The 54,580-nt window shown below is 32.1% G+C and overlaps 3 pseudogenes; all 3 read right to left on the bottom strand.

Annotated features, from left to right (window-relative positions):
- Nucleotides 1-9,405: 9,405 nt before the first annotated feature.
- On the bottom strand, nt 9,406-16,684 carry LOC114755641 (nucleobase-ascorbate transporter 1-like; annotated as a pseudogene).
- Nucleotides 16,685-24,473: 7,789 nt separating this feature from the next.
- Nucleotides 24,474-28,478, bottom strand: LOC114755643 (programmed cell death protein 2-like; annotated as a pseudogene).
- A 13,848-nt stretch (nt 28,479-42,326) lies between these two features.
- Nucleotides 42,327-52,687, bottom strand: LOC114755640 (uncharacterized; annotated as a pseudogene).
- Between the last annotated feature and the right edge of the window lie 1,893 nt (nt 52,688-54,580).

Below are 54,580 nucleotides of genomic sequence, written 5' to 3'. Positions count from 1 at the left end.
GAGGAAGCTTGGGAATTATTCAAGAAGCATGCGAACCTGCGCAATGATTCCTCAAATGAGTTTGATGATGTGGGAAGGAAAATCATTGATGAGTGCAAGGAGCTACCTATTGCAATTGTAGCAGCTGGAAGATCCTTAAAGGGAAAACGTATTGAAGCGTGGGAGTTGGCACTAAGGAGACTAGAACAATTCCAACCAATGAATATTGAACGAGGTTTGAGAAGCCCTTATGCTTGTCTCAAATTGAGTTATGATAGTTTGCCAAATCAAACAGCCAAGTCGCTTTACTTGTTATGCTCTATGTTCCCTGAAGATCATGAAATCCATAAAGAGGACTTAATTCGATTTGGCAAGAGGACACTTGAGCTAGAGGAGACTACTGACACAATGGAGGATGTGAGGCAACAGATTTTAGTAGCTCTTGACATCTTGTTAGATTCTTGTTTGTTAATAAGTATAGATAAGGAAGCCCATGTAAAAATGCATGACTTAGTTCGAGATGTAGCTTTGTGGATTGCAAAGGAGCAATGTCAATCAATTTTGGTTGATAGCCATGCGGTTTCAAACATGTTGGTTAGAAACCACCAAAGCTTGAAAGATGTAAAGACGCTCTCATTGTGGAATTTGGATGTGGATTATTTCAAGTGCTTTAAACAACTGTGTTGTCCAACACTTAAGATTCTGCTCCTTCAATCCCACGGGTTCATTGATGATGTTGGAGCAATGGAAGCACTCAAAGTCTTGGCATTCATACAATATGGCTTTAATTGGGGACCTTGCTTGGTTGATCGTTGTTCAGTTCCCCAATCAATTGTATCATTAACAAATCTTCACACCTTATGTCTTAGAGGGAAAATATTGGGTGACATATCTCTTTTGGGTGAACTTAAAGGATTGGAAATTCTTGACTTACGCGGTTCCCTATTTGTTGAATTACCTGCTAGAATTGTAGAAATGAAAATGTTGAAACTTTTGGATATATATGGTTGCCAAATTGAGAAAAGCCCTTTAGAAGTAATTGGAAGATGTGAGCAGCTTGATGAATTATACTTTTGGGACAAAAAATCTGTCATCCCAAAAAAATTTTCTCCGTCAAGGTTGGAGAGGTATGTTATCTATGATTCCACATGCAGTATAATGTCTTCGTTTGACCATGATCCTTTTGAAAAATATTTGGATAGTTGCGGTGAAGCATTAAGAGCTTTATGTATAGAAGGCTTCAGGGTCTCTGATTTGAATTCATCAATGAAAGATCTCGTTTTTAGGGCAAACCACCTTTGGCTAGATAATGTGAGGTGGGATCATAGAGATATAAATTTTCAGATAAAGCACTTAGGGGTATCGTGTTGTCAAGATCAAAGATTCGTCATCGAGAACCTTGATATGAACATGCTTCAAACACAACAAGTGTTCTCACACTTAATTACTTTAAGATTGTTTGAAATGAATAGTCTTGAACAAGTGTTCCGAGATTCATCTATCAGCTACTCTCTCCCCATGTTACAAGAGCTATGGATACGGAGTTGTCCTGAATTGAGAACTTGCATCTTCTCACATGCCACAATTATGAGCCTGCCAAAGTTGAGAAAACTTGAGGTTGATAGGTGCGTCAAAGTGAAATGGCTATTGTCTTATTCTCTGGCTTTTCATTGTCCTTTACTAGAGGAAATTATTATAAGCGATTGCTCTGAACTTGAGAGGTTTATTGATGAAGAAGTTGCCGAGGGGGGTCCACGACTTCATGCTAAGCAATATTATCCACATGTAAGTATTATCCACACGTACATGCATTTGCTGAAAAGTATTTATCTTTTCATTTAATTCTTAAACTGAATTTGTTGTTTTTCTTTCCATACTTGAATTTGATATCCTTTTCTCAATTTATGTGCAATCAATGCCTCTATTTTGCCTCTCTAGTTATTTTAACTCCTTTGCTGGAAAAACTAGAATCATGCAACTGCTAATAATTTCACACATTTTTAGGTGATTTTTTTTTTCTTTTTGTTCGCTCAACCATGCTAACTATTTTTTTAAAAAAAATTTGAAGATAGCCATATTTATTTATTTTTCATTTAATTTGAAAATTTTGTACATATGATCGAGCAATATATATAAGTATAAAAGATAGGAACAATCCCATAAAGAGAACCTTGAATTATTAAATCTTAAATTAGGTTTTGTAACAAACACTTTATTAGGTTTTTATAAAGCTAGATTTGCAAATAATAACACATTTTTGTAAAAACTTCTTATTTAAGATTTAGTAATTTCAAACTTTTTTTATGAGATTCTCCGTAAAAGATATATATTCTCAATAACAAACAATAGTCATATCATTTTTTTTTGTTTATTCTACCTCTACTTTTTTTTAATTTAAAAATAGCCATGTTTACAATCGTATTATATATATGTATATAATTACTACAAAAATATATTCTTAGTAAGAGATAATAGTCATTTAATTTTTGAATTGACTTCATTGTGACTCTATGAGCCTCTTTTATTGCGAAATTTTCTGAGATTTGTTTTTAGGCTACATGATAAAACTATTTCAAGATAATATTGCTTTTCAGGCTTTGTATTTTTCTTATTAATTCTTATTTTCGACTTATTAATTTGACTTTGCCAAATGAAGTACTTTATATTCTTTTTATTCTGTATTTTGGTCAAGGAAATATTTTATACATTGTTTTTGGCATCAGGTATTTATTTTAGGAAGTATTAATTCAAAGTTGTTCTATTTATAACAAATTAGTATGTCGATGCATTATCCATAAATTACCCATACTTTAACATAGATGTTATCTTTATTTTTCAATTTTTCTGCCATGCTTTTTTATGGTTGTGAGAAAAAAAAAAACGCTTTTTAACTGTGTCTCTGTCTTAAAAAATTGTATGTTTATGTTTCGAGTTTTGGTCAAATAATTCTTCGTGTTGGTCATAAAATACATAATATGTCTGATCTACTGTATATATGTCATGAATTAAATGTCATAATGGAGGTTGAATATAATCATGTAGCATAAAATATATAAAATCTTCGTTCGTTACATACTTTTCTTGTTAAATGCATGTTGAGATTATGTTATCATGATTTAAAAAATACGTGAAATCAATTTAGTTTAATTTCAGAAAGAAGGTCAAGTTGTTGTTTATTGTCAAAAAATAATTTTATAAGTTACAATTTCTAAATTAATTAGAGAGGCTACTATATTATAATTAGTGTCCCTTTTTTATTTAGGAACTTTTAACTATATAACAATGTTCTTATGATGAAATTCTAGATCTTTGTATTTAGCATTTATGTGATACTAGAGACCAAAGGCAAGATCAGGGACTGAGTAGCAATAATAAATAAAAATCCAGCGATTGAGCTTATGGTTTTATATTGAGTATTACTACTTGTGGTTTTCTTTTTCTTTTTTCAGTACTACAAAGTATTATTTACAAATTGTAATTGTTATTTCTTTCCACACACGAATTTAATAAAAACTTTAATATCTTTTGTTCATTTTAATTTATTATCAAAAAATTGATCTCATTCTTCCGAAGGGCACTTTAAATTTTTCGTTTTATATTTTTCAATAGAATAATTATTTAGGATACCACATTTTAAGATAAATGTTTTTCTTAAATTTTCTTTTGATGTTTAAAAAGATCTTTCTTACCGTGCCTCTTTTATTGCTATTAAAATTTTTATATTTTCATTTCAAATTTTGGTTAAAAAAAAAAGTTGTGATTGTTACCATTTATATTTGCCTACTTGTTAAAAAGGATTATTTACTAGCAATAGCTGGCAATAATTAATACATAATATAAGAAACTTACTGGGTTTAAACTCCAATCTACTTAGAGTAAAAAGCAAGTTGTTATAATCAGTCCATTTCATAATTTTAATTTTAATAACATTTACAGGGAAAGGAAAGTGACAGTGCTTATGTGAGCGTTATAGCAAAAAGATTCAATCAGTTGCAAAATCAGCAATCCTTGATCCTTTTTCTCAGGTTTAAAAGTCTAAAAATTGAAAGGAGTGGAAGAAAGAAAGGTATATTGGAAATCCAAGTAAGAAGAAAAGTAGATGATGAAGAATCTATTAAAACCCAAGAACCTCTAAAGCTAGATTCAGAGTTGAGTGAATTAAAATTAGTTGGTCTACCAGAATTGGAATATATTTGGAAGGGCCCCACCCAAATTGTGAGCCTCCATAGACTTGAAAATGTTTCATTGGAGAGATGCCCAAAATTAAAAAATATCTTCACTCTTGCTATTGTTGCAAGCCTTCCAGAGTTGAGAACACTTGGAGTACATTATTGCGAGGAATGGGAGGGAATATTTTGTGAAGAATCACTCAAAAACCTCTCTTCTTCTAATATTTGCTTCCCCAAACTTCAGCAGATTCTCATATATAACTGCAACAGAGTGAGATGGTTGTTATCTTATTCTCTGACATCTCATTGTCCTTCACTAGAGGATATAAGTATATTCTATTGCTCTGAATTTGAGGGGCTGATTGATGAAGAAGCTGCACTTGGGGATCCACTGCTTCATGATATGCAAGATCGTCCACAGGTAAGTCTCATCCGCAATGTCTCTCTCTCTCTCTCTCTCTCTCTCTTTTTAACCAGCAAATCTGCAATGTCTCTCTTGAATCATTGCATATTAGAAATAATAATAATCCATATATATATGTTGATGCATTTGCTAAAGTAGCCATGTTCAATTTACATCTCCCTTTTATTTGAAAATTTTTTGTTTGCTATCGTATAATATATATATTTGTATAATCATTAAACATAACTTCTACAGTAATTATTTTATTTTTGACTTCACTTTATTATACCTGTATAAACCTCTTTTTATTATTAAATTTTCTTTGCTATACATTCAGGCTGCACGATGGAACTATTTTCTGAGTTTTCCTTATTTTCATAATAATTAAATATTATTGCCTTTTTGAGCTTTTCCTTTTTCTTATTAATTTTTTTAAAATAATGACTTTTATTTGTTAGATGCAGTAGCATTTTATATTGCTTATTCTGCATTTTGGTCAAGGAAATGACTTTTTCATATCGTTTTTGCTATTAGGTATTTATTGTGGGAAGTGCTTGTTCAAAGTTATTTTTATTCAAAAATAAATTAGTGTTGATGCATTATATAAAAACTACACATACTTTAAGAGAAATATTTTTCCCTTTCAAATTTTTTTGCCATGCTTTTCTTTTCTTTTTTATGTGAGAAAATACCTTTTTGTGGGTCTTTCTTTTTCTGCTAAAAATTAAGTTAACATTAGTATTTTTGTTCAAATAATTCTTGTTGGTCAAGAAATATTTAATATGTGTACTTCTTGTTAAAAAAAAGATATATATATTATTTATTAAATGTGATATAGTTGTTATAATAGAGAATTAACATAATCATGTAGTAAGAAGTATATACAACGTTTGCCAGTCACACATTTTCCATGTTACTATAAAAATTGATTGAGTCTGGTAAAACGGATATTGAGATTATGTTAACACAATTTTAAAAGGACATTATTTTTATTTTGCCATTAAATGATCAATTCGGAAAATACTTATAATGGCCAGCATAATATAAATTAGTGTCTACAAAAGTTCTCACTAGAGATTTCAAACATTTTGATAAAATTTTTCTTTCGCTCACCTACCTCTTTTTCATAGAATTTTTATTTAGCATTTACATTATAATACTAAAGATTAAACTGCTCGAATTTATCTTTTTCTTTTTCCAGTACTACAAAATATTATTTGCAAGCTGTATTTTTTTAATTTATCTTTCCACATATGAATTTGATAAAAATTTTAATCTCTTTAGTTCATTTTAATTTTTTTGTCAAATAATTAATTTTGTTTTCCCAAACAACACTTTCTGATTTTTATTTTTTATTTCGTCAAGCAAATAATTATATGGAATTGTATCTCATCTAGAATAAGTTGGAGCTGATATAATATCTACAAATTATGTATATATACACAATATTTGTTAAATTTTCTGTGGACGCTAAAAAGGTCTTTGTCAGTGTGCATCTTTTATTGCTATTAAAATTTGTATGTTTTCCTTTCAGCTTTTGTACGAAACTAACTAGCATGCTTTAATCTCTCAGCAACCTTTGATCCGAAATTGTTCTGAACCTGAGAGGCTTGCTGAAGAAGCATCATATGGGGATCGGCTACCACTTCTCAAACTAAAATACTTACGCTTGTTTTCATTGCCGAAATTGAGAGAGATCTTCCCTCACGTAAGTGTTTTCTCTCACTATTTCTTTTTTTTATTTGTGATTTTTTATGGATAAAATTGATAAATGTCTTTTAAATTATTTATCAAACATGACACTTTATATTTTTCGTTTTATAGCTTCGTCGAAGAAATAACTTCTTTGTTATTACAGAAAGTACTTGTTCATGGTTGTTTTTATTAAGAATGAATCAGTGGAAATATTTTCTCATTTTCTTTGGACGTGAGAAAATTCTTTTTACAGGACCTATTTTCCTTTCCTCTTGTTTATTTTTTAAATTTATTTGAAAATTTGTGTTTACTATGAAACGATATATACGAGTAGCAAGACTATATTCTAATGAAAAGCAATAATCATTTCAAATTTTATTTAATATTTTGCGTCTATGAAGCAGTCTTCTCGTCATGAAATCAAGCTAGAAATTACTTGAAGTATTAGCAATGTTCTCATTAATGCTTGGCTGTGGAATCATTTTTTGTTTTTGTGAGCGGTTCTTTATCATGAAAAGTATGACTTGTCCAAGACTGTTTGATTTGAAATAAATCAACGTCGATGCATATTTATACATCATACATTGTGTACGTGTGTGTGTCTATATATATTTCACATTGGACCATCAATAATATGTATAAGAAAAGTCTAACTTCATAAAATTCATCTTACTGAGCTTATCTTATTACAGTTTTATAAATATGTGAAATGAATGGGGTTTACTTTTTAATGTTACAGTGCCATTAAATTTGTGTGGTTCATGTGTGTGTGTACATAGTCCATATGTTGAATTTTCATCTAATCATTGAATATATTTACTTCACAGAAACATGGGAATGACATAGTGAGGGTGGTAAAGTCAGAATTGCGTTTTATAGTGTTAGTAGATCTATCGGAATTAGAATATATTTGGAAAGATCCCATACAAATTTTGAGCTTGCATAGACTTGAAGAGATTAAACTGTTGGGATGCCCAAGATTAAGAAATACGTTCACTCTTGCTATTGTCACAAGCCTTCCAGAGTTGAGGGAACTTGAAGTAAGAGGATGCAATGAATGGGACGGAGTATTTTGTGAAGAGTCACTTAAGAATCTGTCTACTACTTCCACTGTTTGCTTCCCCAAACTTGAGACCATTAATATAAATGATTGCCACAAAGTGAGAAGGGTGTTCTCATATTCTCTGGCATCTCATTGTCCTTCATTGAAGCAAATAATTATAGAGAATTGCTGTGAACTGGAGGGGTTGTCGAAGCTATGAAAGTGAAGTAGCTGCTCATCATCAAAGGCTGTTTCCGAAACTGAATAATTTGGATCTCAGGAAGTTGCCAAAGTTGAAAGAGATTTATGAAGGTTATGAATTCAACCACCTTTCTGGTACTATAACAATAGAAGATTGTCCAAACATATCAAAAATCTCAATAATCCCACTAGAAGACAAGCTCTCATCATCAGGTTCGTAGCTACACTTTTTCTTTGAAACTATTATCATATTTAATCAATGAAATAATTTTGTGCATTACAATTTTTATTTTATATGGAAAAAAAGGTCTTATTACGAGAAAAAAAATTCTATCTTAACACCCACACATACATCGCTCTAATTTTTTTTAATCAGAAATTGCAATCACTCCCAAAATTTTTCGTCATATCAAAATCATAATAATGCACTCGTATTAAATAAGTGACATGTTATGGTAATATTAGAAGTTGAATAATTATATGGAACTCAAAAATAATTAATTTCCACCATTTAGACATTCTTAATACATTATTTCTCATCATTATAAATAGTTAGCTCTAATTTAATACACATTATCTAAGGACCGTCTCGAAGATTGTGAAGAATAAACAAGGTTATTAATTTTTATTTTGTCTATATGTTCCATTTTGATTAAGCTGCTAATTAATTTTTTTTTTTTTTGGTCAGCCTTGGAGATCAAATTGGAAAGTGAGATAATGAAGGGCTGATGATGAGCTTTGGATCTTCCAATGGTTTCTGTATCTGCATTTGTGTTTTACTAAGTTGTGTGTGAAAATATGTTGGATTTGTATCAGTGTGTTGAAAATTTCACAAAAATTTTTTTAAAAAAAAAAAGAAGCTTAAAAATTTAGACATACCTTTACTTTGAAGTTGTATTTTATTTGAGTCTATTGAAACTATGTAACTAAATTCAAGATTGCACACAAAATACAATAATTGTGTGGCTCTTTTGTGCACAACTTATTTTATTTCAAATATTGTGTCAATGATTTCTCATGTTATTTTTTATTTCAATCTCACAATATAATTGTTATTATTTTAAAAAAAAAAACAATCTTGTATATCCATTTATATTGAAAAAAAATCATCACAAAAAAGGTTTTTCAAATAGAAAAAAGGATAACATACTTTTAAATTGTAGACGAGTAAGTTTTGAAGGTCTCACCCATAACCTCTCCACACTTGCTTCATAATCAAAAGGATAAAGTAATGTTAATGTGTATAAAGCATTTCAAGTGAAACTTTATAATACAATCCATCAATTTGACAACCGTAAATAACTAAAAAAAATGCTAAGAGTTGCCTCCATTTTGTATAAAAATTAAAACAATTTTTAAGAGAAAACATCATTAAAGGGATAATAATATTAATCCATCATCAAATAGAATTTATGTTATAAAAAAAAAGAATTAAATTATATCTGGCCTCTACAAGGAACAGTGACAAGTGATAACTACAAAAGAATATGACAAAGCTTCCTTGTGTTTAATTTAAAAATAAAAATATCATTCATAGTCCACTTATTATAAACCAAAGTCTTACTGATAGGTCTCTGTTTTCGCCCCTTTTTACTCATCTAATAAAGTATACTTTAGCAAACATATTTAAGAAATTAGGATTCTTTACATTCATGGATTGATACATTTGAAGAAAATTCCATAAAAGAATGTAACTACAAATTAGAAATAGTCTGGAGAGTTTTTGAGAAGGTACTAAAACTAGAAACATAAAAATTCTCTTTATTAAATCTACAGAGCATGAATCCAAATGCTTTATAATCCTAAGTGGGACCAAGTAAAAAAAATCGAGGGATGATTGTGAAGAAAGAATATTATTCATCATATTTGCCATGACTTAAAGATTTATGTATCTGTGCTTCTCATTCTCATAAATATCAAGTAGGTGGGAAGAACCTATTGAGATTGAATGGCAAAGTATAGAACTCTTCATTTCTGCTATCTCCTTTAAACTTTCTAAGCTTTGCCCACCATCACCATGTCATCCCTCTATCTTTCTTTGACTTTTCAACCTCGAGCGTCTTGTCAAGGAACACCACCACAATCAAAGCCACTACAGCCGGCGATGAGAATATGGTGTTTATGAGTGCATTGAGCTACAAAGATGACACATTGTGACACATAAAAATGAGTTCTTGATGTTCAAAAATTTCAGCAACAATGTAGGGATGGTTTGCTTATGTCTTAATCAATAATCTCAGCCTTTTAAGACAACTTTCCACTTAATCCCATCAAAGGGCTTGAAACTGGTTCTAAATTAATAGAAAATATTCTAAACCATTTTAATTTTGAGTCAAACCACAAAGAAGTGAACTGTAATTTATTTAACTTATAACCGTTTGGTTTAGCTGGGACGAGATTTTATTTTGCTTGCACATAAAACTAGTGTAATATCTATTATACACTTTGATCACTACTCTTCTCAATCAAATTTTGCGTAATAGCTAATTATGCCACTAAATGAAAACTCACCCATCCGGCATTGGTATGAACAAGGCCATGATGCGGAGGACTCCAGTAATCATTGAAAAATTGAGGAATAGAAATTCCAAGGAACAATGGTAGCCCAGTAATTATTAGGTTTCTCATGGAGTTCATGTTTGTGAACTGAAGAAATGATATTCCAACTGAAGCTAAAGGAACAAAAACAAGTAACTGTGAATGGAGGAGCCAAAGTTAACTATGGAAATAAAAATTCAATTGAACTAATTGCTTGTGTACCTACGAGACCGAAGAGAATGCAGTAAAGGGCAGTGAATATTGGGAACGGAACAGATGCAAAGACAGCTCTAAACTTCCCTGCAGAAACAAACAGAACAATACTTTAGCTAGTGTAAATGAAACTATCTTCCTACTCTAATTTCTACTCTATCATCATAACAGAAAACAACTAACTTACTAAGCTTAGAACATCAGAAAAGATGGGAAAATGTGGATGCAACCCTTTAAGTCATTTGCAAACAGTTCTACTGGGAACTTTGGGATTTAAGCCCCGTTTGGTATTGAAAAGGAAAGATAAAGATGGAAAGGATGCCTTTTGTATCTTTGTTATACTCAATAATGTCTCTTTGTTAATACATTTTTAAGGTAGGGAGACCAATCACTCTTGCACTCTTGTTTATGTTTAAACTAATAGGGGCATTTCATGTGGCAGGATAAAGGGTATGAAATGTCATATTCTGTAACCAAGTAATAAACAAAAGGTTTTAAATGTTAAAGTTGGAAATATATCATTTCAAAGTTGATGATTTTCATAAATTACAAAGAGATGAAGAGATGTATTTTCATTTTCCCCAATTAAAATACACAACATGAGAAAGAAATAAAACATCAGAGCCTCATTTCTGTTGTATCAGTGGTGCAGACTAATGTTTTGAAAGAACTATACCAACCTAACATAGAGAAGAATATCATGAAACCAGCAGAAATCTGAACAACCCTTCGACTTCCAACTCGATTTAGTCCAAGAAGGCCCACATTTTCTCTAGAATGCATAATAAAGATGGTCATCAAACTAATATTCAAAGATTAGAGAGACCTTATGCAAGTAACTTTGCAGTAACATCTCACGAAAGGGTGTCACTTACACTGAAACAGTAGAACCTGTACCTGTTCCATAAAGACCACCGAGCAAGACACCAATGCCCGGTGCAGAATTAACAGGATCAGCTTTCAGACCCATCAAGTATTAGATCTATAATAATGTTATTATGCATTTCTTGCAATTCAAGTAACGGGACCAACAAATCAATATAATCAAAATTTAACAATCAGTATGACCAGAGGCCGTACTTTATCAATAACTGATTTGTGGTAAGCAGTGACTTACCTGCCAGCCAATGCCTCGACTCAGAACATAAGCAGGAGGTGGAGTTGCAATTGCCAACCGAGATGCTGCCTTATATCCAGCAGTTGACTGCGATGAGAAATTCTTTATCAGAACACCATTACAGAATTCCCCAAAATAGTAAAGAGGCCAACATTATGATTATTCTAAATTCTTCCTTTTAGCATTTGGTATGCACGTTGAAAAATGAATGGATCATAAAATAATAAAAAAATGATTTTGAGGGTAAAAATTAAAATCATTCTCTTACTTTGAAAAAGTAATAAAAATGAACATTGAATAATGATTATAAAGATATAAGCCATTACAGAACAGGAAAGAAAAATCCCTTTGTCTAATTACTACCAAATAAATGAGTTGAGAAAAATATCTTCATCCCCTTGAACAATTTTCAAAGTGTAAATATTGTAGTTACAGAAATAGTCAACAGAAATAACTCAACACAATGGGAGCAGCTGATGTGCGGTTATACTAATTTCTCAAGACCATGGAAAGTTATTTCCAAACCATTTGAACAAGACATAAAATATATGTACCACAAATATTTAAAAGCCCAGGGTTTTTGGTCCAAACAGCTTTTATCACTTAATGTTTTGTCGCGTGTGTTTGCATTTGGTTAAACATAACTTAGGCATGCTATGTTGCATCAGAAAAAGAACATCATTCTCTTTGCCAGAATAGTGAAAGTAACGGTGCTAATGGTAAATGACATGATTAGGATAATAAATGGTTACCTCAACCATTGAGACAATAACTGCAGACATTGTAGCAAATGCATGACCAGCAGAAAAGGTCGGTGGACCCCACTGGAGTGGGTAGGGGAACATGAACCTATTATTAGCATTGAAAGAAACCTTAGACCTCAGCAACTAAGTGGTTCAAAATTTAAGAAGAATCAAACAAAAAGATGTACCATGGAGCTGCAGATATCAGGTTTGCTCTGTCTGTACGACAAAAATACTGTGTTCTAGCAGGTCCATGCCGGTAAGCTCCACTTGCAGTCAATATAATAGCATAGATCCAAACAATGGTAATGCAAATCAACACTAGAAATCTTTCAAATATAGGGGTATCTCTAAATGGTCTCACATGCTTAAAATACTGCAAATTAGACAAAATTAGTTTTGTCCGAAGGAAGATTTGAATAATGTGATGGCTTGAAGCACTATGTTTTATTAGTGATTTTCCACTTACTTGTGATAATCCAATCACCAACAAGAGCATTGGCAGGCCAATTTCTATACAGTTTCCCAACTGAAATAGATAATCAAATGATTGAGTACTCTTATGGCCCATATTATATCATAAAGAAATAAGCATTCCCTTTCCAATTAAAACAAACAAACAAATACATGGCGTCTATTATGTTCCTCATATGATGATAGGATCCAGCAACCTTTATTGGTTTATTCAAGGAAGAGGCGCAATGATTAGTTGTCTAGGGTGTTTTAATTATATTAGTTATATTTTATGTATGTCCTATATTGTCAGACACGTGTCTCTATGTTGGTTATTTTATGTTTATCCTTCATCAGTTGCTGTATGGGTAGTTATTATCAGTTATTAGCAGTTGATGTATTAAGTATTAGTACCAGACTTGAAGCAGTAAGGAATATGACGTATTATTCAGAATTATTTGGTCCTGTCTAGAATTCAGATTCTGGTTCTAGTATCTCCCCTCTTCCCTTCTTCCCTCTTCCTTTTCCCTTCCTTCCCTCTTTCTCTCTTTATCTTCCCTCCCTCACAGACTTTCCTTCTAAAATTCTTGCAAAATAACCTTCAGATTCTACCATATGATCACTCAACATTACCATCTTTTTTTTCCAGGCATATAGGTAAGATTCTTTTCTCCATTGTTATTCTATTTTACTTTCTATCCCTAATATTCTGCATACCAAATGAGCCATTAAACTTAGATGGTATGCAATTATGCAAATAAGATGTCAATCTGGCATTAGATAGCTCAGTGAGTTAAAATAGCCTTTTGAAAGAAGATTCATTAATACGGTTATTTAGAGGTCAAATCAAGTACTATTCAGAAATCTAAAATGATAGAATTTAGACTAAGCCTTCAAATAAGCAAAGATAGAAGCAAAGGTCCAACTCTAAGCTTCAGGAAAAAAAAATGTATTCACTTGAAACAGGAATCAACTTCAGAGGTTGCATTCAGCTATTCAAGGAATGCTTTTTAGATGCTATACTGTTTGGCAACATTCAGATTGCAGAGTAGAAGTCCTTTTATAATTGAAATGGTATGGTCACATAATTTCCCTTGTCATTTTCTTCTCCTCAAAAAGGCTAAGGTTTTCCAAATGTATAACATATAAAGCTGCTCATAGCAACACATACCGCAGGAAATCCTCGTTGAAAGAGTCCTAATCCAAGCAATCCAACTACATGTGCCATGTTAAGAGGGTTGAAAAATCTGGGGAGAAGATCCACAAACCATATTTCAGTAAAACAACAACAACAACAACACCACTACCAACAACAACAATCCTTATTTCAATAGGTGGGGAAACCATGTTTCAGTAAATGCTTAGATATATTATTTTTGTAATTTTCATTTCATCAACATTTTCATATGCAACTTGTGTACCTTGAAAGTAGTCCCCAAACTTGGCTGTATCCCAGGATTATCTGAATACTTGAGGCTACAATTAAAGCTCCTTGTATAGCTCGCATTGACTGTATAAATCTTTGCCAATGACAAGGGAAGAACATCAGTCAATTATCAGATGGCAAGAAAGAAAAGAAAATCATTGTTAAAGCTGATGTATTATGATGAGATGTGTGAAGGAAACTTACTTCATGATTATCATTAATTTGATGCAATGAAGAGTCGCTGATAATATAACCGACTGGAATTAAATAGGCATAAGATCCTCCAACAACTGCAGGCAATCTGGTTCTGAAAAGTGATTGGAGAAGTGTGTTAATGCCGGCTACAAAGAGTAAAGTCTGTATCACTCTTGCTTTGTCACCCTGGTTGCATGAGCAAGCAAATCACTAAATGCTTTGTGCACCATATTAACAGAACCTGACAAGATCATCTTGGCCAAAATTTAACCCTATATAGTTAAAAAGAATTCTGTGAAGTTTTGTCAAGTTGAAAATTAGAATGGGAATTGGCACATGAGATCAGCACAAGCATGGTATAACTAAATGTAGATACTTAGAAATAGAAAGCATAAACAAACTGTTATACCATTCCTACATGGTCTTCAGTGAATCATGAATAAAAGGATTTTCAACCGTACATGAACATGCGAGCCAATAGCGAAGGAAGTTGAAAAGATGAAAGAACACAAGGTAGCAGAAATTCAGCTTACATCACTTCCTCCTATGGCTGGAACGAGCAATGAAGGTATCATCACACTTGTCCCCAGTCCCAATATGTAATTTTGAAATCCTAATAAGATAGTTTCCACTGCAAAAAAGGACATTCACTATGAGCAGGAAAAGGGACAAAAATTTAATGAAAAAAGAACAGAATGTAAACAAGCATCTAACTATACCAAAACATGTATCCTTCACTCTCTAAATATTGGAGGTCCTATACTCTAACTTAGATCATATATTTGCTTAAAGTTAAGAAAGTTAGAACTCTTCAGATATCAAGATTTAGAGGGTATAACAGAATCCTCCCTCCTTCTTTCTCACTCTCTCTATTCTTTGCTCACACTTTCGATTGCATGCACCCGCACACAACAGAACACATTATAGCTTAGTTGAAACATGCTTAACATAGCCACTTGGTAATGCAGCCAGGACTTGTAATATCTCCCAAGCTTGAAGAAAGTCAGCAGCAGATTATAGAATAGCATTCTTTGATTATCTGAATTGCATAGGCAATATATCAGACAACTTACCTTCATATGCTTAAATGACAACAGAAGACTAGAGTTGGACAATTGGTTTTTGATGCAACTTAACCAGACCTCAGTCACTTATAGAGAAACATCCGAGCAAATTGTTACGTACACGCCAATATGATATGTGATATAAGCAAAATTTTTCGGAATCTTAATGGCAATTTTCTATAGTTACCATTTTACAAACTCTGACCATCACTAAATTTTATACGATACAGATTAACATTATGCTAACCCGTTTTCCATGGTAAAGAAACTGAAGGGACCTTCATGAGGTTCCCATCTGTATTTCATGCAGCCAGGAATCTAGAGAAAACTGAATGTTGTCCATCAAAATTTGAAAAAATAAACAAAAGAACAAAAAAAATGTTGATAGAGGTTTCGGGCATTCATTATCAAGTTCACTGAAAACATAACAAGTGCATAATTTTCATAACTCAAGAAGCACATGATTGAGTCTTCCTAAAATTTCTCCACGTCTTATAAGTCAACAAAGTAGTTAGTCCAAAGTCTGGAAAATAAAGTCAATAACTAGTTCTGTCCTTTTTAATGATATGGCTACATTTCTCAATTCCAGATAGCCCAGTAGTTTAAACCTTTTAACGATACAAGCTGATTTGAATTCAAAATAGTTTCACTGTAGGAGTAGGATACAGCAAAAACCAAAAAATAATATTGACTTAGCTATTGTAGATGGAACATCAACTCATGCAAGGGTTACCAACAGAAAAAGGTTAAACAAATAAAGGATTAGTCTTAAATAAATATGTGGGGCAATCAATTAATCATTCACCAGAACTAGCTAGAAGGAGAAAGTTGCTCAATATTGACAGGGTGAAAGGGTATAAAGCCAGAATACAAAGTGTAAATTTGTTCGCAAAAGTATAAAGAAAATTACTATCAGAGAGCAAACGGAGAGAAACATAAAAATTTGAACTTTTAATCGACAAACCAAAAAGGACAGTGAAAGCATGTTTCTACACTTCTTTAGTTACTCAGAAAACTCAAAACAAATAGCGGCATTTTCCCTTCAATTAAGAAATGTCTGTAATGCTAAGAAAAAAGTTCAGTCCTCATACTTTCGAAAATGACAAGCTTTCCATCCTTTGTTTTGTGGGGGAAAACTGACTGCAGCTTTGCAGTCAAATCAATATTTAAAAAAGCTCTTGTTTTTATGGGCGCACATGATTATGAAAGGAAGATAAGAGGCAATAGAAAATGGAAGTAATAATGAACAAGGCAATAGACGCCAAAACAACAGAGGGAGAGAGACCCACAAAGCACATTTCTGTAAGCGTGGAAAACAGAAACAAACAAAACCCAAACGAGATTATAGAAAGAGAAAGAGCGAGGCGTACCCCACGGAGGATTTGAGCCTAGGCAGTACTCAAGGTCCTAAAGCTGATCCATGGGTGCATGGATATTGTCCGCCATTGTTGAAAGCTCAAGCTTCTAACAAAGCGCGCACACAAGAAGAGAAACAGAGAGACAAAAAAATAATAGTAATAACAGAGAAGGAAGGAGGAAAAAAGGTGGAAGGAAAGGAATTCAGAACAAAGTGAAGCGCAGATATAAAGTAAGCACAGAAAAGCATGAAAATGAATAAATAAGGAAATGAATATATATGCGTGTGTGTGTACGCATAAGCTCGGAACTTCCGAGTAACCTCCTCTTATGCGGCCAATAAGCTTGTTTTCTCTCTTCTAAACAGAATGCAAAATGACAAATCCCCCCAAAGATCTTCCATTTCATTCCTTAATGACTATCATGGAAGCCAAAGGCGCCATAATTCACAACATCACGAGTGGGGTCATACGAAGGAAGCTGGGAAATTTCAAAGCTTTATGTGGGAACCTAGCAAAGGAGAGAAGCATTCTCTTCTAATTCACTTTTTGTCTAATAAATGGAGGGACTGTTTTACCCTTCATAGCGATGCAGGGACGGCCAGGGTATCCTAGGAGGAGATAGAGGAAAGAATATATAATTTTCAAATATTTATATTCAATAATACAAAATTTTAATTTTTAAAACCATATCAAATATTTAAAATTGAAAAAAATTCTGGGGCCTCAGCTGTATTTTCTTAAAAATATTTTACATTGTTCATATATATGTGTTTCATAATAATTTCAAATCTAAAGGTCATTAATTTGACTATTTTTAATTTTATATTAGTAATTGTAATTTTTTGTGAATTGTGGAACTACAGAAATTTTCTTAGGTATAAGAATCCAAAATTAGTTATGAACACTATTTTTTTTATTCAATAAATTTTTGTTATTTTTCTCTTGACTGTTATAAACAAACCAAATCCAGCTAAATTCAAATTGTTTGAAATTCAGTAATTTGAAACTAAGTTTTCTTTTTCTTTTTTGTCAGTGTTTTAATTCCAAGTCAAACAGTGTGAATTTCTCACATCGGCAAATTCAGTTCATTGTAACAAAACAAATCAAACAAAATGTTAATGTTTAATAAGAACTTTTTACTATATTGCAATAAAAAGAGGGGGAGAAAAACCTCCAAGATTACAAACTAATCCCCTTCATCAATATATCCATTTCATGAATAAAAGGTGGAGGCTAATAAGGATGCAAATGTTTGCCTCCCTAAAATGAGATGACTTTGCTAAATTATGTGCGAAAACAAAGTTATATCTATCAGAATGGCATCTTCACCTGTCAATTCCTATACACAACTAATCTACTATGAGTTTAATATATATCATCTCTCGTCCTCAATACAACATCTAGTTTATAGTACAAATCGTATTATAAACTAAATCCTATATTTAGAACAGAAGAAATTATTTCATAAATACAAATAAATGAGCTATTCGACAAATTTGATTCATTAATACTTTGGAATTCATGATTTAGTAAAGTCAACCATTATGTTAACTAGTTATAACACATCTATTATTCAATTATAGTTAAATATAAATTGATTGCTCCCCTATTTTATATTTTACTATAAATTATTGATTATATTTACTAATTTTATAAGAAGCACAGGAATTTCTCATAATTATTAATATTTGAAATAATGTTTAATATTTATAAAATATATGATACTATCAAAATTATGATATTATTGCTCTGTAACCAAAACTTATATGTATATAAATAAGAAAATAAAAATGCTACAAGAAATATTACAATTCAATGAGAAATACTAAAAACACATATAACATGAAATGCTAAAAAGATGAACTAATGAATTGTTTCCATTATCGAACTATTGAATCTAACATATTTCCTAAAAATTTATAATATCTAAAAAAAATTTTTGGATGCCAACTTTAGTACCATACCATATAGTTCAAAGCCTAGCAATACATCACAAGTCACATGGCAGCTAGTATATTAATTAAATAATTCCTAATTACCAACTGAATTAATACGTTAGATAAATATTAGGTAAAATATTATTATTTGATTTTTAAATTATTACTGCAGCATGATTAATTTATAATATTATTTAATTTGAAGTAAGCTGCAAAAAGAATTGCCAATGATAAAATGATGATCAATGAGAACTTTGAGAAGAGTGAATTTAAAAAGGGAAGTTAACGGGCATTAAATGAATTGTCAGGGCTATAAACCGTAACATTAAAATACGCGAAGCCGGAAGTAGACCTGGGAAAGTGGCCCGGTGGTGCGGATACGGGCCAGCCCGTCGCAGTGCGGGCCAAATGCGGTGCGGGCTGAAGTAGCCCGCACAAATGCCAGCCCGAGCCCGCCTAAATTTTTTAAAAAAAATTTATTATATTAGTATGAGTTAAACTTAGTTTGAAATGTTGAAATTAGGCTCCGAGTTTTAAACTTGAGTAACGGGTTCTAATAAAAAAAAGAGAATTAATTTATAATATTAGAAGAAATTTAAGAAAAACTAACATATATTTTTTTATAAATAATTAATTTAACTAGTTTTTTTATCCAAATTAATTAAGTAAATCTTATGTGTGTATGACTATATGAGAATCACATGTTCATCTAATCTTATGAAGCCGTGTATAGTAACGACAAATAGATATAAAAATAAAAGATGGACAGTGCTCTTCATATAACCATACATATATATATATGAAGTGCTTAATTAATTATATATATAATGATATGAATGAGGTAATGTCCATATGAAATTTGAAGGTCAAAATCATCTAACTATATTATATAATGTATTAAAAATCAGAAAAAGTTAAAAAAAAAAAAAAGCGGGCTGGCAGGCTGGCCCGAGGCAGAACGGGCCAAAAGCGGTGCGGGCTGGCAAAACACCAACCCAAACCCGCCTTTTTTGGCGGGCTAACAGGCTGAGCCCGCGGGCCCAGCCCATATTACCCTCTCTAGCCGAGAGTCCTTTTCGTTTCTAGCTGCTTTATGCCAAGAGATGGTTCCTTGGATATCTGTTTGTGGAGGAAATGACATATAAGGGCCCAAATGTTTTGCTGAATCTCATATTGAAAATAACGAAATGTGGTAGCATAACTATTTTTCTTTACTAAATTATAGTCATTCCTAAGTTTGGTTGGCATGGAAAAAAAAATTAAAACATAACATAAATTTAAAATAAAAAGGGAACATTTGAGAAAGGGTAAATCGGCATGGGAAATTGGGAAGTGATGAAAAGTTAAGTTTTTTTCCTTCTTAAATACTAATATACTAAGTTTATTGCTTAAAAGCAATAACTATTGATACAAAATATTATCATTTAAGACTACTGGTGTTAAAATTAAAAAACTAAAATGATATTTTATAAAATTAAAAGATTAAATTAAAATTTTGTATGAACTTAGAAGATCAAATTTTTACTTTTACAAAATTTAAATAATAAATTCTTCAATTTTAATAATAATTTGATATCAATTTTATAATTTATGTTCACTTGAGTCTGAATTAATTAGTGCTACAAATTACTATACGAATATCTTTGATTTATTTGGGGAAAAACATAAATTTATGGACCATATTGTAATTTTAGCTTTATTGGGTGGGGAAGCAGCAAGAAGGAATATGTGCTGACCAAGTGAAAAGCGAAGACCGTGGGTTGGCTGCTTTTGAGCGCTCTGTGGGGTAGATGGCAGTATTGTAAATAAGTGGGAACATCAAACCCTCAATGTTAATCTAATTGTTTTTTTTTGGCCAACGAGTTAATCTCACTGTTCTAAACTATATTCAGATTACAAATCCATAATTCCATATTACAAATTTCATTTATCTTTTTTTATTATTTTATATTATGAGATATAAAATGTATAAAAAATAAAAGTATTTATAAGTAAAGTGATTTATTGTAGAATCTTTATGTTTTATTTATATACTTATATAAGATTACATTATGTGATGGACTCACTGATAAATAAGAATATGATTTTTTTTTTTGAGTTGGGGAACACTAAAATGTTTGCAGGCTGAAGCGTGACATTAGTAGTGACTTGCTCGACAAAAATATGAATTTAAATATATATCCATTGATATTAATCAATTTATTAATATATATAATTTAAAAAATATTATTAAGTTATATTATTTATAAATCATACATACTAAATAATACTCCTCCTGTCATTAATATAATATCTATTTAACTAATTTGATTATATTAAGGAAGTTAGATAAGTTAGTTAATTATAAGAAATATAACATGTTTTTCCTAAAATATCATAATCATCTTCCTTTATATCTCTTTTTCTTCTTCTAATTGATTATAATTGAGAGAGTATTAATAGGAGTAATTTAGAAAAAAATTGATAAATATAAAAAATAGATCTTATATTTAAGGTAAAAATTAACTTAACAATTAGATCTTATATTAAGGACCAAAAGAGTATATAAACATAAGGACTTTTATTATTAATAACAGTCTAATAGAGTTTAAAAATGTTATCTATCCAAACTTTGTTATTAAGAAAAGTATACATGTCGAGATTTAATTAGAGAATTGGATCTAATAAATATGAGCAAAGGGATCTAAGTTTTATCCATAATATAACTTATTGTTCATAAATGCGCAGAACTTACAATAATTAATATTAATTTTAATGTCAAATTGGTGATAACCTAATGTGGAAGTATGTATTTATTGATATAAATGCTATATTTTATCTTCTGCTTCATATAATCTTTCTCAAATATAATTATAATTGATAACTTTGCAATCGTTATTTATATTTCAATGTTTTGGTAGCCTTCAGAAGGATGAAGGAACAAAGCAATTTACTTGTACTAACTCTTTCTTCCTTTCCCTTTTTTAATCCGAATAGTAAAAATATTCTGCATTAGAATTAGCATGTTCTTAACTACTACCTCTAGTCACTAGTTATGAGTTAGATTTAGTGTTAAATATAAGAATTCAGCTCACTTTGTCTCGCATTCTTCTCAAAATATTCATATTGATTATAAAAGATTCCCATTAAAGAGTATTTTAATACACAAGATCAGATATACATTGCAAAGTGGTCTTATATTCAGGACCGGAGGAGTAGTTTAGAGAAATCAACACACATTTGTGACAAATAACTAACTTAACTAATTTTCTTAATATCATTAAATTAGTTATCTAACTCTATTACTATAAGGACAGGAGGTATTATTAACTTTTTAGAGATTTTGCTTACTTAGAAGTTGAGCACATCTTTTAAAACTCAAATATTAATTTAGCACAATGAGAGAGTTAGCCCTTTTCATTGAACTCAATTTCAATTACTTATTACTTGCATAGTATGATAGGTTTAATTACTTCCATGTATTTATTGTTTTTTTTTTTTAATCTCATCGATCCCCTGTTTCAATCATTTGATCATTTATAAAAGATTTGGAGAACTACACATTGATTCTAAATAAGAAAATTAATTATAAACAAGTTTCTACTACTTACGAATATATAGTCTTATAAATGTGACTCAGAAAATAAATTAATCAAATATAAGTGTATTATTAAAAATACTACTATAATAATCAATGTCGCGTCTAAAATGACAGATCAATAAAAACAAAATTTATAATTTAAACAAGAAATTTGCATTGTTCATAACATCAACTTACTTTGAGTTGCATGATGTACCTCGGACGTGTGCATGTGCCTGCTTTTATAATAGAAAAGCCAATATTATAATGAACAATATTTTAAACCGCACGTATATGCATAATGGAAAATGACAGATAAAGAAGGTAGAATATCTGAAATTTCAATTTGAGAAGTTAAGGATATGTAATGATAGAGAGGGAAGTCCTTCCAAAATTGTTTTTTGAAATTCAGTGAAATGACAAAAATGCTCTTTGTTTTTTTTTATAAAAAAAAACTCAGCCCCTCATCTATGGTCGGCGGCCGACAGCCACAGCTGGCAACTGGATGCCGGCCACTAGTGTGGTGGCTGCCAGTGGAGTTTGTTTGTAACAGTTTTTTTTTTTTGACATGGGAAAATATTGCAAGAAGTGGTGGGGGTGGGATCTGATCCCACAACCTCTTGGCCATTTGGGCCAACAAAAATGTAGATAACCATTGGACCATCAAAGACTTTTTAACCTTAGAATGCAAATAAAAATATAAGTTGACTTTTTTACTGTGACTCCAACCCGTGACAACAATTTACCTAGGGATGACAAGTCTTAATCAAGAAATAACAAGTCTAAATTCGATATTAACAAAGCAACTTTTCCTGATATATAACAAGAAGTAGCATGTACATAAATTAAAAATGACAATTTATTTGAAAATGACATGTCTTTACTGGAAAACGACAAGTTTAAACGTGAGATTAACAATGTGTCTTTTCCTGATACATAACAAGAACTAGCATGTACATTAATTAAAAATGACCATAATTTATTTGAAAATGACATGTCTTTACTAGAAAATGACAAATCTAAACTTGAGATTAACAATATGTCTTTTCCTGATACATAACAAGAAATAACATGTATATTCCCAAATAAATTGTTGTCATTTTCCACTAAAGACTTGTTATTTTCAAATAAATTATGATCATTTTTAATTAATGTACATGCTATTTTTTGTAATGTATCAGGAAAAGACACATTGTTAATCTCAAGTTTAGACTTGTCATTTTTTAATAAAGACGTGTCATTTTTAAATAAATTATAGTCATTTTTTTATTAATGTACATGCTACTTCTTATATATCAGAAAAAATTACTTTGTTAATATCAAATTTAGACTTGTTTTCTCAATTAAGACTTGTTATTCTCAGGTAAATTGTTGTCACAGGCTGGAGTCAACTTATATTTTTATTTGCATTATAAAATTAAGAAGTCTTTCATGACCCAATGGTTTTTTTTTTTTGTTGGTCCAAATGGCCAAGGGGTTGTGGGATCAAATCCCACCCCCCACCATTTCTTGCAATGTTCTCCCATGAAAAAAAAAAACTATTACAAACAAATTCCATCGGCAGCCACCACACTGATGGCAGGTGCCCGGTGGCGGCTGCCGGCCGCCGACCACTAGTGAGGGGTTGAGTTTTTTTTTTTTTAAAAAAAACAAAGAGTATTTTTATCATTTCACTAAATTTCAAAATTCTAATTTGGAAAAAACTTCTCTCTCTGTCATTATATTTTCTTAGCTTCCCAAATTGGGATTTCATATTTTCAAACTTCTTTATATGTCATTTTCCCTATGTACAAGGTAGCTGAAAAATAATATCTACGTAAAGTATGAAATAAATTCCATGTATATAATTCGGTGCCCCAAAAAAAAGAAATTACAAGTGTATAAATAATATAGTATAAACATTTTAACATATCCATTGCCTTAGCATACAAAACACAGCTTTCTTTGATTCTTTCTATATCCATGCTTTGACTCTGCAAATGCTGTCATATGATCAACTAATACTTCATTTAACCCTTAATATAAGATCTAAATAACTAATTTAAAAAAATTAAAAAAATAACTAAATTATTTAATTATAATATATATATTACATTATCTCTTTAATATAATATATTTATATGTATCATGAGATTATATATACATTTATAAAAATTATTATAAAAACAATAAATAAATATATATTTGTAATTTATTAACTATCTTAATCAACTGAATCTTATATTAACAACCGGAAATAATATATTTTAGCCAACTGTATTCTAATTACAAGATTAACTGACAAAAATCATCTAAAAAATTCCCTTTCTACCTGAGCACATATAATCTAAAGCTGCTATTTTAAGCATAATTATCCTCACATGATTACCCCACCTTTACAGTAAACCAAATGGGATTCAAAATAGATATAAGCTGTAGAGAACTTCAAACCAATGTTATCATGAGCAGTGATTATCGGAATAAATATGAACCAAAATTGAATATTCTCAATAACAAAATCAATATCCTATTATAATACAAAATTTTCTTTTGATGCTACATTACTATATTTCTATCTCATACTTCCTCTATTAAAAAAAATGGAAAAATAGATATTTCAACAGCGAGGTCAGGCGGTGGAAGGTTGGTAAAGTTGAACCCAAGCATATTCTTCTTTGTAAGCCACATCTGAGTCACAAGATGCTTCACACGTGTACACCACAATTGATGCCCAATCTATAGTCCACTTCATTGTCGACACCTAAGCAATAGAGTAGCTGTGGCAGAATCTGGCACCAACGACATTTTTAAATCAGTAACTACTAGAACAAGAATAACAAATAGTACTTCTCCGGTCCTCAATATAGGAGCTAATTTAAGAGTTAATTTTGGTCTTACATATAAAGCCTCAATCTACTTTTTTTTTTATATTTATTATTTTTCTCCAAACTAATTTACTTGATATATAATATAATATACCTCCAGGATATTATAAGGAAGATTAAATCATATTTGTTTTAATTAACTAATTTATTTAACTCTCTTGATCTATCTAAGTTGATCAAATAAGGACCTAAGGACTATATTCATTGACTTTCTATCAATGAATCCTCAAAAATCTTACCGAAACTCACAACACATTGAACCACCACAGTAATTGCATTTAGGGATATCAGCTTTAGACGGTCGACCGCTTGAAACAGGCCATATGGGTCTTGCATTAGTATTTCGATAATACCTGTTGTCGCCAGAATAAATAAGCTATTAAAAATGCAATAAAAAAGGGTATTACAATGAAAAGGGGCAAGACTCGCCAAATTTTTCTAAGATGGATAAAACACATCCATGTTTGTCATCACATCTTTTATTGCCACTACATACGGTATTGACAAGTGGAGACATTTTAAATTGGGTAATCCAAGTTTCTAACACAGTGAGCCGAACATTCATGTGAATAATAGTCAGATAATGTATTGCAGCATAGTCACAACCATCACTCTGTTCACAATGTAAGCATCATACATGCTAGGATAGACCAGTCAGGTAAAAATTAAAAAAAAAAAAAGAAAAAAAAGAAAAAAAATCTCTTTTTCAGGCTTATCGATCACACCAAGACACAGTATAACCTGTTTGCCAGACACTTCTGCGGTGCTGGAAGCACAATTATCCAACAGAATCTCAACCAGTCAAACAATAATCACCTCAATATTTGTTCAGGGGCTGAACTAATACGCTCCCGGAAGCAGACCCAATTCTTTTTGTCATCATCACCCTCTTTACAGCCCCCCCCCCCAAAAAAAAAAAAAACTTAGCAAACAACATAGCTGCACATAAACTATTGCCATCAATGACAGGTGAATTTGAGACAATACCTGAAAGTTCTCCAAATATGGAATTCATTGTGTCATCAATTCTGTTCTTTGATATCAAAGAACTAGTTAAAGCATTGCTTTCAGAAATGTCAGGGTTATTGTTATCACTTTCGTCTTCAATAATGATCTCAAATTCGGGCCACAGAGTGTTGCTTGCATCTGCATCGTAAAGAACGATTCTGAGATGAACTTGCAACAATGCAAAAATATCACAAAAATGCCTTTTGACAAGGGCCCTCTATAATGAATTCTTGTACAACTTTTTTTCTTTTTTCGATGAACATTGTACAACTTGGTTTTCTTTTAATAGTTTATAACAATTTTATACCTTATGGTGATCATCTTTATAACTAGTTTCTTCATGCCATGATTTTTCAAAGATGCCAACACAGTTTTCATTCTTAACAATCATTTATGCCCAGTAATACTCTCACAAGCTTTAGACCACCACCCTTTCTTAGACTCCACTGAAATGGTTCTGCAATTGTTTGGTCCAGATGCAGCTGTTTGAGAAGAAATTTTCATCTGCGGGCAAGCAATTTTATGACCAGAGCGCCAATGGCTGACCTGAAAGTTGAATGAGAAAATGAGTTTTTTAGTAATCAAATTTATAAACAGAGAACTAAAGAAATTTAAGCAGCATAATTAGCCGGTGCTTCTCAGAGCAATACCGCACTTGTCTACAACTACTGCAGAGTTTATCTCCTTTCCATGTAAGCCACCAATCGCATAGAGCAGCTAAAAGTTCAAAGTGCGAAAAATAAAAAAAAAATCAAGTCTTAAGGCAAAAAGAAGCTCCTCAACATATTGTGCGTTCATTTATTCCAATCACTTCTAGAGGCATTAGTAGGAGTTAATCCGATCATAAATATATAGATGAATGTTGCTAACACAGATCGTCATTACATACTTAGTTTAGAAAAATGCAAGCAGAAGTTGCAGCACCAAAGACAGCAAAGTAGTAAGCAACTCATTCAGGCTAATAATTTTGACTTCATTGAGGTTGAAATGTAACATTAAGCAGAAAGAAAGATGGGAATTAGCATGTGAATCATCAAGTCTTTTAAATTCCCGCTGGATTCTTTCAATGACTTGCCCCATCAGCATGCAGTTAGGGAAAATACCGTTTATAGTTCAACATAAACTAAGAAACACAACAAGTACAGCGCCAAAGGAGCATTCAATCACCCTGCCATAACAAATTATCAATTCCACATCATATAACACGGTAACTCTTCATAGTTATGAATTTATTCTCAATCCCCGCCAAAACATTCATAAATGCAAAAAATCACTTTCTCCTGTTTTTAAAAGGTAGCCAATTTCGCTTCCATGTGTGTAGAAAAAAGAAGTTAAAACTCGCACGAATTCTCAAAATAAAATTTTTGTAAGAATGTTTTGAGGGTACTCTAGCAGAAAGAAATAGATTTTTCCCCTAAGGGGAGGGGGGGGGGGGACAAAGAAGCTGAGTAAAACTAACCTCCAATGCCAACAGGTTTGTCACTCCCATCATATTTTGGACGTTCACTAGAGTAAAATGGATTATCACGAGGTAACTGGCAACGGAAAACCTTCACACTGCAGAGTGCATAGCATAATTAGAACTAATCAACAGGAAAACGAAGTGAAAAGGAGAATTTGTCCCTTATATAACAAAAATTGATCAAAGAAGTGAAAAAAAACAGAGAAAGAGAGAGAGAGAGATTAAGAATAGTTAGCAGTACCTTCTAGATGGCTTATCTGGATGGCGTTTCCATTGCTCATGCTGATCCCGAAGAAGACATTTCATTGAAGGGCACATAAAAATAAATAACACCGGGTGAAATGTACTTTCCTTTTCAGTTGGCGCATAAACCTTGTAGTTCAAAGATTAAAGAAAAATATCATCCACTAGCAAAACTCAGACAAATAGACACATACTAAGGAAGATGTAAGAACAATTTCCAGATAATTCCAAGAGTCAGGATACATTTCACCACACTTGGTAATAAATATGGGCGACCAAATAAACAATGCTGAGGAAAATTGCCCAAGAAAGGCATAAACTTACGAGAAAGACAAACTTCACAAAACTACAATTTCGAAACGAATCCTACCTGAAGGAGAAATTGTAAAGGCTCTCCACATACGTCACACATACATGACCTTCCCGGTGGTATATGCACTGGGTCAAGCCAGGCCTATTTATAAACAGATAAAACCGTCAAATCACAAATTAGTGTTTCCCTAGCAAAAACTTTTATTTGTTTTTCAAAATATACGAGGCTTGAATAGCTTCTTCTTATACTTATTCCCACAATATACATACAGACGCATAAGAGAATTTGATTAAGTTATGTGATTACCGGGGCACCTCCAGCTTTGCTGGAAAATATTGCCGTTGAAGCGACCATTTATTTTTAGGTTTCTCAAAGAAACCTAAAGTAATAGGGTCTTGTCAACAAGGACCTCTTCATCATCATCATCATCATCAAGGGATGAAATTTGGACACCCTTGAGCTTGTCTGTAGGATCTCCAGTGGCATTGAAATCCATACTCGTCCCAAACAGCAATAATTGCGTAGTGTGCCGCGTATTCCGGTTACTTGATGCTGCGCAACAGTATGTAGAAACCTCAATCTAAATGGTTTGAACCACAACAAAAACATGTATGTGCAGAACTGACCCAGCAACTAAATGAAAACACACACACACAAAACTGAGCAGCAAATATATCATAATACCAGCAAAATTGACACAACAGCAATGAGGGAGGTTGGTTTAAATTCAATTCAGTCACTTCCTCTGACTTAATCACAGAATATAAGGACACTAGATAATCATCACATGATATGAAGAAACAGAGGCAGGGATAGCAACGGGGATTAAAAAAAATGGACCCAAAAAAAAAAAACTGCACAAAACCTGGGTTATAAGAGAGTGCAAGGGTGTGAGCCCTGTGAGAGACGAGAGAAAGGCTGGGCATTGAGACGATGAATGTGGGAACGAGACACACAAAAGAAATATAAGATAAGCCCTGCTCCCCAAGGGCCCCCTCTCTGACAAGGGCATGTTTGGTTTGAGGGAAGGGTAGGAGAAGGAGGGGTAGGGAAGGGGTAGAGTTGGGAATTAGAGCCGGCCCTTCAGGGCTGGCGGGCTTAAAAGGGCCGGCCCTCTAGGGCTGAAATTTTAAAAATATTTTAATTTACTAGGCCCAGCCTTTAAGCTACAGGGTTAGGACCGGCTCCCGGGCTTTTGGCCCATTTAAGAAAAAATACTATTTTTTATATTTATCATATTTTTTATAAAAATATAAAAATAGACCAATGAAATTATTAATAAAAGACATAAATATGAATAAAATTAAGTCACAAATATAAAATATCATCATATATAAATATTCATCAACATCTAAGAACATCTAAAACATTCATTAACAAGATAACAATATCTAAAAGTTTTATCTATATTGCAATTATGCAATAAATAAACATTATCATTAATCTTTTGAAACTTCATCATCACTATAATTAATTACTTTTCTTCATAAATATGCTTTTCTTTCGTAACAAAAATATCAAGTTTTTCTTCTTTATAAAAATTTTATTTTTAAATTTTGCAATCTAACTATTATTTTACTTTAATGTGAGAAATATTATTGTTGAAACTCATGAATTTCTAATTTAAATTATAAAATCACAAGTTATATAAGTATAAAAATATTCTATTATCAAATATATATATAGTTTAAAAATATCAACGCATATAATATAAATCAAATCATTATTAAATTCCAAATTAACCCATTTTTTAAAAATTTAATTGGATAAATTATTGTCTAAAACTAAATTTAATTTTAAAATGATAATAATAACTAAATATTTGAAATATTATTAACAATGTAAAAAATTAATAACATTAAAATTATATAAAAAAATATAAAGGGGCTTAAAAGGGCTAGCCCGCGGCCCTCCAGGACCGGCCCTTTAAGCCCTCGACCCTCTAGGGCTTATTTTCCATTTTAAGAGAAAAATATCAAGCTCGGCCCTTATAATTTCAGAGCCAAAACGGGCCGGCCCGATGGGTTTGGCCCGTTTTTTGGGCTTTAGGAAGGGGAGGAGAGGTTTTATCCTCACTTTATTTGGTTTGATTAAAAAAGAAGGGAGGGGAGGATATTTAATGGTCCCTTGTTTGGTTCAAGGAGAGGAGGGGAGGGATAGTAATAATCAATTTACCATTTTACCCTTACATATTAGTTTATGTTTTTTATTGGATATTATATAAATTAATTTGCATCTTAATTTAAATTATATAATTTAATAAAAATTTAGTCTTATCATGTTAATATGTGTATTAAAAAATTGGTACAGTAATTTTTTATTCCAATTAATATAATAATATATTTAAAATAATCAAATTAACAAATTTATATGCTCTAAGAAAAATGAAATTTTATTCTCTTTAGGCTATCTTTTTTTTCCAGCTTTAAATATATTTAATAAATAATATATTTATAAAAAAATTAATTTTATAATATTATAATTTTTTATTTAAATAATTTTTTATAATATATTTTTAATTATAATAATGTATTTATTTTTTATTTTTTATTTAGGATAATATATTTTTTATTTGAAATGAATATTATAATAATATATCTTATGGGTAGAAGTGAAATATTAAAAAAACTATAAGGGTATAATAGTTCAAAAATTTGACTCTTCTCCAAAAATCACCAATTTAGAAGGGAGCTAAAATGGGGGAGGGAGGGGAGGACCCCTCCAAAATTTTTAACCAAATAAGTAAAGGGGCTCATTTTCCCTCCCCTCCCCTCCAACCAAATAAACTTTAACGCTATGTTTGGCTCGACGGAGGGAAGGGGAGGGGAGGGATTTTAATCAAGGGAAGGGGAGGGGAGGAAAGGGGAGGGTAGCTACAAAGGGGAGGGGAGGGAGGGGGAGGGGAGGGAGGATTTTAATGATCTCCTGTTTGGATTGATTGGAGGGGAGGGGAGGGAGCAATTTTAATAATACCTTATTTTGTTCTAAAAAAAAATTGACTATTTTAGCCTCATAAAATTTAAATGAATTTTCTCACTTTTTATTTTGTTAAGATATAACTATATATATATATATAATACAATTCACTAATTTTGATTTACAAGATACAGTCACACACTTATAGAATATCAAGACAAAAAGTCACAAGTGATAGATTTCAATCAGAGAAAAGACCTTGAAGGTGAAAGAAAATACCAACGGCCTCTTAGAATTAGAAGAAGAGAAAAAAAGTTTACAAATGCTCACTAATTTTGGAGATAATTATCTTAATAACCTCTTATTAGATGCTCAAAAGAACTCTATTATGTAAAAATGTTTATGATTGATTAGAGGTTAACAAATCGAAAGGGCATATAAGGAATTAAAATATCATCTCTCACCTCCCCTCCAAAAAACCCCACTTTTAGAGGGGAGGCTAGAAGGGAAGGGGAGGGGAGAAAAACCCCTCCCCTCTTTAAAAAACATCTTAACCAAATGAGGGGAGGGGAGCTCCTCCCCTCCCCTCCTAAAAAATTATACCAGCCAAACAAGGGGAGGGGAGCAACTTCCCTCCCCTCCCCTCTAAAAACCCCGTACCAAACATAGCGTAAGGAGGGAAACGAGAAAATCTCAATGACAACCTTGTGGTTTGGTCTTCGTACTTTGTTTGGTTAAAAAAACAAAAAAAATCCCTTATGGATATATATATTTTTTTTGGGTACAACCTATCATCAGAGGAACTATTTGTCAATTAATTTTCTAAATCAAATTTTTTTAAAAATTAGTTATTATTAAATCCATCTTTTTATTACTCTGAAAGAAAGCTTTGCAACCCTAATTGAGTGCTCCCCTGCCGCTCTCCTGCTCCAACATTCATCGTTTTGTGCAGTTTTTTTGGTGCGTCCGTTATCTTTTATCCATGTCGCTGTCTTCGACTCTGTTTCTTCATATCATGTGATGATTTTCTAGTGTCCTTATACTCTGTGATTAAGTCAGAGGAAGTGACTGAATTGAATTTAAACCAACCTCCTTCATTGCTGTTGTGTCAATTTTGCTGGTATTATGCTATATTTGCTGCTCAGTTGTGTGTGTGTGGTTTTTTTACTTGCTGGATCAGTGCTGCGGTTCAAACCAACTGAAATAAAATTAAACTATCCACTTAAAATGGAGTAACCAACGAAGTAGTTTCCAATGTGTTATACAGAATATCATCAACAACAAGCAAAATAAACTGAAAAGAACAATCTAATAAGAACTATGTTTTCCCACGAAACAAATCCAAGCACACAGGAATAATTATCTTAAGCCATGGCTAAACGAAGTACTTCATCAAAAATAAGCAGAACAATATAATCAAAATAAGCCCATCAAACCAAATCTTACTCTAAATGCAGGAATCACAGAGAGAAATAATCACACACATATACCTGAGTCCTAATAGATGATAGCGATTTGGCGAGAACAGAGGCAGACTAAGGCTTTGTTTGGTTCAATGGAAGGGAAGGGAGGGGAGGTTAATTAAAAGAAGCGAAGGGAAGAGAAAGGGAGGTCATGGTTTTATTTGGTTGGAAAAGAAGAGAAGGAAGGGGAGATTTCTTGTTTGGTTCATAACAGAAGAGAAAGGAGGGTAATTATAAGTTGACAAATATATTCTTATCTCTATATTTAGACTGTATTTAGACTGATTTTTTTTATTACAATATTTATTATTTCTTAATTTATCAATTTCAAAAAAAACTAATTACCTCACTTGCATGTGATAAAAAAATGATAAAACAAAAAAAATTAGAAAATATGATAAAAAATTTAATATTCTATCTCATTAATTTTATAAATATATGTATTAATATATATGATATGTATATATTATGTAATTATAACACGCACATTATGATATGTATATATTAATATATATGCATGTTATCTGAGATTATAATACACACGCTATGATATATAATTATAATACACACATGTTATGATATTTATATTAATATATATAATATCTATATATTATAATATTATAATTATCAAATATTATTAGTGTCTAAAAAGAGAAAGAAGTGAAAAAAGATTTTTAATAAGATGGATAAGCTTGAAATATTGAAAAGTCAGTATGAATAGTTTGATCAATGTTAGACATAGTATTTCTCTTTCCTCTAAAAAACTTTAAATTTGGAGGGGAGTATGGGAAGGGGAGGAGAGTACTAAAAGACAAATTTTTTCCTTCTTCTCCCCTCTCTTTTTTCCAACCAACCACACTTATCTCTTTCCCTCCCCTCAAAAACCCTCTAACCAAACAGAACCTAAGGGTCTGAGGGAGGTCGCGAGCAGTGAGAAGCAACACGAGAGACTTCACTAGATGGAGACACACGGACTGAGAGAGACTTTGCGACACGAAGGCTAAGATTTGGCCAATTGCTGACTTGCTTTGCCGAGAGCGGCAAACTTGCGAGACGGAGACGGAGACGGAGATGCTAGGGAGTAGGGAGAGACAGAGTAAGAGTTAGGCCTTGGAGCTGGAGACATTCACAATGAAGCGGCTCAAATGAAAGAAAATATTAAAACATAAAATACTACCTCCAGTCCTAATTATTACAGATAATTGACTAATTTAAAAAGATTAAGAAAATAAGTTAAATTAGTTATTTATTAGAAAAATTATTTTAAAAAATATATAAATATTAGAGACAAAAAGGATTTATATTTAGAACCAAAATAAAAGTCAAACGAGATCTTATATTAAGGACCGGAGGTAGTATTAGAAAACATCAAGTGATATTTTATTTCCCTCCCAGTTTTCCCTCTTTTTTTTTTCCTTTTACCAGCAATTTTCCCCAGTTGAGCATGTCATTAGGAGAAAAAAACACACACACTAATACCTGAATACCTAAATAGTATTCCCTCTGTTCCTTATTATAAGAGACATTTGATGCTTATAGTATGTTCTCATATATAAGAGACACTTAAAAGTTGTCTCTATTTTTTTGTATTGATGTCCTATTTTACCCCTATTTATTTTGTCTCCAATTCATACTCTCTCTCCCTCCCACTTCTCTTTCTTTTAATAATTTAATTATTCTCTCTTATACTCTCTCCTTATTAATAGGGGTATTGTTGGAAAATTCATTATACTTTTTACATATTAATTGCGCTCAACTAATTTTAACTATTTTTTTGATCAACGTAATTTAGTTATCTGTCTCTTATAATAAGGAACGGAGGGAGTATTAATAATATAGAAATATTAATAATAGAATAAGATATCCGATAATGTTAAAATAACATGATACGTAGACAGTGATATAAATATGATATATCAAGAATAACAAAAAATAAACATTAAAAACAATAAATAATACGAAAATCCTAAGTAAATCTAATTAAAATACTAAAATTTAAATCAAGACATACATTCTTAACAAATTCTTTATAAGAATATGAAGCCTCGTTAAGAATTATTTTTAATGTTATTAAAAGACTAAAATGTCAATTTATAATTAAAAAATAATACTTTTTTAAAAGTCTCCACCTTCACACTTTTTAATATATTTGAAATCTTTGAATCAAATATTTATTATGGTAGGGGCAGGATTTAAGTGTTTGAACGGCAGTTAATATAAATATTTGAACAAATTCACGTTGACAAATTAAATTTAATCTACAGGATTATTATGATAGGGACAGCATTAAGTTATATGCTACTGGGCTAAATTTTTTTTTATTATTAAAGTTATCAAGCTTTTTATACCACTTTGAATCAAATATTTTAAGATTTAATAATATTTTTCTAATTATAGTCTTAGATATACTTTGTGATCTCTATAGCTAGGAATACAGGCCAGCCCGCCACAACCCACGGGTTATGTGGTGCGGGCTGGATATAGCTGGGAATACGGGCTAACCCGCGGGTTGCGAGCCAGCTCGCCACAACCCGCGGGTTATGCGGTGCTGGCTGAAGCAGCCCGCATTTTGGCGGGTTGGAAAAGTCTCAACCCTAACCCGCCACAGCGGGCTGGCGGGCTCTTTTTTTTCTTTTAATTCTCAATTTTTAAATCTTATTTTTATTTAATTTTTTAAACTAATAAATGGTGATCCAAAATTTCAACAGTAATCATAAGTATAAATTATATTTAACTACATTTAAAATAGTTAATATAAATATAAAACAATATATTACAAATATTTTACATGACTAACATTCAACATCAACTTATCAAGTGATAAATTTCATAATTTTTTTATACAAATGTCATGTTTGATACAAAACACTATCTCTTACTCCCTCCGTTTCTTATTATAAAAGACAAATAACCAAATTATGTTGATAAAAGAAACAGTTAAAATTAGTTGAGCACAATTAATATGTAAAAAGTATAATGAATTTTCCAACAATACCCCTATTAATAAGGAGAGAGAGTATGAGAGAGAATAATTAAATTATTAAAAGAAAGAGAAGTGGGAGGGAGAGAGAGTATGAATTGGAGACAAAATAAATAGGGGTAAAATAGGACATCAATACAAAAAAATAGAGACAACTTTTAAGTGTCTCTTATATATGGGAACATACCATAAGCATCAAATGTCTCTTATAATAAGGAACGGAGGGAGTAATAAATTAGAAGTGCATTTATCTAACTTTTTTTAAAGTTCATTCACCATATTTTTCTAAAATACCTTTTTTCTGCAATAAATATTATTTTATATTTGATTGTAGTTATTAAATTTTGCTACAAATATGATATGCTTATTTTTAAAAAATATTTGTTGTTTACATATGTATTATGTAACATGAAAATTGAGATGTAAATGAGAGAAGAAAAATTTCAAATATAATAATATATTATTTATATAAAAAATTAAAAATTAAAAAAAAAAAAGGTGGCAGGTTAGGCGGGCCAACCTGTCAACCTGCAGGCTAGCCCGCCACAACCCACGGGTTATGCGGTGCGGGCTAGAGCAGCCCGCATTTTGGCGGGTTGGCAAAATACCAACCCTAACCCGCTCTTTTATAATGGGTTGGCGGGCTAGCCCGTGGGCCCCAACCCATATTCCTGGCTCTAGGGCTGGAGCAGCCCGCATTTTGGCGGGTTGGAAAAGTCCCAACCCTAACCCGTCACAGCGAGTTGGCGGGCCAACCCGCCAGCTCGCCATCTTTTTTTTTTTAATTCTCAATTTTTAAATCTTATTTTTATTTAATTTTTTAAACTAATAAATGGTGATCCAAAAATTCAAAAGTAATCACAAGTATAAATTATATTTAACCGCATTTAAAATAGTTAATATAAATATAAAACAATATATTACAAATATTTTACATGACTAACATTCAACATCAACTTATCAAGTGATAAATTTTATAATTTTTTTATACAAATTTCATGTTTGATACAAAACACTATCTCTTAATAAATTAGAAGTGTATTTATCTAACCTTTTTTAAAGTTCATTCACCATATTTTTCTAAAATACTTTTTCTCTGTAATAAATATTATCTTGTATTTGATTGTCGTTATTAAATTTTTGCTACAAATATGGTATGCTTATTTTAAAAAAATATTTGTTGTTTACATATGTATTATGTAACATGAAAATTGAGATGTAAATGAGAGAAGAAAAATTTCAAATATAATAATATATTATTTATGTGAAATTTTTTTTTTTAAAAAACAGGTGGCGGGTTAGGCGGGCCAACCCGCCAACCCGCTGGCTAGCCCACCACAACCTGTGGGTTATGCGGTTCGGACTAGAGCAGCCCGCATTTTGGCGGCTGGCAAAATGCCAACCATAACCCGCTCTTTTATGGTAGGTTGGCGGGCTGGCTCGCGGGTCCCAACCCATATTCCCGGCTCTAGTAATCTCTAATGTTCCCTAATTATTTCTGTAATTATCATTTATCGAATTCAGGATAACTAAAAAGAAATTCAAAATATTTTTAATTGTTGTTTTAGAAATTCAAAATATTGATTCTCTTTTTATTTACCATCCCTTATTTATCGTGGATATACATATATAATTTTGTTATCAAATCAGCATTTACTATTATTCCAGGTCACAAATGAGAATTGTGATATATATATGTATCATAAATTATTTTTCTCTGATTCTTAATATAAAACGTATTTAACTAATTTGATTAGATTAAAGAAGTTAGATAAGTTAGTTAATTATAAGAAATATGACATATTTTTCCTAAAACACTATAATCATCTTTTTTAATATCTCCCCTCTCTCTTCTACTTGATTATGGTTGAGGGAGTATTCATAGGGGTAATTTAAAAAAATTGATAAATTTGAGAAATATGTCTTATATTTAGGATCAAAATCAACTTAATAATTAAACTTTATATTAATAACCGAAGGAGTATTTAATAAGATGGGTCATCAGTTTGAGTACTCCGGTCAAATAATTAAGCTAACCCAACATGCTAAGTTTTGAGTCTAACCAGATCTTGTTAAATTTTTTTTTGGACTTTCTTTTTTTCTGGGGAATGATCAAGTATATGCAAATTGTGGGTCTACTCTCGTCATATTCACTGTAAAGTATTTTATTTGCCAGAACTATATCAGCTAGCACTTTTAGTTCACTGAACTCTAAGACCATCTGTTTGGGATTATATTTTCACAATTCTATGTTGTGGATCATGGCAGGAATCATAGTTTTCAAGCTTAGGAGAGTGCAGCTTGTTATAATTTAATTAAAGGGCAATGTTATGTAATAAACTGGAAAATATGAATTAGTTAGGAAGTGAGGGTTAATGCTATTATGTTGTAAAAATGTGCTGGGTTAGTTTGTAATCAAGGATTTTTAGAGTAATGGATTGAGTTGTGTTTCTTCCTCCCTCCCTCTATGTTTCTCTGTTCTCCATATGTCTTCATCTCCTCTCCCCCTCCCCTCTGCTGTCTCTCTTCCCTCATCACTTACATATTACAAGCAGATTTTAAAAGGAAGAAACTTTAAATTAGAAAATTAGATAATTTACATAATAATAGTGCATGGCTCTGGAATTATCTCTTTGTAGTCTTTCTGACAATTGTTTTTCCTAATTTCTTGAAACTGTAGGCTCGTCCACATGCAACTGTTGAAGTGGAAATATCAGAAGATATGCAGCTTGTACATTTTGATTTCAATAGGCGAGAAAGCTTCTTGGGTACCCAATGTTGTTCTTGAAAGCATTGGTGGTTTTATCTTTCTCCTGGTAATCCTCCCAAGTTCGTGAGTACAACTGTACAAGCCTAAAGACAATTAGCTGTAAGAGCTCTTGCTTTCCTTGGTGAAAATTGGCAAGGGGCACTCTGAAATAACCATTTGCTGAAACCTACGAGTAAGTAGGGATAAATCTAAAAACTCTGCATTCCCTTCTAACCAGAGGCACCAGAAGCCTGCAAACTAAGCACAATGCCAAAGGACTTTACGCTCCTTGTGCTGCCCAAAACCAATGAGCTTTATGCCTCAAATTACCCTTTGAACAGCTGGACAAATCATACATCTCGGCTTCACATAAATACCTGAAAATGGAAGCTTTACAAAAACTAACTCTAGTAAGCGTATCTTTATAAATTTACTAATTTCCATCAAGAGAAACATCATATGTCAATTACACCATCGATGGACAAAGCTTTTCTGCTGAGAAGTGCGCCAGCCAGCTGCTTTTGTCTTCTATATCTAAACTTTCCAAAATCTTTTCTTTTAATCTGTGCATACTTTCTCCTCTCCATCTACAGCACTCCGTTTGAGCTGCATGATGACAACTATGTCCTCAAGGCAATGAAATTTTGTGAGAGATCGCAGAGTGATAATATGACGCAGAATCTTGTGGACGGGGGTGAAGGTTCTAGCATGTCAGGCTCAGGCGCAGGTCACTCCTTCAGTGTCAAACCAAACGGTCAGAACTCCAACCTCGCCGCCTCTCCCTGGGATATTGAAGGCAAGAGTTAAGCATGAGCATTGATTTGCAATTATATTCTGTCCCGCTTGCGTCATTTTATCTTGTCTATATATACTTTTGTAAAGTAGTTTTCTGTCAATTAATACACCTTCATGATGGTTAAGAATACAGCCAGCCAGCCAGTCACTCTGTAGGTTAGTCAGAGATAGGCACCTGTGCTTTTAGTTTCTTAAGAGTGATTGCTGGCTAATTTTTTACTAGTGTCCACCGTATGTACCAGCATAGGATTAATTTTTCAATTTACTCTGGTGTAAATTTTAACTTCTTATGTTAATCTTTGTTAGTATATTTTTCACTTCAAGCTATACCTCAGTCAAGTTACTGTGTAGTAGTACAATCTTTTGGAAGGTTTTCTGGCAGGATAACTGACTATATAGAACCAAAATTTGAATGCCATTAAATTATGATTCAGAATTTAAAATTGATTCATCTATCCTATCATCCAAACGTACCCTTAATTTCAGTCGTAAAATTTAATAATTTTCTCACGTATTTTTTTGACTTGGTCCCAAAAACAAATTGTTTGGGATTATCACAAAACAAAGATCTTGCTGAAACGTCCTAAGATACGATTCCGATGAGGCCATTTTAATCGCTTTATGATATATGCTTTGGCGATGCAACCATTCTGTGATACGAGTCACGGGATTTCCATGTTGTTCTAAAATTTATGATGTGATCTCTTGTATATTTGGAGTTTGAATTCAGTTCAAGCATGATAAATTTGACCAGTTCGATCAGTCAATCCAGGTTGTTTTGGCGTAATCTCCCCATCTCCTTTTGAGTGTCGTACGTTCGGTATGAGGAAGGGTGAGGGAAGGAAAAATTTTAGCAAGTTCAATTTAAAAATGGGAAAATCCCAGAAAAAGCTTTTGGAATATACTAAATCCCAGATTGGGTCCTTAAATTTCGAAAATGACAGAATGGGTCATTGACCCAATCTGTCATTTGTGAAATTCAGGCGAATTGACATTTTTGCCCCTGAGCAAAAGTGAGTAGTTATTCTCTAAACAAATTTAGGTAACGCTTATACTGTTCTAGTTATTACAAGATTCGTTGTAGTTAATAATAAGGTACCTGACAATAATAAGATACCTGACTATGAAAAAATGAATAGTTATTCTCTACACAAATCTAGGTAATGCTTACATTGTTCTAGTGATTACAAAATTAGTTGTAGTTAATAACAAGACACCCGACTATGAAAAAGTGAGTAGTTATTCCTACACGAATCTAGGTAACACCTAAACTCTTATAGTGATTCCTTGAATCATTGTAGTGAATGAATAAATGAGGGCAAAATTGTCAATTCGCTTGAATTTCACAAATGACAGATTGGGTCAATGACCCATTCTGTCATTTTCGAAATTTAAGGACCCAATCTGGCATTTCCCATATTCCAAGGACCTTTTTTGGGATTTTCCCTTTAAAAATTGTGAACAAATGGGGTAAAAATTTTTAATTAATTTTTATTACTGTTTTATCTAACACTTTCCCTTTATTAAAATTTTAGAACTCTACTCCTGTAATTCTTCAAAGAGCTTATTAAAATTTTCTCTCCTCTCCTTTACCTTCTATTTCCTACCAAACATTTTTAACATAGGAAGAATGACATATTTACCACCGAAATATGTAAATTTCAATTAGTATCCATTTTTTCCTGTAAAATGTAATATGTAAATTTCAAGAAGTATCCATTTATTTCTGTAAAATGATCTAAGTGCCGTCAAGTAAAACGAAAAAGTTCCTTCACTGTCGAGCTCCACCTACCGGCCCTTCCCAAACGACAACGAGAGATCAGGTAGCAGTGATTGGATTTAGCAGGCAAAAATTCTTATTAAGTGGGCTTGAGAAAGCATGAACCTCATTCTATCCAAGCAGAAGAGAGAGACTGAGGATTGGAACGAGTTTGGAAGTTGGGATTATGATCGCTTGCAGACTGTGGTTCAGGAAGTGATGCAGAGATTGATTACTCAAATCCCTCCCTTTTAATAGGGCAGGAAATGACGTTATGACGTGGAAAAACTCTGCTCATGGGATGCTTATCAAATGATTGAGAACACCAACTATCATGCTTCTAATTCTGTTTTTAAGCATATTTGGAAATGGCGTGGAGCTGAGAAAATAAGTGTTTTCTTATGGATTACTTTTCATAACAGATTGCCTCTACTAGAGAATGGAAGAGCACATGGCCTGCAAGTTCTCCTAATTGTCCTCACTGTGATGCTGGAATTGAGACTGCTCTTCATATCTTATGGGATTGTTCGTATGCAAAAGAAGTGTGGATACACCTTGTTCATCCAAAGTATCTATCTCATTTCTTTTCACTCTCTTTAACAAAATGGATGACCTGGAATCTCTCTAATGATGCGAGAGTCGTTGTGACTACGGATTGGAATCTTATGTGAGGAGTCTCACATTGGTTCTTATGGAGCTGGAGAAATAAACATGGGTTTCAAGAAGATCTTCAAAAGCCAAACGAACCTGTTATAGTTGTTTTGAACATTTGGAAAAATTATGTACAGTCCTCGGAACCAGTTACTTTAATTTCAGAAGGTTTATCTAATACTATACCGAGATGACAACCTCCAGTAAGTGGTTGGGTTAAAGTCAATGTTGATGCGGCTGTTTCTTTGTCTACTAAGAAAGCAGGATGTGGTGGTGTGATTAGAGACACTAATGGCTCTTGGATTGTTGGTTTTTCTCATTTCATATGGGACTGTAGTGTTATAGAGGCTGAAGAATGGACAATTTTAAAGGGGTTGAATTTAGCCTGGGAGTTTGGTTTTAGAAAAGTTGTTCTAGAATCAGATTTGAAAGTTTCTATTGATGCTTTCAAATATGCTTGGTGTTTATGCAAGCTGGGTCATTAATGAGATACGCGGGGGATTTGGTCTTGCTGCATATACCCAGAAGGTCAAATATGCTTGCTGATTCATTGAAGAACATTTGCGAAAGTGATTTGCTGGGGTTTAATCCCTTGAGTAATTAGTTTTCTTGATTTTGGACTAGCCCTCTTGTGTATCAAGAGGGGGAAAAAAGAACAGAGAGGAAGATTTGATAGCAAAATGTTTTGAGACAGTTAAGTATACAAACATTGATTTATTTTGACATATTCATTTTTCAATTTACAATATTATAACTATTGGAACTGTCATAAATTACAGGTCCCCTGTACATTTTATATGCAATTGATGATTATTATCAAGTACGAAACTCGAAAATCATAAGAAAATAGAAAGAAAAAAAGCTGGCAAAAAAACAAAACCATGGAATAAATATTGCAAGTAAGAAATGAATCAACATTGTGTTCCAACAAAAGAACCTTAAAACTCAACGTAAATTGTATTGATCTGATGTCAAGTTTGTCAAAGATTAGTTTGCACTTGGCAATCCCACAGAATGATAGAACTTTCAGTTCATTTAACTTTACTCTTCTCCTCTTTCTGCAAATGGAATTCAAGAATTGAGTTTAAGGATTCAGAAATTCCTTGCATGATAGTTTATTGTGGCAACACACAAAAATAACGTCAAAACATTAAACGAATCCTTAATTTGTCCCATATTTTTCTTAAAAATAATTTGGGTGAAAAGGGAGAGTCATTTTTTAGCAAATTGACTATTCAATTAATCTGGAAAACCTAAATCTGATAAGAGTTATTTTCTTTTATCTTAAAACAAAAAAAGAGGACATCTCTATACTGCTTGATAAGAAATATTTGTTCAATTGTACCATTTTTCATGCCTTGAATTGCCGGGGAAAAAATTGGGCCATTCACAATTCTGCCATTTTGATAGGTTTATGCAGATAAGCACTGTATGAGTGACTACACATGACTAGAAAATTCTCAAAGACTAGATTACGACCTCTCATAGCCCATATTATTATACTTTTTGTCTGATAAATTCAAGCAAATACTCTTCCGGTCCTTAATATATGATATAATTATTGAGTTGATTTTAGTCCTAAATATAAGATCTATTTTTTTTATATTTATTATTTTTTCGTAAATTACTTCTATTAATACTCTTTCAATCATAATCAAATAAAAGAGGGAGATGGAATATTAAAGAAGATAATTATAATATTTTTTTAAAAAAATATGTCATACTTCTTATAATCAACTAAGTTACTTAATTTTATTAATCTAATCAAATTATTTAAATATGTTTTATATTAAGAATCGGAGGAGTAAAATACAAACAACCACTGCCTTCCCACTCTTTAAGACTATGTACTGTGATATCAATATTGCAGATTAAATATAGTGACTGGGTACTCAAGTCGGATAGCGAACCATCCTTCAAGGTCATCCTTGGAGAGGGATGGCTGTAATATACCACACTTGGCTTTCTTGCAGATCATAACGTTTTGGCGAAGTTGCCTTTTTAGGTTAACTATCCCACAAAGCACTCCATACCGCTCAATGTGTGACTTACTTTATAATATAGCTTCTATCATATAGTTCTTTTATGCATCATGTATATGAGTTGAGAGTTTTTTTTTTTTTTTTGCTATGCATGGGTATTTTCTTATTGGAGATAATTCTATTTAAGGTACTATCAGGTATCAAATATAGACACTTCTCTCAATGAGAATTTGATACCTGAGAAATTGTGACCGATTAAATGTAGAAATTCTTATCATCAGAGTAATTGGGCCTACAGATAAAAGAAACCTCAAAGTTCTTTCTCTCTCTGTTTTTTTTTAAAAAAACCTTCATCCCTAGCTAGTCGAACTAATCATACGGTCTTCTTTACTTGCCTCCAAGAAGCAAGCAGGCTCTCCCCTCTCCAAGCATTTCTAAAGGAGCATAGTTTTTAGTGCACCCTTTATTCATTATTCCCTCCGGCCTCCGGTCCTTTTCATAAGAATTTCCCCCCCCCCCCCCAAGAGTTCTCTTAGTCCTATTTGTAAGAAACAACGACCTCTTGTTGGGAGCATTTATTAATGAGATCAATTATTAAATGAGGGTATTTCTGAAAAAGAAATTTGTACTTTTAACATATTTATTAATTCAACCAACTTTGACCATATTTTTCTTATCATAGAGTATTAGTTATTCGTCTCCTATAAAAGAGATGAGGGAGTATTTACTAAGAACAACAATGAGAACACCCACTCATAACAAAGCTTTTTTCCCTTTCCTTTTCTTCAATTCATAAAGTTTCTCTTCTTGTTTTCAATAACCTTCCTTTCATTAGTAAACCTCACATGAGATGAAACAAATTTCCAATGCCCTTAAACACTTTGTTACATGAAAGAGTTTCAGGTTCTCCATCATAAACAACATTTTAATTAAGTGGATAAGGTCGAGCATAATGAGAAGCCAAGATCACAAAATTAAGGCATTTGAAGGTCCTCACCAGATTTTGTTTCGCCCAAATTGTTCTACCATCTCTTAAATGTATTTGCTGTGATGCTTGGCACTTGTGACATAATGCTCTGATAAAATCCTGTATATGATGATAAATGCTGCATGCCATCATGCCAATTTATGGTTAGTTCCTATACTATTGCTCTATTGACAGAGATGAAGTATGCAGAAATAATCTCCTTAACCTTTAAAAAATAATCATAACCCCCCCCCCCCAAAATGTCACGTTTATGGAAATAACCTCTTAAACTTTGAGTTATATTCAGATAAACACTGTAAAAGTTATTTGCATAAAGGTAAAAGTTCAGGAAGGCTTATTGTGAAGTTTTAAAGGTTAGAAAGGTTATTTACATCCAAAGTTCATGAGGTTTTGTATAATTTAGCATATAAAAATTATGAGGAAAAAATTAATTGCGGTTGAAGCACACCAAGTGGCAAGAACTAATTCATTCTAAAGCCTGAGATTTTAGGAGTGGATTCATAAATGAGATGAATTATTTTGGAGTTTATGGTCAACAAAAAAGTAAGCTTGAACAGCGTAATTTACATGAGTGCCATAATATAGGACCAACTTTTGATGCCACTTGTATATTATTGTTTTAATTTTTAATTATTTATGGGATTCATCTAAGAATGTACCCCGTGTTGCTTTTTTTAATTTGAAAATAAGAACTATTTCTGAATAGAAAGAAGCACATGATAATATCAAAGCTGCAGATTGAAGCCAGCATTGACGTGTGAGAAGTGTAATTTAGTAGGACTTCAGATTGAGGAGGGATCAACGCTATAATACCCTGCAGTAGTTGTTGGTGATATGAGTTGATTCCATGGGTCTAACCCACCAAAAAGAGACAAACCAGCTCACGTTATTTTTTTTAAAATATGAAAACTGAGCTTTTTTAACCTGTTCATTCTTTTTCTGAATCTTCTTCCTCAATTTTTTTCTTTTTTTTTTGGAATTTTCTCATTCCTTTTTCAATTTGCGATGTGATGTATGTTTAATAATTTGGGATATTTGAATTTGATGTTTTATTAGATATAACTTTTATTTTGATGTTTTATTTTAGATATTTAGGAATTAACATACATTTTCTTCAAAAGAAAAAAATTAAAAAAATCCAAATGCTTTAAACATTCAATTTTCTTAGGACCAACCGGCTGGTCCTTTCATCAATTCTCAGTGGGGTGACCCATATTACCATCTCTATTTTATAGTCTGAAACGAATCCAAATGCTTCTCAATGTATAAATAATGCTAACTGAAAATGCTATAAATGAAAATTCCTATTATTCAGTACAAGCTAGTTCTTTTAAATGATACTCTATATAACTAATTTACATAAAGTAAAAAAATTGTTAAATTAATTATTTATTAAAAAATATGTTTATTTTTCTCAAATATTCTCATGAAAAATACCCCATATTGGTTGCAATTAATAGGGTTGGTTGGAAGGGAGAATTACAAATTTATTTTTTTAAGAAGTGGGATATGTTTTTTTAAAAACTATTTTCAGCAAGTTCGTAACAAGGGGGAGGTTTCCTTAAAGTGAACGAAACCTTAGCCTATAAATAGAACTAAAGTGTGTTAAAGAAATTTCTGTTCTATTTCCCTTCCTCCTCCTCTGTTTCTGACTCTCTCTTATATCCCTTTTTGTTGCCTTAGAACTAGTGTGTGCGCGTGCTTTTGGCATCACAAAACTTTATAAAATTAAATTATAAAGCACAATGTGAAACACTAAGGGTATGTTTGGATTGGCGTTGGACAAAACTGACTTCTGGATAAACTGACTTCTGTAACTAAAGTTAGAGTAAAAGTCAGTTAGTGTATGTTTGGATAGGTGCTTTTAAAAAGTTAGTTAGAAAAGTTGAAAGTTGTTTGGATGATTAATAGAAAAGTTAGTTTAGTTGTAAAATGACTAAAAAGAATATAGACTTTATTGAATAGTAGTGTTTGAAATTTTATATTTTTAATGTGATAATAATTTAAAAAAATACATAAAATATATGATAAAATATAAATAGTTATTTGTGAAATTATAAAATAAAAATATTTGTTACCAAGAAGAAAATTTGAAAACATATTATAGATAGTTATTATGATAAATAAAGGAGGACCTCATATTTATTTTTTTAAAAAAAAGAATAAAACTGTGCGTTTTCATTTAAGGCAAAGGTATATCATCATCTTCTCACGAAGCTGGAGGGAGCAGAACGGTGGAAGAATAAGGATTATTCTTCAACACCCCTTCCCATATATATGACCTCACACACGCAGCCTTCCAAGGAAAAAAAAAACTCGCACACACCCAATACCCAACCTCACCGTCCTTAGTCATCCATCACTCACCATCGACCAACGCATACCACATCCCCGTAACCATCACCACCTTTTCCCTCCTTCATCGTCTTCAACAGCGAGTGGCAGAGCAGGACCAAAGACCATCATTCCCTTCCACCTTCACCATCACCATTCTCGACTTTCTTCATCGTCTTCAACACAGAGAGGACTGAGAGAGAGGAACGGCGGGAGCAGAGCTTGAGCGAGATTGACCGTGAGTCATTCACTTTCATCCCTACCAAGCACATTCATCATCGACGCAGAAACAGGGGAGGCAGCAAGTAGTGACCTTCGGACCTGTGAATGAATTCAGTAGAGGGAAAATACAGGGAGGGTTAAAGCTGGAAGGTCATATTTTTATGAGTAATTAATGCTCCAATAACGATAGATCTCAGTTTCAAACGTCCCAAAAGCACCACAGCCTAGCGTTGGAAACGGTCGACGGTTTGCCCAAAAGTTGGTTGGAGAAGACAGGCTACCCAAACAATACTTTTTATCCATTGCAGTTTGTAACCGTAGTTTCACTCATTCCAATGCACTTTTGGCGTTACAAACTGAGATCCAAACATAGCCTAAAAAGGTAGGTTATATCTTTGCAAGTTTATATATCATAAGAAAAGACTGACATTAATACAACTATTGAACCAGTATTTGCTATTCTCTTCATTTAACTTTTGTCAACTTTGACAGGAAACTAGTAAATAGTTTCTATTAAACCACTGGTAACTCAGTATTAAGGTTTAATCTAAATGAATAATTTTCTCACCAAAATTATATAAGGACCAAATAAATTCTCACTCAAAATCTTTTTCTGAAAGCCAATAGTATGCAGAGTCAACTCTCACAAACCCCCATATATGATTATGCTCTCTGTTATTTGAATAATAATATATGAGAGTAAGCTAATTAGAGCTAGTTATTTTATGGAGTTGGTTAGGCTAGTTGGAGATGTTGAGGTCAGCTATAATTAGATATGGAGTTTACATTGTATATGTTAGATTTTGGATCTGGGTGCCCGAACCATTTTAATTAGGATCTCACTCTCAATATTCCACACCTTAGCTGTTGAGTTTTCTAACTTTTTTGACCTAAAATTAAACAAGGATCCAACCTCTTTCACACACACATATATATGAGGGAGAGGCCGGTTTTGCATTGCTATGATGTGAATCCACATAAGTGTACTATCCAGACTTCCAGTTCCTCTCTTATCTCTCTGTTTCCTAACTTTCTTCTACCTACCCTCTCTTTTCTTCCTACACTCTTCCTTCTCTTCAAGTAAAATTGAGTAAAAGTATACTTTAGTCTGTGCCTGTTACATGCTGCAAGGAATTCAGCAACTCCATTTAGTATAAGCCTGAGAGCACGGAATATCTGGAATATATATGAATTCACATACAGCAATCAGGATAATTTTCTTTTATAAAACAACCATATTTCAAAGTTCACTAATGTGGGGTTAAGGTGAAAATTAATGTACCGATAAAGTATCTCACCAATGGCACCAGATACTATAAACTTTCGTTGAATATAAAAATATAATTGAAATTTGTAAAATGGTGCAAAAATGCCACAATCAATAAGTCAACTAATGTTGACCATTTATAAAACATGTCAACCAAGAAAATGGTGCAAAAATGCACATAAAATTTCCAACAGGCATGATATTTTTACATTGTCCGGAAAACTTCATGTAAATTTTTACACCATTTTCTTGATCAACATTTTTGCTAAACAGTCAACTTAACAGTTATGATATTTTTGTACTATTTTAAAAACCTCACATATACTTATGCATTTAAGAAAAGTTTGATGTTAGATGTCCTTGGCGAAAAGTGTAAATTATACTACAAAAAAAAGATTTTATATTTAGAATCGAATCAGTACTTTATAGGGAGATTTACGCCTTAACTCACAAATGTACCATCTAACAACCTGGGAAAAAAGGTCCTTCCAAAGAGCACGCCACATGGAAACTTCACTGCTGCTAACTGTTGCTTCAGAAGTTGATGCAAGCTGGAAGATGCTACTAACAAATTGCCATGTAGCTCCAAGTATATTAACCATGCAACTAAATATGGAAGCCATAAAACTGGACATTGCTACAAGTAGACGTATAGGAGCATAAACAATTTCACGGGAAATCCAGAATATAGGATATAGGACTGAAGATGCTGTAGGACATTACAAACAATAATATATAAGTAATTAACAGTCAAACTTGTAAGATAAATAACTATTGCCTCTAGTCTTTAATATATAAGACTAGACAAAAGGTTCACTTTTTTCTTAAATTTGTAAGTTTCTCCCCAAAACATTCCTATTGATTACACATGGCAAAAAGTTTCATTAAGAGATAGTTTCAATACATGTGATTAACAAGAGGAAAACCAATACTCATTTATTACAAATAACTAACTTAAATAATTTTTTTAATATTTCTAAATTAGTTATTTAACTCTTATATTAAGTATCGAATGCAGTAATTTTTAAAAAAATAAAGGACAATACAGAAGTCCAAAGCATAAAATGACTTACTAACACTCTAGACAACAGTGACAATGAACCACAGTGGTGTGAAGAGAAGCTCCAATATCAGTCCTACCATGTCACCTAGAGCATCAATCACATCCAAACAACATAGAAGATGCTTTCTACTACTTCAAACAAAATGTTCGAGGTGGGAAGAAGAAATTCAAAGACCATCACCAGTGGCTTTGTTAGAGGACAAACTAAAACTGAGAAAAAGGACCTTACTGCATTTGCCAATGCCAAACACTAGCCAAAAGCCTTTCTTAAATTGTGCAGAAACAACATTGTTCCTAGGTATTTAATCCTTGAAACCATGTCCCAAGTTTCTATCCAATCAAAAAAAGGGCCAAATAAATGAGATGCAGTGGCCTTAAGAATTGGAACATTCTTATACAAGTCATATAATCCAATAAGGACAGTGGCAAGTGAGATTGTCACATATAAAACCCGAGCCAGCGGGCACATCCATGGGCGATAAAGATTGCAGACTACTGGGTATGACTGGAGGAAGATGACCCAAGATGGGAGCCCGGCCTCTAACAAAGTAAGTAATTGAAGATCAAATATTATAACTTCTCTTAGTTTAAAAGGGAGGTCATGGTCATTAAACCTAAATGATATTCAGAAACATCATTGGATATCTCACAATTTGTCCCAGATTGCATTTTCTTGCAATAACTCTCAACCTCATCGGGATTATCACTAAAAGTATTTATTACTTTTCTTCTCTTACTAGGTCCAGAAGGAGGAGAAGTTGTGAGTTCCATGCCTAGTTTCTGTTCAATGTTCTCAGGAAACTCTTCAATATTTGTGTCCAGATTATTGATGGAGCTATCCTCAGCAGTCAGAATACTGTTGCAGATACTGTTATTGTCATCCTTATCACTATGTTCAGTTTCAGAAAGATCTTCACGTGCATCATAAAAATGATCTCCTGAAGGGAAATTGCAAATATCAAACAAATTTATCAAAACTTCATTTTAGTCTATAAGTTAAAAAAAAGTCCAGATACTTTCCCCATTCAAACTCAAGAAGCATATGTACGAGTCAAGAAAACAGAAGCTTCTCATTTTCCCTCTTTATGTTCTGCCCATCCAAACTAGACATTTTCAAACTTATGTCTAATAAGTTTACCACCACACGCTTAAAACTCACGGTCTTACATATTAATTAGTTAAACCTTTAATATGCTGATACCCCTCTTATCAAATATAAGGCACAAGTCAATTGATATCCACAAAATAATAAAACATAATTAAAGTTAGTTGGTGTCTGCAAAATACTTTTTCTTTCCTATTTTGCTCATAATTAAAGTAAATTTGGAGCATTACTCCACATGCATTGGAAAATGGAGAATCATAATTGATTCAATAGTTTTGAGTACTTCTCAATGGTATTTTTCGAAAGATATCATTAGATATATTCATAGAAATCTGCATTGTGCCTTATACCACTATTTGATAGCAGTGGATCAAAACTATCCTAAATCCAAAGATCAAACATGTGACATGCACAATCAAACAGAAGTCAAGAGGCTTTGTCTACCTGCAATAGAATCCAGATGCTCTTTCAACTGCATTTGTTCAGATAGTTTTCCTGAAAACCATAAGGACATACAGCTTGCTGCTTGAGCTATGCTGTCAAATTCCCATCTTTGCATGAATTTAGCTTGGATGTACATTAAGGTATCAGTCTGTAAGTAATAAAGATGATTAGACGCGTAGTACATGATACTCCTTTGTTTCTTTTTATAAGAAACAACTACAACCTATGACTTGCTCCTATTTATAAGAGACATTAAAAGGATGTCTCAAATTTCTTTATTAGTTTCTCATTTTTCCTCCCATTTAATTACTCATTTTAATATCAATACATTTATTATCACACACCCCAAGCATTCTCTTCAAGGCACATTCTTTCTCTTTCACAATCATCTTTATTTTAATAATTTCCTTATTCTCTCCCTTGTACTCCCTTCCCCCCAATGAATGAAGGTATTTTTTTATTAAAAAAAGTTACAATTTTTACATAGTTATTGTCTCTAACCAAATTTTTGATCAACGTAATTTGGTTAATTATTTCTTACAAAAAGAAACAGAGAAAGAAGATAGAAGGTAAACATCAAACATAATATGGAGATGAGAGAGAAACTGTACCTGAAGCTCATTCAAATAACTGATGCCAACATTTTTCCATGCAACTTCGAATACAATAAAGCCATACAGGGTCCTATGCAATTCAAAGCAGAAGGGCAGGGAATTCCTTAGATTTTTTACAGGGAAGCATAACCTTCTTTCTCGACTGCGTTAATTCTTGAATTAATGAGGACCAGCTTAGAAACTTGTTTGGTCTACTAGTAGCACTTGATTCACAAACCTCCTTTCTCGGATCTCCCCGAGTTCTGGAAATGGCGAAAGCGATAACCTTGACTGAAATTTAGAAAGTTATACATGTAGGTTTGTTTTAAGGACGAAATAACATCAATATAAAATCATGTGGTTAAGTCACCTTGGTAACCATCAATTGCCATAAGTGTGCGCTTTGGTACCCTAAGTCTCTCAACCAAGGTCGGTTGTCAACCAAAATATACACCATTTTACTATCATTGGCAAGGAAAAGGCTAATATCTGAGAGGTAAGACTGCAAATCTCTGAAAAAATACATCACAAAAGATGCTTAAAATATTGTCAAACGTAGAGAAATTAAGAAAATAACACCATACAATAATAATATAATCACACTGGATAATGATACATCCACTATTGTCTTAATCAAACGTCTATTACTTCTGTTAATGGAATCCTTAAAAGTCTATGCAATTATCATTAAACCACAGCTAATTAAAGGAACATCATATGTAGTTAGAGTCCTCTGCTCTTTATTTAAAAGAGAAAAAAAAAAGGACCAATGTGACTAACAAGTTGAATACTTGACAGAAATTTCATAAAACATACTAAAATAGGACCAAAGTGTACAATGTTACCATTGTTGTATTTTGAGATACCAGAAGTCTCGTCAATTCCAATTTGAAAATCCAAATCACATACCACTTAACTGTGTTTATACTTGTCCTCTTTGGATTATGCAAGTTCCATGCAGCCCAAAACTTGGCAGCATTTATAGCATCACATAATGATGCCTTTTGACTTGGGAATCAGGAAACAATAAGGAACTTGAACTAAAACCAAATTTATAAGTACGATACAACATGAATATTGCGCAAATCAAAGTGATTTGTATTTGGGGTAAGTATGCAAAAGGAGATTTTATTGGATTGCGTAAAAAGCAATTTTTAAGTGCTTTTGGTGTTTCCCAAAACAAGCCATCTCCACACCGATTTAAAAAAGACAAATCATAATGCATTGCGAAAAAATATGATGTTCCCACAATTGCATAATAGCATGCTTACATTAATATTAGGAACAATTTCGCACATGCAAAAAAAAAAAAACCACTTTGTTTATTGGGAAAAAAAAAGAGATTACCCAATTTGCAAACTGGTAAGAGGAAAAATGCAGAACTCTCTTCCCATGAAGAACAACCTCTACAACTTTCTTATTACCCAGATATTTCCCAACCGAACTTCTAATTTCTGCTTCAAATTCCAGAACATAGAAAACCGATCAGCTTCCCAAGGACAAATAGACGATTCTACATAAACATAAAAGCATAATAGATTGCGAAAGAGGACCTGAGAAATGGGAGTTCCATAAAAATCGAAAAATGAAGCTATCGACGAGGAACTTCATAACAGAATACCCAGGTTGCATAAATGATCAAAGGCGGTTAAATATAGCAGCAATTCAATGTCGATTAATGATGTTCGAGGCAGGAGTTCAATTGTTGTTAGATTGACGAATTCTTTTCGTAATTCAAACTCAAAATCAAGAAAGTTTGTTTCTTTAGTATCAACCGTTAATGTTTTGAGTTTCGAGGCAAGGCGGTGTTGAGGGTAAATGGTAAATTAAAAGGTGCGGATGGAACGCTTCCCGCCAAAATCGTCATTGTTTTATTCTTAGTTTTTTACGGATAAAGAAAAAGCACATATTTTTGAGAAAACGAAAGAAAAGAAAGAAAGAAGAAAAAGGGAGAAAGGTCGTTTCTACGTAATGGAAATTATTTCTCTAATAATTTTTTCTATATAAAATTAGATGGAGGTCCCACATTGTTAGGATCTGCTGAGAATTAAATTACGAACAGAGGAAGTTTCTTCATTTAAATTTTACATTTTTTATGTTCATGATATATTTGATTATAATATAAAAAATAAATAGCCTAAAATTTCTATATTAGAGATTATCAAAACCAGATAAGTCCGGTAAGGCAAAAAAATGCAACTCACTTTATTCAAGCAATTCGATGACAGGGAACAATGTTTTTTTTTTTATACGTTTAATTTAAATTAAATCACCAAATAAGAGAAACCATAAAAAATATATAAAATAGATATGTAGGAGTATTGATAAATCATCAACTATGAAATATATGAGGGATTCAAAATATAAGTGTGAGGCCTTCAAGATGGGGATGACATCCAAAATTTACAGTTTGTTACGGCAAAATCGCAGCAGGGATCTGCATTTGATTTATTTTGAATATTAGTGGATAGTTTTATGAGTAATGTAAATTTATAATTAAATACTCCTTCGAGCCTTAAATGTAACGCTCATTTTATAGTGTAATTTACACTATAAAATGGGTCTTATATTTAGGACTGGAGGAATATTAAATATTAGAATGATATTGTAAGTCATGTGCATATTAAATAAGCAACAAAATTATTTTTGTTAGCTTATACAATTGTAAGTCATGTGCATGTTTGTAATTAATTTTATAGTCTAACATTAGGATATAGGCACATGTTCTCTCGAGATTGATTAATATGTGGTATATGCTTTGGTTTAGCGACTTATGTTTATTTTATTCGTACGGCTAAATTAGAAATCAGTAAACAGTGGATAATTGGGACTGTGAGTCACAAATGGTTGTTAATGTCATATATCATTTGCACGTCTTCATGACTTTATCCTTCACGAAATCACTTTCATCACATCTTTGTCAAAATCACTTTTTTTTTTTTTTTTCCTTTTTCCTCTTTTGCAAAATGCAAAGGGGTAATTTTACTCTATTGAGTGGTCTTCTCGATGCATGATATAAGACATTGGTTAGAAGAAATTGTGGTTCAATATATAAAATACTATCATAATAATTAATGTGAGTTTTTCACTTTTGCTCTATTAAATATAGGAGAGAGATTAGAGATGATAAAAGTGTAATATTAAATGCAATTATATGGGTAATTAAAATTACCACTTTGTAAGATTGTCATTAATAGGAAGATACATATGTCTACGGAAAAGTGTCTTTTATCATTTTTCATAGGTAAAACAGGGAAAAAACTTATCTTAGAACATATTTAATGACT

This window comes from Neltuma alba, unplaced genomic scaffold (assembly GCF_004799145.2).
Source record: "Neltuma alba isolate B1F8T4 unplaced genomic scaffold, ASM479914v2 tig00010296_pilon, whole genome shotgun sequence".
In the NCBI taxonomy this organism is placed as follows: Eukaryota; Viridiplantae; Streptophyta; class Magnoliopsida; order Fabales; family Fabaceae; genus Neltuma; species Neltuma alba.
This window is presented reverse-complemented; position numbering and strand designations above follow the sequence as displayed.